This window comes from Lycium ferocissimum, chromosome 4, assembly GCF_029784015.1.
Source record: "Lycium ferocissimum isolate CSIRO_LF1 chromosome 4, AGI_CSIRO_Lferr_CH_V1, whole genome shotgun sequence".
NCBI lineage: Eukaryota > Viridiplantae > Streptophyta > Magnoliopsida > Solanales > Solanaceae > Lycium > Lycium ferocissimum.
Genome location: NC_081345.1, coordinates 38,488,528 through 38,549,475, shown reverse-complemented (window position 1 = coordinate 38,549,475; position 60,948 = coordinate 38,488,528). Strand labels below are relative to the sequence as shown.

General features: G+C 34.2%; 6 protein-coding genes and 1 pseudogene across 9 annotated transcripts in view; 3 read left to right on the top strand and 4 right to left on the bottom strand.

The window, feature by feature from the left end:
• The first annotated feature begins 419 nt into the window (after positions 1–419).
• Positions 420–1,310, top strand: LOC132054683 (protein S40-4-like). The gene has a single exon (XM_059446656.1). It carries the CDS (start codon positions 564–566, stop codon positions 1,053–1,055), a length of 492 nt encoding a protein of 163 aa, XP_059302639.1. The 5' UTR covers positions 420–563; the 3' UTR covers positions 1,056–1,310.
• Positions 1,311–8,557: 7,247 nt separating this feature from the next.
• On the top strand, positions 8,558–18,518 carry LOC132052783 (uncharacterized). The gene is made up of 19 exons (XM_059444467.1): positions 8,558–8,838; positions 9,976–10,079; positions 10,568–10,654; positions 10,768–10,843; positions 10,931–11,005; positions 11,111–11,164; positions 11,732–11,791; positions 11,962–12,072; positions 12,709–12,803; positions 12,948–13,153; positions 13,401–13,498; positions 13,873–13,976; positions 14,100–14,265; positions 14,440–14,562; positions 15,175–15,257; positions 16,162–16,303; positions 16,471–16,500; positions 16,668–16,729; positions 17,326–18,518. Exons 1-19 carry the CDS (start codon positions 8,803–8,805, stop codon positions 18,146–18,148), a joined length of 2,535 nt encoding a protein of 844 aa, XP_059300450.1. The 5' UTR covers positions 8,558–8,802; the 3' UTR covers positions 18,149–18,518.
• An 11-nt stretch (positions 18,519–18,529) lies between these two features.
• On the top strand, positions 18,530–19,762 carry LOC132052784 (ubiquitin-like protein 5; annotated as a pseudogene).
• A 6,313-nt stretch (positions 19,763–26,075) lies between these two features.
• On the bottom strand, positions 26,076–30,361 carry LOC132052782 (auxin response factor 18-like). The gene is made up of 5 exons (XM_059444466.1): positions 30,033–30,361; positions 28,278–29,464; positions 26,751–27,607; positions 26,583–26,645; positions 26,076–26,368 (listed from the first exon to the last, which is right to left on the bottom strand). Exons 2-5 carry the CDS (start codon positions 29,358–29,360, stop codon positions 26,329–26,331), a joined length of 2,043 nt encoding a protein of 680 aa, XP_059300449.1. The 5' UTR covers positions 29,361–29,464; positions 30,033–30,361; the 3' UTR covers positions 26,076–26,328.
• Positions 30,362–36,521: 6,160 nt separating this feature from the next.
• LOC132052780 (GATA transcription factor 11-like) lies at positions 36,522–41,184 on the bottom strand. 3 transcript variants are annotated; one of them, XM_059444465.1, is made up of 3 exons: positions 40,905–41,184; positions 39,191–39,469; positions 36,522–37,255 (listed from the first exon to the last, which is right to left on the bottom strand). In XM_059444465.1, exons 1-3 carry the CDS (start codon positions 40,950–40,952, stop codon positions 36,755–36,757), a joined length of 828 nt encoding a protein of 275 aa, XP_059300448.1. In that variant the 5' UTR covers positions 40,953–41,184; the 3' UTR covers positions 36,522–36,754. The 3 variants fall into 3 exon arrangements, with proteins under 3 accessions (XP_059300448.1, XP_059300446.1, XP_059300447.1); XM_059444463.1 differs by having other exon boundaries at positions 39,191–39,472; positions 40,922–41,184; XM_059444464.1 differs by having other exon boundaries at positions 39,191–39,472; positions 40,905–41,182.
• Positions 41,185–42,244: 1,060 nt separating this feature from the next.
• On the bottom strand, positions 42,245–50,155 carry LOC132052779 (protein ENHANCED DISEASE RESISTANCE 2-like). 2 transcript variants are annotated; one of them, XM_059444461.1, is made up of 21 exons: positions 49,707–50,155; positions 48,713–48,787; positions 48,536–48,589; positions 48,386–48,451; positions 48,257–48,315; positions 47,965–48,095; positions 47,622–47,668; positions 47,448–47,545; positions 47,113–47,208; positions 46,970–47,034; positions 46,816–46,887; positions 46,407–46,553; positions 45,987–46,294; positions 45,374–45,437; positions 45,111–45,286; positions 44,501–44,602; positions 44,363–44,413; positions 44,126–44,269; positions 43,717–43,812; positions 42,755–42,856; positions 42,245–42,620 (listed from the first exon to the last, which is right to left on the bottom strand). In XM_059444461.1, exons 1-21 carry the CDS (start codon positions 49,860–49,862, stop codon positions 42,528–42,530), a joined length of 2,202 nt encoding a protein of 733 aa, XP_059300444.1. In that variant the 5' UTR covers positions 49,863–50,155; the 3' UTR covers positions 42,245–42,527. The 2 variants fall into 2 exon arrangements, with proteins under 2 accessions (XP_059300444.1, XP_059300445.1); XM_059444462.1 differs by lacking the exon at positions 49,707–50,155 and adding an exon at positions 48,941–49,185.
• A 6,745-nt stretch (positions 50,156–56,900) lies between these two features.
• Positions 56,901–60,948, bottom strand: part of LOC132052778 (uncharacterized) — a 6,746-nt gene continuing 2,698 nt past the window's right edge. Inside the window, exons 8-15 of the mRNA XM_059444460.1 lie at positions 60,612–60,713; positions 60,391–60,504; positions 60,178–60,234; positions 58,537–58,603; positions 58,347–58,400; positions 58,074–58,148; positions 57,310–57,345; positions 56,901–57,219 (exon numbers count right to left, since the gene is read on the bottom strand). Of these exons, the coding sequence (XP_059300443.1) occupies positions 57,121–57,219; positions 57,310–57,345; positions 58,074–58,148; positions 58,347–58,400; positions 58,537–58,603; positions 60,178–60,234; positions 60,391–60,504; positions 60,612–60,713 (604 nt within the window). The 3' untranslated portion in view covers positions 56,901–57,120. The remainder of the gene's footprint in view (positions 57,220–57,309; positions 57,346–58,073; positions 58,149–58,346; positions 58,401–58,536; positions 58,604–60,177; positions 60,235–60,390; positions 60,505–60,611; positions 60,714–60,948) is intronic.

Here is a 60,948-nt window from a genome sequence, read left to right as displayed (position 1 = left end):
AGCCTAATTTTAGGTAAAAGTTAGGCCTATTCAGGCAGAATTTTAAGGCAAACTTCTGCCTGAATAGGCCTAACTTTGCAACAAACTTCTGGCTTGCGAATTTTTTTTAATATTTGACTGATCAGGGATTAGAATCTAGAATCCATGAATTTTAGATGAAGGATAAAAATTAAAGATTTCAAATTTGAGGGACAAAAATTAAAGACGAAGGGCATTCCGCACAAAAAAATGTTGAAAATGAGGAACTGTGGATTTAAGTGGGCCCATAGAGTGGATAAATCCAAGTTATAACGTGGCATTTTCATGATTTTTCTCAAGGGGTTATAACCGTAAATCTAGATTTAAACAAAAGATGGGAAGTATAGAGGAGATTTAAAAAGAAGAATCTTATCCATTATTAAAACCTTTATAAAAGCACCTCAAAACTTCTGCATAACATCAACACATACTGATAGCGTGACAGAGAGCAACAACTTCATATTCATTTCTATACATACACGTGTCTGTATGTATACACATTAACGATTTTATTTTTGTTTGAATTTTTTCAAAGGTCTTCATCAATGGCGGCTTCAAGGAGTTATTTCGCTACCGCTAACCACCGGTTCCTATCAACCTATCCAGACGCTAAGGTGACTACTGACTCGATGTTCGAGTTCGAGGAATCAGACGTGTGGGACTCATCAGCAGATAATTCTCGTTCACCAGAGTTACGTAAGAGATATTCGAGTTCGAGGAAGCAGCAGTGTGATACGAAGAGCTATCAAAGCAGTTCCGTTGCGGCTGCATCTTTGCCGATGAACGTGCCTGATTGGTCGAAGATACTGAAGGATGAATATAAAGAGTATGGAAGGAGAGATGATAGTGATGATGAGGAGAAGGGTGATGATGTGGAAAACCGGATTATTCCGCCTCACGAGTTTTTGGCGAAGCAGTTAGAGAGGACACGTGTTGCATCGTTTTCCGTGCATGAAGGAGTTGGGCGAACTCTTAAAGGGAGAGATCTGAGTAGAGTTAGGAATGCTATATGGGAGAAAACTGGATTCCAGGATTGATCTAACACTGAGAAATTAATTGCTGTTTATTTTTTCTTGAAATTTTACATATATGTTGATCTTTTTTTGTTCACTTGGAGACGATTTACACATCTTCAAGTCCATCACTGCATTGTGATTGTAACGGTTTTTTGAAATTTTGAGAGGAAATTAATAGACAAAAAATTGTTTCTATTTTTTATCGCTGGTAGTAATACTGGTTTAGATCTTCAGTACTGTTGAGCAAATGGCAATTGAAATGTTTCTTCATCTTCAGGTTTTGAATGAATAACAGCAGAAGTGAATGCATCTCCAAACATATGGTTTACGGAGTGGACGTAGTAAACCAAAAAAAAAAAAGGTGGGTAATTTTGATATTGTCCAGTTTGCTGGTAGTTTCAGATGACAAATAATGCACCTTTTTACTCCATTGTTGTGGATAATCGAGTTTGTTCTGTATGTAGTTCAGACGTCACAATATAGATAGTAATGAACGAGTTATTAATCCAAACACAAAACAACAAAGGAAGAAGAAAATCTATAATATCAGAAGCACTTCAGCCAGTGTAAACTCCATTCCGTATACTGAAGATATTGTAAATGTTCAATTTTGTTTCAGATTAAGAAGTAGAGAGTGGATTACGGGGTTTCACGCACATTAATTCATTTTCCAGGGAGTGGGTTCACTCCCTGCTCTAACTGATACCCAAGTCATAATGCCTCAATAAGTGGCTGCACACACCCATCTTATTTGTTGGGTGTACAAATAAAGTGTCATGTTTATTGGTGAAAATATTTAGAAGCTACATAAAGTGTAGGATCTCTTAATCCTACATTTGTAATAAAAGATCGAGTGCCTACATATAAGGTGTAGGATCTTTCTTAATTGCTGCCCTTTTAAAAACCGCGCGAGACGTACAGTTTCAATGACAATATCATCACACAATGTTAAAAACATCTTTGAGATGATTTAGCCCAACATTATAGATGGAGTCAAAGCATAGCGACATGTTTTATCCAAAAGTTTATCCGAGCTGCTCCCATAGAAAACTTATAATCTTTATGGTTAAGATATTATTATACTGGATTATGTAGAAGCTCCACAGCCTGGATATGTATTTATTAGCAATAAAGAGTTCAGCTAGATATGTTTGACATATCCAGTAGTAATCTATTACCAGTAGTATTAGTAGGGCTCCCTAGAAAACTTATCCATAATCTTTATGGTTAAGATATTATTATACTGGATTATGTAGAAGCTCCACAGCCTGGATATGTATTTATTAGCAATAAAGAGTTCAGCTAGATATGGTTTGACATAATAGTAGTAATCTATTACCAGTAGTACTAGTAGGGCGTTAACACTTAATAAGTTCAATTAGTAAGGAGATAGTTAGGCTGGTTACGTTTCAGTGTCTCCATCAGTGTCAACTCAAAGTTCAAATGAAAATTGCTATATGCATTATTTGTGAATTGCACTAATGGGTCCATGCTTGTGGGTGCAACATCCAACAGGTGTGCCCTGAATTAGAAAAAATTACGTAATTCAGCACCACTACTTTAATGCCGTTTCTTTTCCACTAGCTAAGATAAGAACTGTCCTGTTAGATATTATAAGATGCTTCGATGTGTACCAATTATAAGGAGACACTAAAAAAAAAAATTGATCAGTACTTATGCGATCTCATTTTACGTGACAGATACTATCGTTTTTAATCTCAATAATACTTAAGTTTATAAAAAGGTAACATGCATCAGTGAAATCATGACACAATATTGTATGCATATACTTCGACTTTTCTCAATTAAGCAAGCACAAGCATGGTTAATTAATATTTAATTTTAACTCATTAAATCTCTTAACATGACAATTAAGTTTGTATAGCTAATTGGTGTAATCACTCAACGCGAGTAAGTTTGTACCTTTGAACACCACAATGATAGAAAAGAAAAGCTATAGACTTTTGCTTAAAAAGATTATTAAGCTTATAGTACTCAATTAACCTAATATACATTGTATTAAATATTAAAAAATTTCATACTAAATTATTTTATCAAATAATCTTGAAAAGTAAACCAAGTCTCATCAAGCAAAAAAAATGGTCTGTTTTGTAGAATAGGCGACCAAATTATCGTTTGTCACTTTGGATGTGCAAAAAATACACCGATTTGGCAAAAAAGCATAATTCCAAAACTCAAAAGAATATGGAATATCATGAAGATACTTTCCTACTGTCCTGCAATCTTTTTTGCCCTTTATCTTCCTCTTCTTTTTCTTCGGATAATACCCAAAAAAAGAAATGAGAACTCCTGGAGAAATCATGGAAAACGTTTTCTTCGTTAGCAGAATGGCCTAATTGCCCCCTAAATTTGAACCGGATTTTAAAACCAGCCCAAAACTCTAAAATATTTCTCATTGTAACACCTGTAGCTCAACAGGAAAAGAAGTACCATTAATAACTACCTCTGATCATTGATCATGCTTATGTGGAAGAAAACGTATCTAATGTTTACAAAATCATGGTAGTAATATTTAAGGATCATCGCTCACGATACTAAAATATAGTAATGGCTGCTTCTCGGTTATCAAACTTCTGCTTGGCTATTTCGATTTTGATTTTTTGAAGGACACAAAAACCAAATCAAACTAGTTCGGTTCGGTTTTTTTCGATTTCGCTTTTTGAAGTTTGCCGATTTTTCAATTTTTTTTTATATGATATTATTGTAAGCATTCCATTTACACTAATTCATATTCTCAAAAGAACAAAAGATAAAACTAACAAATTAAAATCAAATCAAACAAATGTGATACACAAGAACGTAAAAACCATAACCATAATATAGGATTACTAGGTGTTATATACATACAGTAAGAATAATTAAGAAAACACATAAATGACATACATTAATCCTAAAGACACATCCTAGTCACCTTTCTTTGTTAAGGATATTTGATTTTCTCAACTGAAGTGGAAAATTAGGGATACAAAAGCAAAAGAGAGCTTATTACAATTGGGTTTTTTTGGGGCTTAAACTTAACGGGTCCTGACTATTTTAATTTTTTTGGATAATGTATAAATTTGATTCTTCCTTTCGTTTCATCAAAGTTCAGTTCAAATTTCGGTTTCGGTTTTTGAAGGTAAACATCAAACACCGAACCAAACTAGTTCGGTTCTTTCGGTTTTGATTTCTTAAAGTTCGGTTCAGTTCGGTTCGGTTTTTCGATTTTCGGTATTTATGCCCAGCCCTAATCTAATGATGAAGGAGAAACAAGAGAATTTGGAAAAGAAAAGGTGAACTTGTAGTAGTCACTTGAGGTACCATTCTTTATGAAATCCTGATGTTTATTCTCATTTCAAATTTGAAAATTTTATTCCCTAATAAATTCTAATTTTATTGAACAGTAATTCTACAAATGAGTTCCGAAGTGAGTAGGATGTACGCAAATCTTGCTTCTATCTTTGTGAGATAAAGAGACTGTTTCATAAACTCTAATTTTATTCATTCTCTTCTATTATTGAATAATCTCCAATTTGAGTTTCTTTTTCATTTTTTTTATCCTCGTGAGCTTTTTTAATTTGGGGATGGAGAAGGAAGTTCATAAAGAAAAAAGAGAAAGAGTGACAGGATAGGGGTGGGGATTGCTTTGTAAACGATGGAGAAGTTGTGGACAATGGGATTCTCGAAACAATGGAGTATGAATGGGACAGGTGGTTGGCCTTGGACCCTCGTTTAAGGGTTCGTATCCTTTCTTGCTTTAGGGCTATGGAATAGAAAAATTCTTTGTCTCAATTATACCAAATAAATGAATAAAAGACACATATTTTAGATATAACTTTTGATCGACATCATGTGTTCTGGATACTAGAATAAGCTACGTATTATAATTAATTAATATGTATTATCAATTTATAACTCCTAATTAAAATATCTGATTTTGAGATTGATTTTATAAATGTTTGATTTGGAGTAAATATCAAATGTGTATATTTTTTTTTATATGAGCCTCCAATTTCTTCTTTTTTTCCCCTTATTGATTTTTTTTGTTTAGTAACAGTGATATTCGAGCTCTCGACTAATTAATCAAATGGTTTCTCTCTATCACCAACAAGAATACAATAATTTAATAATTACTTGCTAATCTTTTTCATAGCTTGAATAATAGTTTATCTAGATTAGGTTCATGGTTATTAGCAATTTACTTAAACTTCAAGTGAAACAATACGAATACTCGTAATCAGAGGTGGATGCAATCTTTGCTCAATGGGTTCCGAGTGAACTCAATATTTTTTTACTGGAAAGTGGAAATGTAGATAATCACCAAAATTTTACTAGATATTAGATCCCACAATTTCAAAAGTAAAATGAATTCAATTTAAGAACCTTAAAGATAGAATTCATCAGGCATAAATTTTGAATCCGCCTCCGTCCCTGAATTAGTACTCTCTCAACCTTCACATTATTTCCCTATGGCTACGAGGCGCCGAGTGTCTTTCAATTTTTATTTATCTGTTTACACTGTATAGTGTTTATGAATAAGCCTTTAGGTTAAGAAAAAAACTTTAGGTTTAAATTCTGTGCAAAATATCTTGTAATTGGAAATTAGATTAGACATAGGAATTTCGATAAAATTCAATAGCTCGGACTACATATAAAATGAGCAGAACATACAGGATTGCTTTTGGTTGTGTTAAATAAACTACTTATGCATGTATCAAGCCTGCGGCAATATTATAATAGCCACCAAGTTTCATATTAGTTGTTTCTATTTTTCACTCTTTCTGGGAAGCAACCACTGAATCAAATAACGTATCTTCGATATTCCTATAACTCAGTTGAAAATCAATTGAAGTCCTAAAAGACCAACTTTCACTACTTCTACTTAACATTATGGATGTTTTCTGTCACTGTTCACGATCTGTACTGACAATTGCTTTTCATTTTCCTTTTGAGGATAATCTTCAGGAGTCAAGACAATGTGGCTGTCATGGTTCGCCAATATGTCCGCAGTGTGATTTCATCTGTTCAAAGGGTTGCCATATCAATATCTCCATCAGGAGGGACTGAGTCGTACGTTTGGGCTTATGGTGGCAAAATCAGTTTATGTGGATAATCGGTCTAGTTATTAACTCAATTCATCTTGATCCACTAAATTCGGTCCATTTAAAAGTTGGGCTGATTTGGGCTAAGTATTCTCAAATTGACTAATCAGAAACATTGTCAGAATATTTGAATTTAAAACTTTTTCTTTTGATATGTTATGCAGTATATAACTTTAATAAAGGGAAAAAAGAGTTTTATTAATTTTGGTTGCTAATAGACAAATTGTAAGAAACAATCAAAGAAATGAAACTTGAGTGGATTGGTTTATAACCCATTATTTAGCTCATCTTAACTCACCCCATCTCAGCTCAACTATCTTTTGAGCAAGACAGGACAATTAATGATACAGATAAAAATTCAATCAGTTTTGACCTGTCTAAATTTGGCCCAAACCACCTATTTGTCACCCCTCATTGTATCACTTTCAACATAAAGAGTTGGTAAACCCTGTGGCAACAGTTGCTTTCATAAAAATGTGATCATCTCTAGACACTTTAACTCTACAGCCTGACATAGATTTTTTCACTTGTTCACCAAACTTTCTAGATACTCTTACATTAAAATGCATCACCAAAATTTAGTCGGAGCAACCGAGCACTCCGCACTCAGCACTCTGCAGGTGACATTAGTTTCTTTACTAGATAGTAGATATCGCTCTTAGATACAAATGAGTGGTTTGAATTGAATTTGGGCGGGTCAAGATGAACTGAAGCAATAACTGAATCATTGTCCAACCTTACCTAAAGTTTATATGGCTTAAGACAGATAGAATCTAGATGGGCTACACAATAAATTATAGCCCAACCCAAAACAATTTGCCAGGGTGGAAGGCGCTGTTTACATTAGTAGTCATTTTTTATCTTACACCATAGGACTAGCAGCAAAGTAACCTTTCATTTTAAGTAAGGGAATGTACCTCCCTTTCAATGGACTCTAAAATTAATTTGCAAACCTGGCCATTAATAACAAGAAAGTGACATGCATACTCTTTAAGAAAAATTATAAAATACGGCAGTTTCTTTTTGCCAGTGCGTTTGAGATCACCGACCATATCCAAACAGCCAAACTCACATTAATGGTGCGGCCAAACACTTACCACAAAAGGAACCGTTCTTCAAAAGGCAACATAGGTACCACATACTAGCAAGTAGCGTCTTTTAAATGATTGATCTGTCCATCTATATGTGCATCTGTCGTTATTGCGCGTTAGCTGATAAGTAAAAATAATAGACCACTTTATTGGTGCTTTCAATTTTAGTGTAGCCTCAGTTACTCAACTAGAAAATTAAAATAATTGACTTCTCGTCTTAAGTTTGACTTTCATCATAAGGTCTGATCAAGATGAATTTGGCGTCGATAATGAGAATAAATACGGTATGTTATATTAGTTAAATTCAGGGCAAAGAATAGATTCTATTCCATGCTCGTGTTCATGGCATCATCCGTTGCGTATGGAACTGGATATGGACGTTAATGGCATTGTGTTAAAGTGACAAAATTAGATTGCATGGATTTTGCCGTTTGGGTTTATAACAATGGTACTAATTACAAGTTGACTAAAACATTACTATACAGTGCTACAGCAAGAAGTGTTTTAATGTGACGACAAATGACTCATTTTGGATAACAGTATATGGAGTCGCATCAAATTGGCCGCTAGATGGATAAATGTCACTACAAATATTGACCATCACTATCATACTTAATTAGTTACACTTACCATTTGGTTGCTTTGGAGCTTATCCAAAATTTAAGGTTCCCAGATTAGGTGAATATGCACGAATATATAATATGGATACTTCCACTATAATGGAAATGCACGAATATGTTTTATATAAACTTTTGTGAATTTTTCAACATAATAACTTTGTCCAACTTTGTCAATTTGATATTTTCAAAATTAGTAGTAATAAACTTCGAAGTTTAAAAATTAAAGGCAATCTTTTTATTATTTAAGTTGTCTTATAGTTATTGTAATAAATTGAGAACTTATTTTAAATTAGATGGCACTACCAATAATTACATAAATATGTTCCAAATTGTACCATTATCTTCTAAATTGTTACATTTCATTTGTCAAAAAATACTAAAACATGTAGGATATGAAAATCAAAAATATTTCCATTAATTGAATTTTAACTTTTAAAACCACGTAAAACTAATGTCGTACCAACATAAATAAAGGAAAATAAGGACCCGTTAGGCCATGAGAATTTTTCACATTTTCCCTAATTTTTTTTTCACTTTATTTGAAAATTAAAGTTTAAGCATGAAAATTTCAAATACAACTTTAAGTTATATTTAAAACTTAAAAAAATCCCTAAAATCTTATTTTTCACTTTCAGTAACTTCATACAACTAAATATTATTTGTAAAAACTACATCAAACACAACTGGAGTGGGTATAATTTTTTATAGTTCGAGTTATTGTGAATTACGACCCCTCCAATTTGTAAGTTTCGAATTTTCCGCCCTCATATCATTACCCCTTGCGATTTTCAGGAATCTCATCTTTCTCTCTCTATCCCTCTTTCGATCTTTACGGCTTTAAATCTGTATCTTTTGATCTTAAAAATCCAGTGTTTTCACTGACTGTTTACACTAATTGGCTCCAAAACCCTGTAATTAATTCAGTTTAGGGGTTACAGATCTGTTTTCATCCAATATGTTTTGGAAGCTCACTAATCTTTCTTGTTCCCCGGTATGTACTCGATTTATCTACCTTTATTGTTGTATTTTAATTTTACCAACAAATTGTCCTCTCCTTGTTAGATTCAATTTCCCTTTTCCTAATTAGTGTTGGATTCGTTCAACGAGTTAATCTGGTGCAAAGTGTATTACTTGTGTTAAGGGTTGAACTTTCGTGTTCATTTATGAGTGGGAAAAATTGGTGCAAAAATTTGTAGTATATAATGAATATTGTTCACTTGGTTGTATTAAGAGTTGATTTCTTAGATGGTCATTTTTTTGTTAAAGAAAATTGTAATCAAGAAGAAAGGCGACTTTCTTAGATAATAACTGTTAGTTGAGTGACCGAGTGACCATCTGAGAAATCAACCCGTGTTTTAACCGTGTCAAACGTATGTAAATTTGAAAGCTTGCTCACTGGATTTTACTTCTCGATTTTGTTTAAGTCAGGTTTGCTCATTATATTTAATTAATTACTGCGGCCTCACTTTGTTTGATTAGTAATTTGAGTGGTGATGTATTTGTTAAGCAATATTTGATGGATGAAGTAAGTTTATTAGAAAACGCTGTGGGAGTCGTAAGGGAATGGTCACATTAAGCGAATTCAACATCATTAGTTTCAAGTCCAAACACAAAATTCAATTAAAATAAGATGATGTTTTTGTCAGTCCCTAGAACTATTTTGCTGTGTGTGTTTATTAGATAAATTTTCAATTTTCTGTTTCTTCTATTGAGAATGGACATTTATGAGGGTCTATGTCATTAATGAGGTGTTTGGATATGTAGTATTTTCAGAATTGTTAATTCTTGATTGCACTGGCAATTGTCACCTGCTCGTCAGATTCTCTCATTATGCAACTTTCCAATATGTTGATGATCTTGGAAGGCTTGCCTTTGCAGGCCACATCATTTTCATAGTCCTTTTTAGTGAATTATATGGCAGGTTGCATTATTCTCCTCAATGTTGGGCCATTTATTTTGAGGCAACATGTCTGGTCATTTTTCGTGCAGTATTTTTGTTAAATTAACTGCAATATTTATTCATTGCATTTAGCGATGAAAAAAGTGCTATTATTTCGTTGCTCTGAGGTTTGATTTTCATTCAAACTTGATGCGCTAATTGTTAAAATATATTTGCCGTGTAAGTTAGGTTGAAGCAGTGTTAGACAAGGAAAACTTCACATTGGAAGAGCTTCTTGATGAAGAAGAGATAATCCAAGAATGCAAAGCTTTGAATAGCCGCCTGATAAATTTGTAATCATCATCCCAGCTTTAGCTTATTATTATAACATCTGCAGTACTGTTGACAGTTTCAGTTTGACAATCAATTGACATATTGAGCCCGTTTGGATTGGCTTATAGCTTAAAGCTGTTTGCAGCTTATAAGCTGAAAAATAAGTTGGGGTAGTCCAACTTATTTTTTTTGGCTTATAAGCTGTTTTCAGCTTATAAGCTGCTTTAGATAAACTAAGTTAAATGGGTCCAATTATTTTTTTGAGCTTATTTTAAGCACAAAATGACTTTAAGCTGGCCAGCCAAACACTCAAAAAAAGCTGAAAACAGCTTATAAGCCAACTTATAAGCCAATCCAAACGGGCTCATTGTTTCCTGGGAAGAAATTAATATCTTAACCAAGTATTAGTTCCGTTAGTAAACCTTACCTTATCAAAAAAAAAAAAAAAAGTATTAGTTCCATTAGTAACTTCAAAGTTCGTTGACAGACTATGGTTTTGTGATTTCAGTTTGAGAGATAGAGCTCAGGTTGAGCAGTTACTGCGATACATTGTTGAAGAGCCTTCTGAGGATGCCGATAGCAATGTGAAATTTAAGTAAGTTATGACATAACTGAGCTGCAATTATCATGTCATCATTTATTAAATGTACGTGCGCATCCAATAGTTGAAAATTTGACGGTACTTCTGAATGCTGTTTCACGCTGTAGGTTTCCTTTCATCGCATGTGAGATATTCACTTGTGAAATCGATGTCATCCTTAAGACTTTAGTGGACGATGAAGAGGTACTGTATTCACAATTTGCAGTTTTATGCATAAATAATGCAGTTGCTCTGCTCTGATAATTTGGTCATTTCTCCATTGTGGTGCAGCTAATGGATTTGCTCTTTTCGTTCTTGGAGCCCGACCGTTCTCATTGTGCGTTGCTTGCTGGGTATTTTAGTAAGGTATAACTTGATTCATCCACATCCGCCGTGTATAAAAGAATTCCTTTGTCCTTTGATGTTGAAATGATATTTGGCTGAAACTTTACTTGGTTTTGATGCACACAGGTTGTGGTGTGCCTCATGTTGCGGAAGACTATTCCACTCATGAATTATGTCCAGGTTGGCCTGATAAATTCTATGAATTTGGTACTTTGTACAGACAATTGATACTTGTAGTTATCATTTTTAGCTTCTTTTTGTCTACTAATACAAAATTAAAGGAAATATTCCATATAACCAAATCCACGTTGTGCTCTCTAAGATATATTTTTTCCTGGTTAAAGACTTATATGGTAGTAGAAGGATAAGTGTTAGATTTAGATAGTGGCTAATCTTTCTTTTATATACAAATTAGTATTGGAATACGGAGGATTCATATAGCCAAAACTAACTTTGTATGGGAATTGAGGCATGCGGTGAGTTCAATGTTTGCTTAAACTATATATGGTACAACCATATGGGGCCCGTCTTGGAATAAATTTTGCTTCACGCATTTTGATTATGGGAGGTATATTAGAGACCATATCAAAGTTTTTCCGAATGCTGACATAGAAATGAAATTGATTTAATGTCTAAGGGCACAGCTTTACGACACGTAGATTCTTGGTGTTTATGCTTTTTTTTCCTCTGTCCCCCTCTAATAATCCGTATTTACATTGGTTTATTGTTTATCTTTTTTGGTTGCAGACCCATCATGATGTTTTCCGCCAGATGGTGGATTTGATTGGTATTACATCCATAATGGAGGTTTGTAGCCTGTTTTTCCATTTTACCGTCGGCCACTATCTTTTTTATTTCTGTTTCTTGATTTGAATGTATACATATATATATATATATATATATATATATATATATATATCAACTGAGAATTACTTACCGAGAAAAAACCTTTTCCTCTGATGAGATCTTTCTTATAGGTTTTGGTGCGACTTGTAGGCGCTGATATCTACCCCAATACCAAGGATGTCATGCAATGGTTGGCTGACAGCAACTTACTAGAAATGATTGTGGATAAATTGAGCCCCTCTGTAAGTCCAAAATAAATAGTGCTTTTTTGCTTTGGTTCTGGTGATATATAATATACTGCAATTGAAATTATATAGATTCTCTATGTGTTGGGCATGTGATGCATTAAGTACTTATGGTTTTCAGTCATTGTATTTTATTGTTTTTGTCTCCCTGGTTATATTATCTGTTGGCAGTGCCTTTGCTGGTGATCTACTACTGCATGATTTGCTGGTTTAAAATGCTGGTTTGTTTCTTACTGAACAGTAGACAAAGCGTGAAATGACTTCCTGGACTTGGGAGCAACAGGAGTTATAATGTGCTAACATAGTTGATAGGAATTTTCTACTGCTAAGGCGCGATATGAAATTCTGTCCAATTTCAGGATATAGGACATACTACTATAGTTGATAGGAATTACCTACTCCTGAGGCCTTTAAATCAGACACCAAATCCTCTCAATTTTAGGTTGCATGTTCCTTAAGCTACACTGTAGATTATTTGAACTGGCTTTATTTCTGACATCCTTTTCTTAATATTTGTGGATCGCAGTCCTGATGTCAGGATTGCTGAATGCAATTGAACAACCTAGTCTTCTACTGAATTGTTTCTGGCACACTTAGCTTAGAACATTTTTGACGTAGTGTTCTCTTGTCCAGAGTTCTCCAGAAGTACATGCTAATGCAGCAGAGACACTATGCACGATAACCCTAAATGCACCATCTCCTCTTGCTACTAAACTATCTAGCCCAAGGTTTGTTGGACTTCTCTTGATATTTCCCTTAACAATTGGTTTTATTCCTTCTGCTGAGGTATATTTATCATTTATTTCTACTAAGAGTTGAATATCATCTGTATTTCTACTGATTAATTTATACCTTATTTTCTTTGGGTGTAGTTTTGTTGCAAGGATATTTGGTCACGCCCTTGAAGACTCACACTCAAAATCCACCCTTCTCCATTCATTATCCGTATGCATATCTTTGCTGGATCCTAAAAGATCAATTCCATCTCCGATGATGTATTCTTACCGCTGCCAGCATGTTTATGAGTCATCTGTATGTGTCAATCCTGAGACTATCAGTGCAATGCTGCCCAAACTCGGTAACTTTCCTGTTTGAAAATGTGTACAAAAATTTGAATTGCTGCATACTTGTTTAAATGTAACCCTTTGGAAATTATATTAAAATTGTGTAAGAAGTGTAGGTAGCAAGGACGTATGAACACTGAAAGCTATCAGAGAACAGGCCACATAAGAAACATAATGCTAATATTAGTGATTGTTGCTGATGATTTTTCTGGCCGGTCTCTCATTATGAAAGTTTTAATATATATGTCATATATGACACAGGCAACTTGCTAAAGCTGTTGAACATATCATCTGATGACAAGATTCTCCCTACAACATACGGTGAACTCAGGCCGCCTCTAGGGAAACATCGGTTAAAGGTTTGCTTATTTACATCGTAGAGAAAAAGAGTTGATCGTTTTTGTATCCATACCCAATTTGATAGCAATCTCTGAGAAGGATATGCCAAGCTAGAAGCTCCATTATTATGGTTTTCCTTAATAGTTTTCAAGGATCAGCTGTTTTTATATTTTTGTTGCAAGCAGCTGTGAAGTCCGCTCGTTAGATTTGGTGGATTTTTTATCATACATTTTGCAGATACTAATCTTTGGCTAGTGGCTTAGAAAAGAGTGCTGGCATGAAATTACATGGAACACCTGTTTGCTTTCATTAGGACTGCGTCTTTGTTGGGTTGATAATCTCGGCTGATTCTTCTCCTCTTTGTATCTTAGACTGCTTTACTTCTTTATTGTAGATTGTGGAATTCATTTCTGTGCTGCTAAAAACTGGCAATGAAGTTGCAGAGAATGAATCGGTCAGCTCTGGGACAATCGAGAGAGTCCTGGATCTTTTTTTTGAGTAAGATTCTGCCTATGCTCCCGTACTCTCAAATTCGGTGCACAAAAGCCTCTGATCTTGTATTGTTCACTTTCTTACTGGTTTCTTTTTGATGTTCTAACAAGTTGGATAATTGCTATATAGGTACCCATATAACAATGCGTTGCATTATCACGTAGAGAGTATAATAAACTCATGCTTGGAAAGCAGGAACAGCATCCTTGTCGATCATCTTCTTGAAGAGTGTAATTTGCTTGGAAAAATTCTTCTAACGGATAAACAGCCCACAATTTCTGGCGGTGAAACTCAGGTTGATCTTAGCGAACTGATTTCCTTCTCTTTGATGTTTTTAGGTCTTGCAAGTTTATGTGCTCTTTTTCTTTTATAGTTGTCCCAGGAATATGAATATGTTCGATAGTAACCTCATGTTCTCATTGAAATTAAATAATTTAAAATTTTCAAGTGTGCTTTTCAATTGATGCAGCCCACTTTTCCTGCTACTGGTAAGCAAGCACCCCGAGTGGGTAACATAGGGCATCTGACACGGATTGCTAACAAACTTGTTCAGTTGGGTAGCAATGACAATCGCATTCGAGAACATCTTGAGGTGAGTGATAGGGTGATAGCTTTAGAATTTGTTACGTGTACGTTTGATGGAAGTTCAATACTGAAGATTTCTTAATCTAATTGCTAAAAGGTTCTGAAGCTTTAAATGTTAGAACTTACTATGTGTATCTAAGCACTTCTTTTTTCAAGAGAGCTTTATGATGGATGCGGACAAATAATTCTGAACATACAAATACCTACTCACCCAATGCCCCAAAGTAGAAAATTTTATAAAATTGAAGCTTGGTTTGTATCTGAGTTCTGGGGAGGATGCAGCTAAATGGATTTTTTTCTTTTTATGATTATAAAAATGGTTTGCTTAAGCATTATTTTATTTTTCATGAGTTGATATTCATTTTGTTAAACGAAAATCCACTCTTAATTTTTTATTTTATTGGCTGTATATTTTCTGGTGCTGTATGTAAAGATTGTATGCTAAATCTCATTGCTTTCCTCTCTTTGTCGCTATTGTTGGCTTTTGATTATAATTGTGTAGCTGGGGTTGGTGCAAGATGCTTTTACATAGTATTCCCTTCAATAACTATTATATGGCATATGGTTTCGTGCACAAGTTTCAGCTCTCGCTTATGCTGATGTGTTCTCTTTACTCCAGAAAAATATGGAATGGAGTGATTGGCACTCTACTGTCTTACAGGAGCGTAATACACTTGAGAATGTCTATCGATGGGCTTGTGGGTATGTTTTGTCTCTTCTGATTAACTTGAACTTTCTGTAATGTTAGATTTTAAATTCCGTAATATAAGGTACCGGTAAGTGAACTTTTGTTTGGAGGAAGCAATCACTTGGGAAACATTCCTGGCATATTTTCATAAATGTTGACATCGCCCCTAACAGAGCTAGGACATAATTGAGAAGAACAAAGTGAAGAGATGTTCAGGGTATGAGAAAACAAAGATCTTTAAAGTAAGAAACTACTTTAAAAAGTTCACGCATATTTATTGTCTTATACAATAGACATACTGTTGGGTGTCAATTGTCATAATGAGCACTCTCTCTGTACTACTTTCTTGTTCAATATTTGAATTTTCAAATAGTTGGTGGGAGAATTAAAAAATAGGACAGATAAGAAATGGGTGGCTTAAGGTTGAATATAGGGAATAAAGATGTGCTTTTGTTGGTCACAAGCTGACATGAATGTGTCCTTTGATAAGCTTCAGTACCACCTAGATGTCTTACAAAAGGAAATTTCTTAAAATCAAGAAGCAGAGCACTTTTAGAAATATACTTAAAAAGTGATTGTAAGATCAGCTTATGTTTTCTCACCTCCTCTGACCTCTCCCAGTCCTCCTCAGTTCCTGCAGCAAGTACAACAACTACGCCTCAATCCCAAGCTCGCTGGGGTTGGCTGTCTGAATCGTTAATATCATAAATGCTCTGTTTGGGTCCATAATATTTCACAATACTCCATACTTGAAGATTATATAACTCCAGGGGTTCGCTACTATATTAACGGTTATATTTCTAATATAATAAGACTCTTCTAGTAAGCACTAGTCTTCTAGTTTGTATCACCTATATGGGTTTTCGACTTCTAGTTGGAATATATTCATAATGAACTTCCTTATTTGTGTATAAGCAGCCGGCCAACTGCATTGCTAGATAGGACAAGAGACAGCGACGAGGAAGATTTTCATAACAGAGATTATGATGTAGCAGCTTTAGCAAACAATCTGAGCCAAGCATTCCAGTACACCATATATGATAATAATGGCGCTGAAGAGGTAACCGTTGTATCTCATACCTTCTAGTCATGCTCACTTTTCCCAGCATTTTCTTTTCTTGTTGCGGAAAAGAAGTTTGAGGGTTGGGTGTAGGTAGAGGAGGGCGAAATTAGGATTGAATTTTAGTCTAGCTTGATTCATTCCTGGTTTTTCTTGCATTTTTACAGGGTCATGGAGCTCTTGATCGAGATGATGAGGTAATAATGTTTTCCTCATGTTAACTTGTCTTCCTTTTAGATATGAAATGGAATAGTTAGAAAAATACACAGTGAATTGGCGACGGTCTTGTGTGAGATTCACTTACCTATTTTTCAGCATCATATGCCTTAGTGTTCATCACAATGTTACATTTATGCCACTGTAGGATGTATACCTTGATGAAGAGTCTGCTGAAGTTGTCCTGAGGTTGGGAGATGACCAAGGGAGGTGAGTTCTAGCTGTCTTTTCTGAAGGAAACTTGTGTGAAGGAAGGACTCACTTGAGCATATCTACTTTCAGTTATGTTGATATATGTACTAAATTAACCATAGCAAAGGAAAATCTAAAAGATTAGGTGTGTTTTTATGTGTTAAAAGTAGGGTAGCTGAGAGAAAACATGTGTTTTCTAATAATTGTTTGACCGTAGGAGTGCATGCTGTTGTATTTCTGTGGCATCTTTTTTTTTTTGGTGCTAAATAATTTTTTTTTTGAGAAAGGTAACAATAATGTAACCCCATGATGCAAGTAAGTCCCAAATAACTCGATATTTATTACTTCTAGAGGATGGGAGGACCATACATCTTTTACTCGGCGTCAGATGTATATGAGCCACATACGAATACTGAATAATGTGTTTTAAACGACGTAAACTAGTATATGGTCTTATGTTGAATATGTTGTATATTGAAGATGAGCAATGTCAATGTGGTAATTGTAGGCTAGAAAGTTATTATCATCTGTCAGTTTCTTGGCATCTGGTATTATCTGGACCTCTTATCTTGTGCAACAGTTCTTTTTCTTAAAATTTTAACAACCTTTTGCAGCAATTTGTTCACAAATTCGGATTGGTTTGCTTTCCGAGATGATAGAACTGGAGATGATCCCAAGAGCACCTCACCTACTGAAGTGATGGAAGAGATTAACCTTGATGGAACAACAAATAGTGGTAACAGCAATAGCGATGATGAGGTGGTAGTTGGAGAGCAGGATGAATTGGCTGAGAGAAAAAGTTCTACAGATGGAGCGCCCAGTTCTAGTTCAAATGCCTTAAATGGATTTGGTGGAGCCAATACTGCTAATGGCGGAGCCTTCTATCAACAAAAAGAGAAAGCAGGTGTGTCAGGTGACGGTTTATTCCAATTTGAGACGTCAGACAATGATAACCCGTTTTTAGACAGGCCTATACCTGAATGGGTTGCATGGGGAAATGGCTCAGTTGGTGGATCCGTGAATCCTTTTGAAGATAATGGTGACTGTAGTGGCAATCTTGAAATTTCAGGGGAGGCTGCAACTCCCTCGATTAGTTCCACTTCTTTTAGTGGTGGAGAGTATATTCCAAATGGCGTATCTACATCTCCGGATTCAGGCAAAAGTTCATCTGGATCTGATTCTAGTCAGAAAGCAGCCGCTCTGCCTTCTTTGTTTGAAGAGGATGTTGAATTTGTTGGCGTGGAATTAGAGGGTACTGAGAAAGCAATGGAACATGCACTTAAGGAGGGGACTGTTGGGGAAGCAGCTCCATTGAAAAGGAGCGTAGCTCCTAAGATGTCAGAAAAGGATAGTACAGATGAGAGCGGGTCAGGAGTGAAAGAGTTCAATGATGCAAACTATTGGAGAGTCGACCAAGAAGTTGCAGTACTGGAATAACTGTGGAATTGAGGTGATCTTTATCCGAATTGAGTGAAAGAATTCAATGATGCGACCTATTGGGGAGTCGTACTGGAATAACTGTGGAACTCATTTGATCTTATCTGAATCTGGAATTCAGAGCTGATGGGCAGGAGGATGCCCGTTTTCAGTTTGGTGAGGTTATACAGATGTGTACAGTGTACTTTGTGTTTCAATTGGGATCAAACAATAGGATAACATATTGGTTGTTACTGATTAATTATTGTTAGTCTGTCAAGGTTTGCTTTTCATTAGAGAAAATTTTGGTTTCTCAATTCTTGGAGTCTTCTAGTTGTATGGATTCTGGAGTAATTTCGATTATCAGTAATTATCCTAATACTTTTCTTCACTAACTATCCAGTTTTAAGGCGCATTTATGGGATGCTGATTGAAACAGTCCATCGTCAGCTTCTCTGCTTTTCTCTGTCCCTTGCTATAATGGATGAAATAGTTCCATCTTCAGCCTGATGATTTCGATTGAATAGAATCAAGGTAATTAGATAAAACATGCGAGAATCATTCTTTGTTCTAGCAATTGGGTTAAATATTCGTCGATGCACTAGGATGACAAGGTCTAAATGATACACTCCTGTGTTGGGAATTCAGATCTATTTAATTCTCATCAACTCTGTAGTTTCTGGAAATATAGAATTCATTTTCAAGAAGTTGTGAAACCAATTTTTGAATTGAAGTTAGAAATCATGTGTTGACTTGAGTTGCATACTGAAATCAATTCATTCTTCTAGGAAAGGTGTAAGTATCTTTATTTTTTAATGTATATAATTGTGTGGTCTAATGAAAGGTACTGTATACATCTCTTATCAAGTCAAATGTGGTAGAATTCACTTCCAGAAAGTTGTTATTAATAACTCTTCACTGGTTGGCACGGAAACGGCTTTAGCCTCACAACTAAAAGGACAAAATCAGCCCTGAACCATCTCAAATAGAAGATTCTAGACCCACAAAATTGCTAGTACTACTTATATAAATGTTGCTATATCCAAACCCAAATTCTATCTTGCAATAAAATCAATCTAGGTTCTGGAAGAAATTAATTTTTGCGAAAGATGATTGAAGTGGTGCTGAATGATCGATTGGGGAAGAAGGTGAGAGTGAAATGCAATGAAGATGACACCATTGAAGACCTCAAGAAACTTGTGGCAGCACAAAGAGGTACTCGTGCCGATAAAATCAGGATTCAAAAATGGTACGCTATATAAAAGGATCATAACACACTCAAGGACTATGAAATTCATGATGGAATGGGTCTCGAACTCCACTATAACTGAATATCAATCTCTGTTTATCAATCTACTTTTATCTCTAATCGTAAAACATTCTGGAGGTTTTTTAGTTTTTCTGGTTTATGTGTTTGGCCTTTGTTTGGAGAAATTTACGAGTGTAGAGCGAGAGATGCAATGTGTATACTGCTGTAATTCTTCATTATAATCTCCTCCTTTAGCATATGGTAGGAAATTAGTGTATTTCAGATGTAAGGCTTGTGATGATTCGTCTGATTTTTGGGAAGGCTGTCAACGGTTCCAAGATTATGGGATTGCAATTGTTAATACATGCCACAATTCTTTAGTGTGATTTGCATTCCGCCATTTAATTTTGATCTTGTTAAAAAACTATGCAAAAATAACTGTTCGTAGCAAATTTTCAAGTGCCGAAAATTAACTGCAATCAAAAATAAAAGAAAAATGTAATTTTATTTATGAATCTTGTGAGTACAATTCTGTTGTTCTCTTGATTCTTCCCTCCTAAACGTCTCCGTGATTCGAGGGCCTTCGGTAGCGTATTTCTCGAATTACAGGATGATTTGGATCTTCTAGAGATGTATTTCAATCCCTAGGAATGTCGAGCAGTACTTCGTCGTTTGGTTGATCTCCAGAAAGAACTCCGTTGAACACTCTAGAACTATGTAGTCGATGTAGTTACTTTCTCCAGTGCTTACTGAATGTCCTCAGAAAGTTATGTAAACCTCCTATTTATAATTGTAGGGGAGTAGGCAACCCAAATTTAGATGAACTCTTTTGACTCATTCTGATTGGTTGATGTAAATCATCAAGGTTATCACAATGCTATGTGATAAGGTTGCTTGTGATTGGCCAAGACATGTCATTTTGGACACTTGAGAATTTTTGATTGGTTCTTGTATTTGTCCAGGATTGCCACATCATTTGAGCACATGGCATCATTTTGTTGGCTTTGAATTTGACTAGAATGTCATGTCACTTGACACGTGGCATGAGTTTGGGCCTCAAGATGGAATGGACCTTGGACTTGAAAATAATAACATGGACTAAATTAATTTGTAAAGTCCATATTAATTATTCGACCCAAATAAGTATGAAATATAAATTTTGTATGACTTTAACCCAATAAAATTTATGTGCCTACAATAACCTTTCCGCCAGAATTAGAAGCACAATTTTGGCGAGTGCCAGGCTTGCCTTAACAACAAATTATGGTGATTGCTAGAATTTTTGATGATTACTATAACATGTTATGCTGAAATTCACCAACACAACTTTTTATTGTGATCACTAGGATTTGACCATAAATCCAGATGAATCTCCTGAATTTGTTTAGCATCTGTGGTTGAAAATCCTAGTAATCTATCTGGATTTATGATCAAATTTGGGTCAACACATGTTGGTTAGAAATTCACTAACACAACATCATTATAGTGATCATTAGGATTTGGCCATAAATTTTAACCGGTTGTTAGAATTTTCAGCATTCATGACTTGGGTTCTAATAATTTGTCAAGATTTGTGTCCAAAATCCTGACGATTTCGATAATTTGTTGTGTAAAATTTAAATAACATGTTTTTTGTTCAAAATTGATCTAAATTGTTCAATTCAACTTCAAATTCGATATCAACCTTCTAATGCCTGTTTCAATAGTATTCAATTGTTTGCTTAAGTCAATAGTATTCAAGTGTTAGATTTTTTCCAAAAAATTTAGTAGATTCACTTTGTCTTCTTGTACAAACAAGCTTAATAAATCCACTAATAATGTTCTTCAAGTTTTTTCAACCAAAATCAATCCGATGTAACCGCAAATAAACGTGTCTTTAATTGTTTACTATACATTAGGAGGAGGAGTAGAAATTCTGACTAATATATATATTTGCACAATTTTTTTTTACGTAGTCAAACAGTTAAACAAATATCCTTAAGAAGGACATTTGCTTAAATTCCTAATTCTCTTTATGGAATAGACTATTCATGCGACATTCAAATGATAACATTCCAAATGTACCTCTACCCAAACAATTTAATGAGAGAATTAAATACAGAGTGCTAGCAGAGAAACAACCTAAACATATTGGATCAACTTTTTCACTTGTTCAAAAGTGCTGGAAGTTATATATTCTTTTTATTTTTCTATTTTCCTTCTAGTTGTGAGTTTTGAGGAAGGTTTATATTTTATTCAAACAAGACACTCTATGTAATTAACTTTTGTCCTGTATTAATGGTAGCTATAACTTTAGAAGTGGTCGTAAGTTAATAATATACAACAGTAAACAGAGGAAATATACATAGTTCTATAAAACCAAAAAAAATCACATAAGGGATAAAGCTGTACCTAGTAGTCTTCTTTAAATGGCATTTGAGTAATCTAAAGGTGAAAATGCGACTGTCCTTGATTATACTCATTTCAAGCTTACACGTCGATGGTCCATACTTACTATAACTGAATTTAAAATAACCAGACTTGCTATATCATTTGTCTTCAAAGTCTCTATTTTTAGGTCAATGTTGTACAAGATTTTGTTGGAATTCAAAGTAACTTAATTTCCTCAAGATCTGTTTTAATGGAAGAAATCAACAAAGATGAAGACGATGAAGAGAAAAAAGGAAAAGAGAGATGTTTGAATAAGACTTCGTATACATCGAAGTCTGTTCAGATGTCTGAAATGAGAAAAGGGCCAAAAGAGATATTGGGCCAGAAGTTATATTGGGCCCAAATGAATGATTCAGCAGAATTGGCCCAGTGAAGCCCAACATACACATCACCTGGAAAAACACCACAGCTGTACATAACACCTATACACATTTGGAAGTTTCCTAGCATAGTAAAAGAATATTCTTGTTAAATAAGTGATCAATCAGAATTGTACAAATTAGGACAGAATTTAGAATTTATTTATTTTCTCATTTCCTACATACTTGTATAAATAGACAATGCATTATACAAATTATCATCAGAGAAAATTTCCAGATATTCCTCTCAAATATTCTTACAGATTTATATGACCCAACACATATGCTTACATGCTTTCTTGACACACATTAAGTAATTTACATTTACGACTCTTTTCTAGAACAAGGAAGTCGTGTCAATGTAAGTATTCTTTGTGAACTTCAAGTTGTTTTTTTTCAAGCAAAGGTTTACATTCAACGTGCTTAGCTGATGAGCTTTGATGGGCTAATTTTGTATTCCTGTATAGGGTAAAATCTGACAGTACACGTGGCAAGAGATGGTGTTGAGATGTGACAAGCAGGGTCGTGTAGGAAGCAATTCGTTCGAGAACCTGGAATAGCCCGTTCCTTGCGTATCCGTAGCAATGAATCGGGAGCAATTGTCACAGGGCAGTTATATGCTTCAGATGTTACATATCCGGTCCACATATGCAGCCGAGCATTACGTTCTTGCAATTAAAGTAGCATTTATTGATCATTATTATCCATAATGAGGGAGCGATTCACGGACTCATGTCGGAGAATTTGTACCTATAAAAGGAGCCTAACATCACTTTTAGAGGGCATCCAATTCTAGCTTAACAATCATACTTTACACATTCTAGCAAATTATCTTGTATTTTGCATTGTACCGGATTCAAAAGGTTCTTCAAGACTGAGTGTTCATCCGGAGTCATCTTTATTGAAGAAATTACTCCGAGCTCATACAACCCAGGCTTATTTTATTACATTCTTGTTTTATAATTACTTGATTTCATTACTTGCTATTTATTCGTAAACCACTAAACAAATTCAACTGTAAACAATTCCTAACTCCTAAAGCAGCAGAATGGATAATTTTTTAACCATATTATATTTTAAATAGTTCTTCCTCAGCTTAACGTTTTTCTTTTAAGCACAATAACGTAATTTATAATTTACGAGTAACCAGGGTAAAAATACAAGAATTTACCATTCCGTCGGTGAGGAGATATATGCGTATATCTCGAGACTTGAGAACTCAATTTCTCGGGAGAAATTCACGTTTGGCCAAGAGCGAGAAGTTAAACTTATCCAAAAATAACAAAACTTAGGTGGAAAGGGGACAAATGAATAATAAGAGGCGTACACGTACGTAAGAGTGGTTTAATCCTGTGGCCGTTTATGCCCTAAAAATAGGGTCTTATTGTTGGGAATAGGGTCCACCACACGAATTGAGTTGTCACCAAATCTATGTCGTTTAATGGTCCCTATGTTTTATGATGTACACTTAGATAAGGACTCTTTTAGTTGAGTACAACTATAATAATTTTGACTTCTTAAACTTTGTAGTTTTTGTTACATTTCACCTGAATCATGAAGTAGGCTTGAGTTACAATGTGATCAAAACCGAAATTACAACAACTAAAGAAGTAAAAATTATAAATATATTAGTAAATACCTAGCAAGTGCTAAATTAACATATAATATGATTACTGATTTACATAATAATTGAACTTAAAATGTCTTTATTTATTAAAATTTATAATTATATTATGTGGTCGAACTCGAGCTTAACTAAGTCGTGCCAAATCGAAATCAAGTTAAATCGAGCTTTACCTAAACCGAGCTGAGCGAGCTTAACTAAGCCGTGTAAATCAAAATCCAGTCAAATTGAGCTTTAACTGAATGGATTTGAGCAAGCTTAAGTAAGTCATGTCAAATCGAAATCGAGTTAAATCGAGCTTTAACTAAAACAGACTTGAGCGAGCTTAACTATGTTGTGTAAATTGAAATTGAGTCAAATTGAGCTTTAACTGAATCGATTTGAGCGAGCTTAACTGTCATGTCAAATTGAAATCGAGTCAAATTGAGCTTTAATTAAAACCGAGCTGAGAAAATTTAACTAAATCGTGTAAACCAAAATCGACAAATTGAGCTTTAACTGAAACCAAAATGAGCTAAATATAAGTGAATCTCATCGAGGTTCGAGCTGACACCTAGTGCAAGTGTAGAAGGGAGAAGCCTTATAGCATCTTACTTTAATTTCAATTTGTTTTCCTTGTACTCTTTGACGTTTGGTTCAATTTTTTTGAAGAAGAGTATTTCTCCTGATATAATGAATTTTTTTTTTATTTTTTTTAATATATAAATGTTTCTTATAACAACTAGCCCCCATGTGGCTTAGGAGACGAGATAACTTTGATTCAACGACAAAATTAAAAAATTAGTACTCAAGACACAATGTTGTTGTGAACTGAAATTGATGAAATAATAGTGCAAAAAGAACATGACTACATGAGGAGTTTGATCATTCAACGTGTTTGTAGGATCTCATGGAAAACCAAGAAATTCAAACCTTGGGATGATGAAACTGTTACCTTGAATCATGGTCTTCTTTTCCCAATCCTTTGACCCAACGTTTGCAAATACTATCTCATTTGAACAGCATAAATGTATTTATTTATTTAAAATTAGACCAGCTAGTTCCAATAAAGAAAAAATCACACGGTGGAAGTTTTTTATCAATTATCTTAACAATGTTAATCATCATTTTCAGTTATCTGCAAATGTATATCTGGTTACAATATTTATTTATTTGGACAAAGGTTTTCATTTCTATAAAACAAGTGGCTCCTATGCTGAGTCGACATCACCATGTTCAAGCAAATTATGGGGTTGAAATTATTAGACTAAATGATGCATTATTTCATAACTTAATTATTAAGTCTGCATTAGGGACTATATTTTCAGAGAATAAACTATTAACAAGTGGTTTTAGTCAAATACGCCATTAATTAGAAAATCAGACAGAAGAAAAGAAAAAGGCTATAATGCATCACTTACTCAGACTAATAATGCACCACGGGAACCCACACTTACAACAGGTTTTTCTCCACCCCTTACACCCTTTCAAACCAACACCTATTTTTTCATGGCAAATAAATTGGCATAAACTTAAAAATTGTTGCCGTGTGATTATAAATATTTGTATTTAAATCATGGAAATAGCCCCTCATATAAATGATAAAGTTGCGTATATATAGTCAGACCCTTTTTCAGAGGTATATCGAGAACTTAATGAACTGAACTAATACCCTTTTTTTTTTTTTTTTTTTTTTTTTTTTTTTTTTTTGCGTAGGAACGAGAGAGGAGGCTTTGATTAGAGCACAAATTAAATCACATCAAATTGATGAAAACCTAACCTATCTGTTTGGTCTATGCTTCGCGTCCCACATCCTCACGTGTGCCTCGTCAATTATCATTGACATTGAGAAAACAAATATATAAATTAAACTACAGATCCTACGACTTTCGGTAAATAGGTTGTGTGGATAATCAGCATGTTTTCAAACTCACATGCGACGAAACTACAGCCTGTCCCCACCTTTCTGTTTCTTCTTCTTTCGGATCTGTTCCAAAAACTATCTGCATAGCTAAGATTAAGTGATGTGATTTTTTAAATGAATCAAAGCAACAAAGGACTGAATCTTGCGAGAATACATGGTGCACGACACATTAAGCATTGTTGTTGAATTCTTGTGTCATGTTTGCAACCGTACTCGGTCATCCGGAGAAAATGAAAACTCACTGATCATTACCATGAAAAGCATAAGAAATCTCTCTCAACATGACAGAAAAATTCGGACTCTAATTTAAACTTTGTAATGCCAAGCATATCATCAAAGACCTTGCAGATGAGGAACACGAGCAGAAGACAAGCATATTGATGTGGAAGAAATAAAAATATGCTTCCACATGATTAAAATTTGATGTCTTTTTGATAATACCACTAACTAACATGTGGTTACAGCTAAGCAAGAAGTGGTAAGCAGAACGACCTTCGCATTATTTCCAACATTAAGAAAACTGAACATCCTTAAAACATATCCATGTTCCACTATAGTCTTCTTTGACACTAGAGGTAGATACTTATTCACGTACGCAATAAAAGCTAATTTTGCTCCTCCCTGGTTTGAGGAATCTTAGACAACGTTGAGCACTGGCAGATCAGTGAGCCATTTCCTGAAATACAAGATATTAAGCATTAATCACAATGTACTAATTCCCTTGGTAGTGAAGGACTGAAAGTCATAGTAAAACCGCACAACTTGGAATAAGTTGGAACGATTATTCTTGAAATTAGATCTACAAACCTTTCATGGTAGAACGATTTAGCTCTGATGGTTTCATACAAGACAACAGTCGCTAAAGGAAGAATTCAATTTCTAAAAATTACCTGACAGCACTGATGGCAGGGTTCTTCAGAATCGTCAGTCTTTTTGCAGTCTTCATGAAGTCACTATAATACAAGTCCAAGGAGAACATTGATAAGAACTTTTTATTAGAAACGTTTCTTGACATGAATGAATTCAAGATTAGAAAGTAGTGGAAGCAACATAGGCACCTGAATGGTTCATCTCCAATTTGCCTAGATGCCCCTGTTGCATCTAGATAGAGCACACGGGTCATCATATCTAATCTTTCCATCTCAAACATGTCTCCAAGTCTTTTATACAGCTCTTCATATGATCCTACAACTGAGAGATCAAGAGTACGCCCTACGTCCTCTGAATCTAGGAATACTTTGCAGTGACCAGTACTGGCGCCAAGTTCAGCTGCGTGATAACCTTGATTCCAGAGAAACGTAGCGCTTGATAGACTTTCTGGAAGGCCTTTCCAGCCCAGAGAAATTCTTTCAGTTTCGAATTTTGCTTCTTGTGGAGGAGCATTAGTTGAGCGGCCACTTGACATTTGCTGCTCAGTGAGAATTGGTTGGCCAAAGAGTGAAAAACAAGGTGTCTTCACATTATCAGCTTTCTCCAACATCTGACTAGAGATACCCATGGTAAGCAAGCAAGATATATTTTCGTTGCTCTCTTTTTCGACTTCACTGATGCCATTAGAAATTTCGGAATCAGCATCAACTGGTTGGGAAACGGGTGGTAGAACTCCCAACTGTAACTTTTTGCTAAGGTGGAGATCCAATAAAGGTACTCCAAATTGAGCATGCCTGGCTCCCTGTATGCCTGCAGTGATGTTGTCAGATAGATAACAAAAAGGACTGCTCGACCTGAGGGGGTTGCCCAAAAATGAAGGTAATAGAAATTGGCGGTCAAGTGCAAATTCTTGTGACAAACACAACTTTTTCCTTGGTGGTGAGAAGTGTGACGGGTGAATGACGGGCATATTAGAAACCAATTCAACAAGCCATGGGTTGACTTGCTTTACATTCTGCAGCAATTCTGGTTCATCCCATGTTACCTGGAGTATATCACAGAGAGAAGTTTATAAAAACAAACTACAACCAAATGTTACCACTGGATTTAGCACTTCAAAATCCAATTACACCACAGTAGCAGTAACAGTAAATGCAATTACAGAAATAATTTGAAATATCTAAAGTCGTCCCAATAGAATGCAACACCTGATCTTGAGGAAGTTCAACAGGAAAATACTTACCTATACTTGTGTGTTTACACTAAACTATGTTAAGTACCATTGTTGAGAGATAAATAGAGGGTAGAATGCATATTTATCAGGCATGATTAAGTGATAAATGTTTATGTGAAGACAAATGTCTTGCATTTATTGGTTTTGTGTGAACACCGGATGCAAGTAGCTCTTTTATGACCAAGAGTATTTTAACAAGATTCAATGAATTGACACTCATATCAGCCAAGTGCAGATGAATTCAAGCTTAAATATCAAACTCAAATTGGGAGTTCGTTTTTTCATTTTTTATCAACCAAGTCACAAGTAGAAATAGAATCAGTTGTGACGAGTAGCAAAACTATGAAAAATATGTTAAAACAACTGTGAAGTATATCGACTCGCTACTAGTATCAGAATAATGACAAATTGAAATTAATAAGCATGAAATTAATAAGCAGTTATACATTGGTCCAAATCGAACTGAAAGTAGCTGCATTACCTGAAGAAGCCGCCATGGTGAATAAGGCCAGCGGACGGGGTCAGCAACCTGAACCGAAGATATACTTCCCATGAACCAGCTGACCCGAGAAGAATCCTCGGTTTCAAAAGCCATTTTGAACCTCATCCCTAAGCACCATTGAACACTCATTGCAGCATTCACAGAAGACGCCCGAACACAAAATTCTGGAGTGCTTGCACGAGGGTAGTAAACAATTTCAAAAGGCTGGCCACTAGCAGCGAGATATGAGGCCTTAACAACTGATTCAGGGCTCACTTTTCCCTTATCTCTAAATCTCCCACCAAGAGAATTCAGATTTCCATTACTACGACTTCTCATCATATTGTTCTCTTCTTCCTTCAAAAATGCATAAGATCCACCATAATTACCAGCTGCAGAGTTCCACCCAGATTGGATTTCCGTCCCACCAATACCACCTCGCTTTATCCTGCGAATTCCAACACAAAGGTCACCATTTTCAGCCCTCAGAAACACAACGGAGTCCCCCGCAACCAGCTTCTTCTGATTCACAAATGTACTCCAACCACTCGTCAACAAATGCCTCCTTGGCGTGCCCCTATAAATGTGCCTAAACTTCCAAATTTCACCATGAACATCCTTAGCCATCACAGTCTGGACAGGTGGATCAGCTTTCAAATCCAAACTGGGGAAAATTGTCTCTGCACAGTACCTGGGAACTGAAAAACCACCCCCGTTATTCGCATCCGATTGAGTCAATGTCTTAGCAAATGAAGTAGGCTTCTCTGTTGTTTCAACCACACTACTTCCTAAAACAGTGTCATCTTCAAAGTCATGCTCCTTGTTTTCGACTGGAATAAGCCTAATCTTGGCATAAATCTCATCAGTTTCAGGGTCAGCTAAGAACTTTACAGCATCAACTCTACATAGGATCATAGCAGGAATTCTCGGGAGTGAAGTGAAATCGACATCTGTACACGTATGCTCAGCATGACCTTGTGGGAAGTAAAAGACTTTGGAGTTCACTGGAGGAATATGCACCATATTTCCTGCACAAGCATGCCAAAGCTGAGAGTCCAAACAATTCTCTTCCACCTCATCCATTTCACTACTCCTGCAAAAGCCACTTCCTTTCTTCTTATATTGTTACGTTTCGCAACAACTGCAAATGAATTTTTTTGGAATGCTTCCTACTTCTTCATTAAGTTCTGGTACCAAAGATAAGAAAAAAAATTTCAGGAACAAATTAAGTAAAAGAAGATAATTAAAGATATAGTACTGCAAAAAGCCTACCCACACACACACACACACCAAAAAAAAAAAAAATCTAATCTGGCTCAATCTTTACACCAAACTAATAAATACATCTACTCTTTGTTCCTTATCTAAGCTTTTAAGACTTCATAATTAATTCTTCAATAAATTAATTTGTTTGACGCAATTTTTTTTTTTTTTTTGGATGATCAGAACCCGCAGTTTCAGATTTGATTTATGACGGTGCACAAACACATTTACTAAACTTGAAAATGGAGAGGCAGCGAGAAAGAAGCAAAAGATGTGTTAAATTTACAAAAGAAGAAAGAAAGAAACTAAAGAGAGAAAGTACACAAGTTAATCCAAACAATTACTCCATTTGGAACAAAACAAGTAAGCCTAGTGCTTACATATAGACATAAAGTGTACATATAAACAGGTTCATTAATTCCCTCTTCAATCAAATCCCAAAACCAAAAGACTACTTTCTGACACAAAGTGGCTTCAACTTAAAAACCTTACATTTACAGACTTTTGGGCTTCAACAAGTAGTTCTGTTCGGCTTACATGATGTTTTTGGATTAAACCTACGATAAGAGAACCAGAAATACAGACACTAACTACTTATTCAAAACTCAAGTCCATTTTCTCTCTTTCTTATTCATCATCACTGTCTCAATTTTTAATCTGAAACGTCTCTTAGAGCAAAATTATATCTTTTTCTATATTTTCGGATCTAAACTAAACAAATCTGAGAGAAAAGAGGAAGAAATGTGAGAAAGAGAAGAGACAGAGACGAGATATTTGGTTGCGAGATAATGAGTACCCTCTTTTTACTCACGACAGAGGTTCATTTTTTACTGATAGGAGTATTTTACACCATCTTATGTTGCTACTTTTTTGGAGTAGAAAAGTCCACAGATTTTTTAAAATTGAATGGATTAATCGAGCCATTTGAAATCATGATTGATTTGACGTTAAAATTTTATTTGCACATATAATTTAAATTTCTTAAGTTATACTTTTTCTCATAGGCATAAGATCCACAAGTTATGAAAACCATCAAATTTTTTATATTCTTATACAATCTTACCAAATGAGCAAATTATAGTTCATAACAAAATTAATACGCTATAAGGTCTAAAAAATACAATAACAATTGATCGAACTTTAGTTCAATAAAAAGAAAAATTGAACATGAATTGTAGACTGTAGTGTACTCTATAATATAATCTTTCCACATGGTACGAACAATCTCTTCATATCGATCATGTATTTCTTTTACTATATTTGAATTGGTAAACATGATTGGTAAATATCTACCAACTTATGAATCTTTTTTTACAAATTATAAACTTATGAGTCAAATTTTACATTTAAAAAAATAAATTGAAACCATGATTTAGAATCTTAAATCGTACCCTTTTGGAGAATTTGCGATTTGAAATCATGATATGAAGTTTAAGTTGAAAACTTGAATTTTTTTGCAAATTGCATAAAAAATGCTAATTTGAAATCAAAATATAAAATCATGATTTCATATTGCACGGCCAAAAGCCTACACCAAATTTATCTTATCATTGTTAAAACTTTTTTAAATATAGGTTATCAGGTATTAGTGTAGATTTGTATTGAATAATCTATATATAATATAAAAGCAGCGTAACAATTTGATGTATGACCTCTTCATTAGAATTACATTTATCTTTTTTGTGATTTTTTTGCCTTTTTCTCCTAATTTTTTGTTCAACTTATTCTTAAAAATGTATAAATGGCTAAATAACTATTTAATTAATGAGGAAGACGTTTTAAAGGTGACAAATGAAAGAATTTAGTCCTCTAGGTTTCTTCCCATAAATTGTAACAGTATACTTCATGAAATAATTTGCAATAATGATCTCATCAATTACTTAAGTAACTAAAGTGACGTTTAGAAAATGCAAGATGATAAGATTTTAGTCCTCTCCATTCTCTTCCCGAAATTGTAACGGCAGAAAGCTGTTATTTATATCATGATATACTTTTCAAAACATATCTCATCATATCCAATGACTTGATGAAGCAATTGCTTTGGGGGGATAAGGCGTTATCAACCCAAGATCATGCTTATGGCAGTGGAAAAAGACAAGGTGGGATCTAAGGAATTTCATTCTACTTGCTGTGCATTTGGGCTATCTCTATCATTTTCATGTGCTTGCCAATTGCCACTCATAGTTATCGATTCTTTTAGCTAACTGATTTTGTTGTTTAAGCTTCATTATTTACATTGTTATTCTAGACTATTGAAAAGATTGTCTACAATTCAACTCACCAACGGGTAGCTCTTAGACAAAAGAGTATGTATTTCGTGAAGGTTGTAGACAATTGAGGGGCCGGAAGTATTAGGGATATGATAATAGCGTGCAAATATTTAATTATTTTTCATGCCGCTCAACCAAAAGCATGTTATGAACTAGCGAAAATTTATCTATAATGTAAAGTTAGGCATTAAGGCAGTGATGTGGCACCTATCTTTGGCTAAGGATCCTATTTATCTTTATTTTTTTTCATTGTTCTGGTTTTTCCTTTTTGGTTTTATTAGTCTCTAAATATTTTTGTTAAAACTTTCTCCTTTCCCAATAATAAAGGTGATTTATTTGTATTAAATTTATTAGTAATAGCGAATAAGTTTTCCTCATGTCTAAGATCAGTAGATCACTAACTGATCTTCTTTTATCCTTCTCTTTTAATGTGATTAATTTGTAGTAAATTTATTAGTAAAAGCAAATAACACTCCCTCTCCCCCACGTCTTTATCAATAAAAGCAAAGATCACTACTCATTCTTTTAAAAAAAATGAAAACTCAAAATTCATTATTAAAGGGAAACAATTCGCATACTGAAATGCTACAACTATTACTGAAATTCATAATTAAACGATAAATCATAATGATTTAATAACGTGGGTTTTCAGTTACTAAACTCTTTGATAGAATCAAACTTACTTTGTGCATACTCACATCTATATATATAAAGGTTTTCACATTCTCATCAACCGATTAATAAGACACGGTTTGAAATTTTTTTGCCAGAAAAATGATTGATAATGGAATAAAAAGAAAGTTTTGCAAGGTTCGATGAAATGAAACATGAAATAAAGAAGGTTACAAAGGCGTTAGGCGATGGTGGAGAGGAGTTTAGACAACTGCGGTGACGAAGAGCCGTTAGTTTGATTCTATTGAGGTTTTACAATTGAAGAAAAAGCTACTCGGAAGAACGAACCGCAAGAAAAGTAAATTGAGAATCGAAATCAGATGAGGAACAAATAATGAAAAAGTGAAACCTGAATCAGAATCGAAGTGGAGGATCTAAAAAAATTTCCAGAAATGGATAGTATGTATTGAGGCCCGGTCAAAGTTTTTCCTCCCTGATCAAAGTTTGTTACTCTTTTTACAAAGAAGTGATTCACTTTTTATAATATTCAAAATCATAACAATAATTTTAAAAGTTATAAGTCGACTAATATTCCCTGCTAACTTGGGTGTGCTTAATCTGCTCATACAAATATTATCAAGATTACTTAATTTAAAAAAAAAATGGTTTTGTGTAGCTTATAACTTTTACTTTCAAATAACTATAAAAAGACAAAAAAAAAAAAAAAAAAAAAGTAACTAAAGAAAACCAAAAAAAAGTAGGAAAAGGCGTACCACGTCGCCAAAACACATGATTAAAGAGGGAAAAATAGAAAGGAAAAAAATGAAAAATATTTTGAAGAAAAGAGGAATGCATAGCCAGATAAATCTGTTTCGTATTTTCTTTTTCTTTGTATATCACATTTCTTCTTTGTTATTTTTTTTCAAAATATAGTAAACATCATAAAATACTTAAAAAAGTAAAATGCAAATATAACTTTTATAGATACATATAAAAAGATGTAGTTTATATTTCCTATTTGCAAAATCTTTTCTATCTAAAAAATTTTCTTATAACCGCGCGAAGCGCGGATAAATTTACTAGTTAGGATTAATTTATTATTATACATAAAAATATTTAAGAAACAGAACCTAATGCGTGAAGTACTACTAGATCTACTACTATTATATAAGCCGCAATAAGCACAAAGCTAAGGGTCAACATGCACAAAGTTTACGAATTTCGTTTACACGCCGCTTTACTTTATTACTTCATCTCTTTTAAGTAGACCACAGATGACATATGCTGTTGTAGACGCTTGGTAACTCAACGCGTGGGTTCTCTTTTGACATCTGAAGGAATTGCCACCTTTGTCACTGCAGTTATATATTTCTTCTGCAGTATCTAAATTCTTTGTCGTTCCTTTTTTTTTTTTCCTCTGCTGTGTGAATACAAGTGAGTTGTATTGGGCATTAATTTTTTTTTTTTAAATGGTTAGAGATTTGCAAATCAAATCAACAAGGAGTGCTTGTCTCACAAAGCTTGATAAGAATGAGGGTTCATAGAACCCTCTCTTTGACGAAAAAATTATACTGTATATATAAGGTGAAAATTATTTTTAATGTATATATAGTAGACGTTGAACCCTCTTGGCTTCTTCGTTTGTCTTCTTCTTTATATTTTTGAATCCCTTTTGTTAAAATCCTGGCTCTGCCACTACTTGTCTAAATTTATTAGTGAGGGTGTGCTCCTTTTATAGCTTGTTTGTACATTTTTCCTCCAAAAGTACTTATTTTTTCAATAAGTGCTTATTTTTAAAAAAGTATGAGTGTTTGGCCAAAGCTTTTGGGAGAAAATAAGTGCTTTTGAGGAAGTCTAAAAATAAATTTTGCCCAAAAGTACTTTTTGAAAAATATTTTGAGAAAAATACATATAGAAGCACTTTTTAAAAGCATGGTAATTATTGCTCAAAAGTACTTTTAAATTAATTGGCCAAACACAAATCCGCTTTTAACCAAAAGTACTTTTTTAAAAAGTCCTTTTGAAAAAAGTACTTTTTTAAAAATTTATTTTAAAAAGCAGTGAAACAGGGCTGTGAAAGAATAGCAAAAGCATGTTTGGAAGGATGTTTTGTAATTAAATTTAGAAGTAATTACTCGATCATCACAAAATTAAATTTAATTGAGGAGAATAATTATACTCTTAAATTCGCAAAGGAAGAACAAAAATTCCTGATAATTACATGATTTAGTTACTAGGTGATTTTTCAAATTCTCTTTTATTTTTATTCTTAAATATATTATAAATTTACATTTTATCTCTTCCATCTCAAATATGTGAACAACACTTGTTATAAACAGTTTTGTGCTTACTAGTTTTTTTTTTTTTTTTTTTTTTTTTGTTATAACTATTATTTGTACTACTATTATATAAGCCGCAATAAGCACGGAGCTAAGGGTCAACATGCCAGCTTGGCATGTTTACAAGGGTATTTCAGTCATTTTGTTTCTACCAGTTTACTTTATTACTTCATCTCACCGTAGACCACAGATGACATATGCTGTTGTAGACGCTTGGTAACTCAATGCGGCGGGTTCTCTTTGACATACGAAAGAATTATTTGTCAAGCGGTTATATCTTTCTTCTGCAGTATCTAAATCCTCAATCCTTTGTCGGTCCCTTTTTTTTCCCTCTACTGTGTGAATACATGTGAGTTGTATTGGGCATTGACTTTTTTTTTTTTTTTTTAAATGGTTAGAGATTTACCAAATCAAATCAACTAGGGAGTGCTTGTCTATAGGGGCGGAGCCAGTAAGGGCCAAGGGGGTTTATTCAAACTCTTTCGACAAAAAATTACACTGTATATATAAGGTGAAAATTATTTTTAATATATATATATATAGTGGACGTTGAATCACGTGACTGCTTCTATTTATCTTAACTTCTTTATATTTTTGAACCCCTTTGTTAAAATCCGACTCGCTAAACAACTTGTCTAAATTTATTAGTGAGGGTGTGCTCCTTTTAAGATGAAAGAATAGCAAAAGCATGTTTGGAAGGATGTTTTGTAATTAAATTTAGATGTAATTAGTGTGACTATGCAATTTTAAACGGTCAGTCTGATAAGTAAATACTCGATCATCATAAAATTTAATTTAATTGAGGAGAATAATTATACTCTTAAATTCGCAAAGAAAGAATAAAATTCCTGATAATTACACGATTTAGTTACTAGGTGATTTTTCAAATTCTCTTTTATTTTTGTTTTTAAATATATTATAAATTTACATTCTATCTCTTCCATCTCAAATATGTGAATAACACTTGTTATAAACAGTTTTGTGCTTACTAGATTATTTTTCCTAACTATTTATACAAATGTGTTAAAGAAAAACACTTTCTGAGTTTATGTATGCCATTTTGTTATTTAGAAAATAAAACAAATCATGAATTTCTTGATATTCATATGAGTGGAATACTGATCACTCTTTATGGTATTAGTTATTCATTTATAATTATTAAGCATATTTCTATTTAATAATTACACGAACAGATACATGCAAGTATCAGGGATGGATATGCATGTTTAGAGTTATGTGGTTAGTGTATCCTACGGTTATTAAGAATCCATTTGGATTAACTTATCAAAAGTAACTTATAAGCATCAATGTTGAAAAGAACTTTTAAGCGTTGGAATTAATTTTATAGATAAATGATTTTGTGTGCAAAAAAATGCTAAATTGATAACACACAACTAGTATGCATGTTTAGTAAAAGATGATAACATGCATCTTTTTTGTTAAAATGACCTTAGAACAAATTCCCAAAAAAGAAAAATAATAATATATAAAGATGGAAAATAACGGAAGAGATAAACTAATACAAAATTGGTTTATTAGTAAGAGAGTTAGGAGTGCTATTTTCGAAAGGGTCTTTCGGGCATTAAAAAAAAATAGAGATAAACTAATAAAAAATTGGTCCAACCAAAAATTCTTATGGCTTTTGGCCAATTTTGGTTAATAAAAATAAATAAATTTTGAAAGAGTGGTCGACCAGACTCTTAAGTGCTGTATATGAAACCACCACAAAAACAAAACTGTATTAGTTCCAAGAAAACAAGTTGGAAGTACCTGGCTATCTATTCATCGACTTTAGATTTTACATCAGAAAACTGCATCATCCGCCTCCAATCGGGCTTTGACTAATTATGCTAACCTAGAACTTCCTGCATCCCATTTTTGTACATGAACTTTTAACCTGACTACACAATACCATATAACCAAACAGTGGAGAATAAAACAATGAAGTAAATTAAGCACCTAACTAAAAGTATAGTCATCTCTTCAATATATGTCAAAACAAATAACTACTCAGAGGAGCAAACTTGTGGCTGTCACATTGGGGAGACTCCTCAACTGCTTTTTTCCTCATTTCTATGACTTTCCTGTGAGAGTTTGAGTGCAAAGATGGAACAAATGTGGGACTCGCAGCAGGCCGATACTCTGGGAGTAGCCGGCCAGAACGATAACGAACTCCACAGGCATTGCATAGGGTCTTTGGACCCAATGGTCCCTCCCTCCATTGTGGTGTCTCTGTTATTTCACAATGTGTGCACTTTTTAAATAAACTAGACTCCACAGCACCTGATAGTTTTCTCCTCTTCTTTTCCTTTCCCTTTTTGGCATCAGAATTCTTCTTGGCTGCAAAAGATGTACTAGACATGGGAGCCATTAAAAGCCATGGATTCAAAGTTGACGATCGTGCACGCTTAGAGCGACGGCCTTTAGCGCCAACTTTGAAGGATGTACTCTGTGTCTGGAATATAACATTCCCTTGGGCCTCACGAAATTCGTTCTGATAGGATAAAATCTAGTTAGAAAATTTCTTTGATTAATGAAAAGCTACTTTTTGGCAAGGAATGCAACCACTCTTTAGGAGTTGACTATAAGTGGCTTAACAAATAAATTGAGAGACAAAAGAAGCGAGGAGGTTTGAGAGTTCAACTTCCAACTTTGTCATATTAGCGCTGATATTCCAGGCAACGAACAAAAAGGAAACTGAATGTGCTATAGGTCACTAAATAGTTTTGAACATGTCGTGATGGTTTGCATATTCTCACATAAGCATTCTACAAGGAGGAGAACAAATTTGACATTGAACAACTACATAATACTAAAGGTTACAGAAGAGCTTCGTGATTATTAGCTCAGGGATTGAGACTAATTCCTTACTTCAAACCTAGAGAGACATTTTCATCGGGTAATCAGGGCAAAGATCAGCAAAGAGAGAAGAGACGGAGAGAGAATTAGTCACCAACAGGTTCAGCGTGCACAATTCACAAAGCTATATATCAATCTACTTATACTAAACAGCAGGGGATGACTATTATACAATATTTTATGGTATCATACAGCAAGATATTGAACTACACATTTAGAACCTCCCGGTGTGGGAAACAATCTTCAAGCCCTTTTTCCTCTTAAAGCATTATAGGAGGAAAGCACTACATATTAAGAAAAAAATTAAAAAGATAGAGATGGGACTAAGAAAGAAAAGAAAATTAGTGTCATTAAACCCCAGAAGAGGCAAAAGCACTAGGTGATTTCATCCTATTTGTCCAAGCTTTGGTGGACAGAGTTAAGTGGTAACTGTGCAGATGGGAGGTAGCAGGTACCTCAGAACTAGTCGAGGTTTGAGCGAACTAGTGCTAGTCAAGAGGTGGCTCAAGGGTGAGGCTAGTAAAACTTTGATTTAGGTCCCCAATGAGGCCCCAAAAAATTGTAAGGATGAATCTTATGATTTTATTTACTCTTAGACAATATTGAAAATTGTAAAAAAAAAGTACAAAATTTATATAATACGAGACAGAAAGAAAAACTATGTACCTTTTAAGAGAAATATTTTAGAACTTTGAACTAAAGTACTTAAGTTCATATTATTAAATAAAAGTTTTACAACAACATCCAAGATAATGTATTAAAACACATACTAACATCTTATAAATTGAATGAATGCTTACTATTATAAATATTAATGTTACTATGTGAATAAAAGGCAACAAGTATGAAAAATAGCAACGCTAAATTTTTTATGTATATGTATATAGTTAAGGTCTCGGATTAAAATTTGGCTTTAAGCCATTAATTTTATTGAGACGCCCTTGACAATTGAAAAGGACATTATTTTACAAACGGAAATACAAATTCAAAAATTATTAGTTAAGCGGGTTACGATCAATCGTAGAATTTCTTAGTTTTACTCATCTGCTATTAAAGTTCGTTCTTGAAGTTCTTACTGAAGTTAAGTTCTCTTGAAGTTCTTAATCTTACTCCATTGAAGTTCTTATTCTTAGTTCTTAACCTTACGATGGAAGAAAATGCTAATAGGGTTTGCATACTTTTCAAATTTTTCTCGCCTCTTAATGGGCTTTTTCGTTGTGGTCATTTGTTTTGTTAAATAGGTGAAATAAACTCTCTCCATCTTAAGAATTCTGAAATTGTGGATGTTATAATCAACTACGTCACGGATACAGTGAAAGAATTAACAGCAACTCTTTCTTTGTACTGTCCTGTTTAGTGGCAGCATATTATTTAAGCATATTTAGCCAAAATAAAGTAACTTGTTCTTTTTCCCTTAGATATAGTAGCTCTGCTTCTTATTTAGTAAAAATAAATCAATTATCTTCTTATTTAGCAAAAATAAATCAATTATTTTAATTAAAGAAAGGTATGCTGCCTTATAGCAAAGTGTAATGCAAAAGAGATAACACAAAACAAAGTTAAAACTTACAGTATTATTAGAATTAGGCACTGCGTCCAAACGACCCTTGGCAATATTACCACAGCCATTTGCAATATCGCCATGGGACACCGAAGGTAAAGTCATAAGAGAATCCGAAGGGATTGGGCCGAATAACTGGTACAAACTAGTATCCCAATCTTCACCGAGGCCGTCTTCTTCTAAACTTTCCATAGGAAAGTCCAAACCATTGAGTATGCTCTCAAAGTCTTCATCAACAATAGGCCCCATTGGAATCTCATCCCAACAATTTTGTTCAACCATATTAATCTTCTGAGTTATATATACACAATAAACAAGGATTAGAACTATATGCTATTACAAAAGGTATGTGCAACCAAGGGAAAAATCTAATTTTGCAACCTATATTGCGCAATTAAAACAAGAATGCGTCACCAATTTTGCTCTCATAATCCATGCATATTGCTCTCTAATATCTCACCTTTATCAATCACTGCTTTAATAAAGCGAAACCTATATTGCTATGTATATATACGCATAGATTTATTATGTTACCGTATTCAAATATTACACGGAGTATACGCGTATGCAAAACCTAGTAGGTGAGTTAAAACGTCACGAGTACTAAATTTACTCCTATTTAGCCATGGTATACATTCCTACCAAAAATAGGAGTCTATTTAGATTCTAAGTATCAAGGAATCTTCTAATTTATCCTCAAAATTTACCAAAAACAAAAAACGATAAAAATACATAAAGCTCATTATTTAATTACTATAATAAATTTTTCTTAGCAAGATTCCAAGCACATAAAATAGGGCCTGTAACAGAAAGGAAATCTTAGCTCGAAAATATATATACGAATACCAAAACAAAATCGTTTTCTAAAAAGTTAAAATTATAATTTTGTGAAATATGAATATTTGTTACTATCTCAGGTCAAATTCAAAATGAAATATTTTTCATCATATTTTTTTCAATATCTAAAATGATTATTTAATTTTTACTACTATTATTATTCATTTAGTATTACAAACATAATTATTTGCCTATCTAATGCATATTACTTTTGACATATTCTGCCATTCTGTAAAAGATACGGGTTGCATAAAAAGTAAAGCAGAAAGATCATGTTCAGACCTTATTTTAGCAATGAGTCATAAAAAAGGAAAACGAATTGTTTTCTAGAAACTTTTCGTCACAAACTCACCCCATTTCAATTATATGAAGGCTTTTGACTAGGCTACAGTGTTTAAAAAGCGACTTTTGAAACTTAAAATAAGCCGTAAATATTTATGTGGCTATAAATCATTTTATTAGGATAAAATACAAAGTTTAAAGTTAAAAATTATCTCATCAGATTATAATAAAAAATTTAAAATTAAATTATTTTTTGGGACAAAAGAGAGAGAGTGTCACGTAAATTGACAGGATTATTATTTACAGAAAAATTTGGACCTTTTTTCATGAAAGCTAAAAAATAATTCCCTAAAATAATGAAAAACTCAAGGTTGTTCATTTTCCTTTACTCTCTGTTTGGATGCTGAAAATAGCCAGAAAGAGAAAATTAATTTGAAAACCAAACTTGCTGCTTCTACCAAACGAGAATCAGAGACCTAAAATTTGTAAATTTTAGCCCAATTCTCTCAGCACCCAAAACAGAGAGGAAAAGAAAATGCAACAGAACAATTTAGGCAGAAGAATTAATTACTACTAGAAATTATAGGGAAAAAAGTAAACACACCGTTAAAAAGTTGGAACCTGAATTGGGTAAAAAGGGACCTTTTTGCATGTCCAAAAAATTCTGCTTAAACCCTTGAGCATGCCATTTCACTGTACTTTCTTGAGGGTTTTGCAGAAAAAGATAGGGTGAGAAGATAGAGGGGAAAACAGCTTTTACTTTTTTGAGTTTTAGTGAAATGTAGGTGGGGATTGGACTTTATGGTGAAATAATAAATGTAAGATAGAAACACGTTACACTCATAGTAAAGTCATAGGGTAAAGAGGGAGGGAGCATGGGAAGTGAGGTGGTCGGCGGAGCATGTGATTGTTTTGGAGGGACTCAGAGTATTTGATCACTCATCATGCTTTTCTTGAGGTGCTGTGGGGCCTAAAAGCGGTGATGACATTCATCACTCCACAAATATCTCTTTTTTGGGAAGACTTAGCCCCGGTTTGACCATAAATACCAAAAACTTTTTCACTTTTTTTAGAACTTTTGAAGTTGAAATTGAAGTTGTATTTGGTCATAGTTTTTGAAATTTTAGTTTTTAATGAAATGTAATGTAAAAAAGTGAAAAAAATTGAAAAATTTTGAAAAATAAGTTTTTCTTATTTTCAATATTCCGGAATATAACTCCGAAAAAAAGTGAATAATTTTTATGGCCAAACGCCCACTGAGCCCCCATTTGGCCATAAGAATTATTCACTTTATTCCGGAACTTTTTTTCACTTTTTTTCGAAATCAGCGTTTGGCCATGAGAATTCCGAATACAACTTAAAGTTATATTCCAGAATACCAAAAACTCAAAAAACTAAACTTATTTTAAAAAAAATTCACTTTTTTACAACTACATTTCACCAAAAATTACAATTTCAAAAACTATGGCCAAACACAACTCCAACTCCAAAATTCCAAAAAAAAGTGATTTTTTTTTTGGATATCTATGGACAAACAGGGCCTTAAATAAAAACACAATTATTGGGTTTTTAAAAAAGCTTGAAGCACATAAGAAAGTAGAGGAAAAATGTCTGAAAATAATTTTTTCGGTGAGATTTATGTTTTCCAGGCGGGTTCCGAGCAGGTCGCGTAACTGAAAAAATCGAATGGGTAGATTTATTTAATTGGCTTAGAGTTTCATTGCTTTTTAATTTAGTGTTGACCGTTAGTCAAAAGATCAAAAATGTAACCAGATGAATATTTTTAACAAAATAGCTAGATGAAGGATATTTTTAGACCATTTTGAATAATCCAGAGACATTTTTGGCCCTTTTCCATTTATCCTATAAAACAAGTCTCATTACAACCCAAAAAGAAAGGGAGTTTAAAGACTAACATTAACAACAACCCTTAGAACACCAATATTTAAGAACATCAAATTACGATTAGATGTAACTCTGGAAAAAACACATTCCCCTTCAGGAAAAATAGCATATACTCATAATGGAGTTTACTGATAATTAGAAACAGAGATATCGGGCAAATTATACAGCTGAGACCAATGCAGCAGACTGCTGGCATGACATTTGATTGAATCAAAGAATAGTCACTTTGTAAAGCTTTTGCACTTCTATATTGGCATCATCCATGTTGCCTTGTAGAAAGCTATATTAAATGGAAAAAAAAAAAATTTGAGATATACAAGAATCATGGTTTCACTTGAACAGCTTTAGCGACATCCAGATGGTTAAGACGACAAGTTCCAAGAACATATTCAGGAAGCTCCTCTGGGGTGTTGGCCTGTGAAGAAAGATATTCAAAGAAGTCACTCTATGCTTGTCATACTTATTGATATTGCATGTAATCGACCATATCATCACTTCTACAATTCAAGCCATATATGGCTAAATGAAGAAGGGGACATGAATGTTTACCTGGACAAGAAAGGCCATCTCAATCACAAGATTGTTTAGATATCCAACAACAAGGCTTACAACACCCCTTGCCACAGTAGAAGAACCAACATCGATATCCAGCTGAAAGATCAGAAAACTTCTTTAGGTCCACTATGAGCAAAAATTTCTTCCGGCGTAAAAAGATGCTTTACTACGGAGGGGTTTGAATGTCAATGCAAGCAGTATTAGTATTAGGTTCACTTATTATTCTATAGATACTAAATTTTGACTACAACTTTGTAAAACTAATGCGTCAAATTGCCACATGAGTCAACCAGCAATTGAGCCCTTTCGGTTCCCGGATATTTTCTACCCAACAACTAAAAGGAAGATGAAAAGATACAGAGTAATACCTCAAGAACTCATCCACATGAAATTAGTGCATCAGGAAAGTTCTGAGTTCTAGACTTCTAAGAAGTTCAAATCTTAAAAGAGGGTTAAATGGGTCATTAGATGTCCTACATTGGATGCGGGAATGTGGTGTCTCACTTGTATGATTTTGGACAATTGTCACTTCATGAGCTAGCTTTTAAGGTTAGCAAGTCAAAGTTCATTTTCTAACATGGTATCAATATCAGACCCATCCATATCTCTTGATTTACTTAATGTTAAGCCTCCATGTTATATTATCCATGCTCCAGATGTCCAGTCCTGGGTGTGCGGAGGTGATAGATAATTCCATTACTTACTGGCTCTCTTAGCCAATTGAGAAAAAACTTTTTTGTAAATTTTTATGAGTTCAAGAGGAAAGCACTCGGTGGCAAAGAATTAAGTATTCTACATTTGCCAACAAAAGATATAGAACTTCTGCGGCAGTGGAAGTAGTTCATTCCGAAATTTTGAAAATGGGCATATCTAACTGCACCAACTATTAGTAGATAACGTGCAAACAAAATTAAAGCATCATTTCCTGTAAAAAAAAAAATACTCTTGAAATTTACCTCCAAGTAGTTCTTTCCCCGAAAATAATTAATTTCAAGCGCTGGACCTACAAGGCATGCTTTCTTTCCAACACTCTGCTTGACTATCCATGGTCCCTGACAAATAAATAGGAGTAAATACCACCATTCCTGATCTTTAAAAGGATAAAATTGCTAAGTATTAATCAGCAATGCTGATAAAAGAACATTTGTCCCCCCAAAAAAGCAAGAAAGAAAGCACAGAAGCATTACAACAAAAAAGGACTTTCGCTCGGATGCATGGATTTTGGGAATATAACGTAAGCATGCAGTATCATCTCTTTGAATTTCTCCGTGATCATCAATATAATTTCTTTGGTAGTTGCAAAATGTATTATTAAACCTTGTAAAACAAGTGATTATGTTAAATATCAATTTTCAGAATACAAACCTTGGATATGTATGGTATGAGCTTGAACCTCGAATTTCTATAAGCATCATCCCCTTTAACAAAACTCTCCAGCAAGGGCGCGTTTTCTATAGGAGTGTCCATCATATAGTAGAGAGCAAGAGAGTATGTTGTTGAACCTGGTACCTGAATGTAAGACACGTTCAGCTAAATGAACTCTCTGGAATTCCAAAGGATAACAAAAAAGGTAGATAAAATAAAACAAGCAAGAGAATAAACCTGTATATTCACAATGAAGAAAAATTCTGGACCACCCTTGGCTGCGTATTTCTGCAGATAAAAGTTGGTAAGCAGCAGGTTTATAAACTACATGTATATGTTATGTTCATTGTCTTCACACAGAATAAGAGAAGCAACCTGAACAATGCCCCCAGGGCGACCACCAAGATCATCTTCTCGCTTGTCAGATTTCAGCCAATCTGCAGCAACCATTTGTGTCAATGTGCCTTTTGCCTTAATCTGTAACAGAGCCACACAGCCAGTAAATGACATGAAATTAGGACAATGCACATAACTCTGCAATTCGAACTAAACAAATCTGCAATTCGAACTAAACAAATTTTAAGATGAATAGGGCAAGAACCCAGAATATCTCATGCACGCTAGCATAACAGACTAGCCAAGAAGCCTGCACATTTTTTGAAGTTGAGTTTCCATGTCGGTATGCCATTTTAGACATGTTTTATGTGACAGGAATCACAAACAATGGAGTTTTGTTTAATGCAGTTTAACTAACACTTGACTATGATACAGCAAGATGTTGTGGCTTTTGCCAAGCGATGATCAGTAGGTAAGGTTCAAATATTAATCATTAGACGGCCGGAAATCGAACCACAGATATCAATTTGATAAAGGGAAGCATTTCTAGTTTCCAACATCAAATGAGAGAGATGGACCACATAAAACTTACAGAACATGCTTATGCGAAAATAAGACAGTTATAGCTCAATCAACTATGAAATCCCACCTTCTTACGATCTTCTAGATAAGTCTCTCCCCGAATAAGAAAGGTTGATGGATCTGTTTGGGCCCAACTGCAAGGCAAATTACAAGTTGGATCTTTTGGAAGAGTGGACCCATAATGGCACAACAATGTATCTTCCTTTGCCTTTTCATGCAGATCTACATAACCTCGCTTTGGAACTGAAGTGGGAAAAGAATCTCAATCCTCAGAACTTCAGCATTTCTATTAATTGAGTTTTTTGAAATAGCAATACACATCAAACTCACCAGCAAAATCATGCAACTTTTTCACAAAAACAGAAGCAGATGATAATCTGGCATGCCGTGTGTCCTGGAAAAAAAAAAAAAAAAAAAAGAACTTGAAGAAAGAGAAAGATGTAAGGACATCCAAGAGGAAAGAAACATCCGGAAAAAATACTGATCTGCAACAAGATGATGGGTCTAGGAAAGTATGAGCAAGAGGGGATAAGGTTCAAAATAGACTGCTACATTAGGGTTTAAATAAGGGAATCAAGAAATACTCAAGAGAAATGAAGCTTTTCTTTGAGGGTGGGGATAAGAAATGAAATTAAATAAGAAATGAAATTAACGCATTAACATTGTCGTCAGCCTAAGATGTGGAAGTCGTAAGAGACAAATTTATTGGACTCAAGTTTATATGCCTTAAAACCAGATAAAATACATAAACTAAACCACAAGAAAAAACATAAGGTGCCATTCAAGTAAAAGTTAGTTGAAAGAAAGTTTCACATCTTCCATTATGTAGAAATAGATAGACATGCTTTAATCATGAAAGTCATGCCTCATGTAGCCTCCTGAATTTCTGAAAAGCTATCTGCTCATAGAAGCTCCCAAAGATTTTGGTTTAAAAAGGTAATACCTGAGAGTACATCTCTGGGCCAAAATCAGAGGGCCAGCCATTTTCCGATTGGTCATAATCAAGTGGTTCAGAGACATCAAAAAACTCATCCGATGCATCATTTAACCCCATCAAGCTTGCATGTTCAGAAGGTGCTTTAGCGACTTCTTCTTCTTCTTCTTCCATATCTGGCATACTGTTCCCATTTTCCAGTCTAGTTTGTATTTCAGCCTTAACTTCCTGATGCAGTCTTTTGTCTCTCACCTGCTCCTCCAAGAGATACGAGGAAGAGCAATCTCCTAATTTTGCTCTAAAAAGCTCCCTCAAAGCTACAAATGCAGCAGTAAATTTACAGGTTGAGCAGCCCCCATGAGCAGTCATAATATGTAAACATGAAAAAAAGTAACTAATATGAAACTAAATCTCGCAGTAAAAACACACCAGCAAGTCTCCCTAGCATGTTGATTGTTATGCATCTGGCTGAAGATGCTCGTAAGTAAGATTTCCAGAATCTCCAATCAATAGCAAGCATATGCTTGACTACTGACTGCTTCCTTTGATTCACAGGTGATATTACATATCCTCCACCTGCAATGATTAGCAAAGTATATCCATAATGTGCAGCTCTACAAAGGATACTCTTGTGCAAAAAAAAAAAGTGAATAGAAGCATATGACTGATGCTATGTAACAATTAAACTATCAACCGTGCACGGTTTGCAGAAAATTAGGCGTCCACGCACTATGAGAATTTTTCAGTGTTAGCTCATCCATGATAAAATTACACATCCATAATAGCTAGAGCGACAAATTGAACTTTATACTCCCTCAACATTAAAGGCATACATTACTTTTAAGGCAGGCACGAACATAGCCCTTCTGACATGGACAATTCTGATGAAACACAGAATGATATAGGATAACTGCAAGAGTAAACAGATAGGTCATGCTCAGACCGAGCAGTTCTAAAAAGCTGCCAAAGACAATTAACAAAGACATCGGTACCATATGTTCCGTCATCCTCCCTTCTCCAATAGCGCCGCAAAAGAAGATCTCTTTTTTTCATACTCCTGCAACAACTTATGTCAATTATAATCCCTAACAAAGTACTAACAGTTTGGAGAGTGAATATCATGCATGTGCCTGACCAAGGTAGCCAATCCCGACGTAGAAGCTTATGAACAATATCTGTGTGACCATCAAGGTGGTCAATGACACTGCCCTTGTAGTAAGAGAAATCCCATCTGCAGAGTAAAATGAATAACGCTATAAGGATACAATGAGTATATAACAGAGATCCCATCTGCAGAGTAATATACATAGTATTTCAAGGATACAATTATTTCTTATTTCCATTTAACTTATCCAAGTCTTAGTTATACCTTATAGTTTATACGTAAAGAGATACAACTTTTAGTAGCAATTAAGCATCTGCCATAGAAGCTTGTACGAAAACTTTTTTGTTAAAGACTTTGCAACTCACTCCGATCTTGAAGGACCAAGCGACATGAGTGTTTGGAAAATGGCCTCTGAAGTTCCATCAACTACACCAACAGCCATTATTGCAGGGTGATCATCCCACTGCACAGCATGGGACAAGTTCAGTAACATGAGCTTGTGGGTTTACTGCCTTATGTGCTGGACAATATTAGGTTACCTTCCCATGAGATTCCCTATCTTTAGCTTCCTTAAATAGCCGAAGACCTGCATGCCCAAGTGATTTAAGAACAATTGGCAAATAAGAATAACAAAAGCAGGGGAGGCGACCATTTAGCATCGAAAGACAGAGAAATGATCATAGAAAAGTTCCCAAGATAAAGTCAACCATGTCTCTTTCCTCGCAAGAGAACTAATAAGGACTTAAAAGACTTCTGAAAAATGACTCAGAGACATTGTAACAGAACTTCTTAATGGACACTCAAGGACGAAAATATTATCATAAGAGAAAAAATCCTACATGAAATTTCAGCTTCTCAAACATAACAATCATTAGAACCTACCATTCTGACAACCAAATATTGTCCAGGACGAGGGTGCAACAACATCAGATGTCGTAGCATCTGCCACCGAGGATGAACAGAAAGTCCAATCAATGGAATTCAGATGATGAGATTTGTTGGAACAATTTAACCTGTGTGGCGAAAAGGAAAAAAAAGAAGAAGAAGAAATTAGCAAGAGACAAGCGACAGATGCTTGTACGAAGAATAGTATCTCCAAGATCCTTAGCATTGTTTTTTGAGTCAAAGGTCAGGATTTAGCAAAGTAATATATTGGTAGACCAAATCAAAATACCTCAAAGACTGTGAGTCACGCCTTGGACGATCAACTGCAGTTCTTTTATCCATGTCTGCCTACAATTCTTCATTATCATCAGTTGCCAACGAAAGGAGACTTTAACGGCTCATATTGACTAGTTTATACCTTTAAAGCTGCTTCCTGCAAGGCCTGTATCCATCTTGCTGCTTCCTCAGGACTGTTTGCTCCTAACTATTGTTCGTAAAATTTCTTTAGACACTCGTTGGTCTCAAAAAACAAAAGAAGCTGAAACAGGGGAAAGGGCAATTTCCGCACCTTTAACTGATCATTATGATTTGAGGCGTTGTACAGAGTGAATATGAAAACAACCTGGGAGAATGCAGAAGTAACAAAACCAGAAAGTCTAGTAAGGAAGGCAATGCATTTAAGGATAAAAACCCAGTCAGAACAAATAGTCTCTGCCATGTATTGGAACTGGGATAAAGATCATACTTTTCTTTGAATGCTTTCTCTCCCATTGTCTGTCACCCTAATGCAGGAATCAATAACAGCACTTCTAACAGGATCCTACAAAAGAATCAAAATGACATATGGGCAGAAGAACTATAAAAATAAATTTTTCATCCACTTGAAGAAGAAATGTTGATACTTGACTATTTTAGAGACCATTGAAGAGCTGTAATCGACTTAAAATCCATACGACATGAGTCCACCACTTACAAGTAACTCAGAAAAATCGTAGTACAAGTTTTAGCACGGAGCTCAAGGGTTACATGCATCCAGGGCCAGAGCCAATGTAGTACTTAAGGGTTCGGCAGAACCGAATAAGTTGGGCTCAAACCCTGTATTTGTGTTAAAAACTCAAATAACATGTAAGATAATCTATACAGCTCAGTAAGCAAAAAGAATTATGGTTTAGAATCCATACAGTAAAAATCCTGGCCCCACCTATGCATGCATCTACAATGTATGTGTGACAACATCAACAACAACAACATGTTAGTCACATAGTCCCCAGGCAATGTGTGGGAGGAGCAATAAAGTGTGTGTACGCAGCCTTTGTGGGATAGAGCATCTACAATGCATGGGTGTGTGTGTGTGTTAATATTAATTCCAAGCACATTGTCACAAAAAATTGGGTGCAGCATTACTTGCCTCTGATAGTATCAGCACAAAAAATAACATAGAATACTGGCAAATCCGCTTACAAGTTGGCAAGATAGAAATTGTCACTTACATGTATTATATTATGAAAAAAAAAAAAAAAAAAAGATTACAAGTTAGCAAGGAACTTCTTATATACATTAAACTTAAGCCATTTATATCAATGCTAAACCTGTAAAGCAAAAACCAAGAACCTAGAACAGTACCCCTTCACAAAATAACTAGAGAACTAGTTAAACACACAAGGGCATTTTACCCAAATAATTTATCAAGAATTAGCACTACACAGCACACAAAAAGAGAGAGGAAAAGAATGATCAACCTCATTGTTTGAAAGTGGGTTTGATTTGTAGCTCTTGAGAACAAGATCATGAAGAACAAAGTACCGTTTTCTTGAATACTGAAGGCCAAACCGATTAGAACGAACAAGATATAACCACCCTTCCATTTTACAAGAATCCTTCTGGGAAACCCCCATTTGAATATTTATCAAACACCCACTGCTCTTAATTACTCCAAGATAACACTTCCACTTCAACTTTCCAACTTATATAACAAAAAACTCTTCAAAGTTCAAACAACAACCACATGCAAGAATTTACTATAATTTTTATGTCCACTAAATTGTGGTCCGTTGAAGAAGTGAAGATGATTTTCTCTATCTCTGATACCCAAAGAGAGGTTTAATGACATTCAGAGATTGAATGCAGTAGAGTCTTTATGTCTTATGTGATGATAGTTTTGCCGGTATGGGGTTTCTGTATTTGTGCAAGTATATAAACTATGTCTTCGTGAAAAAGTTAAAAAGCAACTGAATTTGCGCGTACGACAGAGACAAAAGTTTCGAAGCGGAAATTATTTGAAAGTAGATATGACTGTTGTGCCCCTTTCTGAATTTTAAAACACTCTGTTTCATTTTTTAAATACAGGAGTAGTAGTGCTAATTAATCATTTTTTTTGCTCGGATTACTTCTTTTTTGGTGATCTTTAATTTTTATCCCTCAAATAGCTGGTCTTTAAAGTTTTCCCTTCACTTAAAAAGGTGACTGAAAATAGCCCAAAATTCTGAGTTCGAATCCCACTCAGTAAAAAAAAAAAAATCGCAAGGAAGATTTTTGCAAAAAATCTGCCTTATAAGGCAAAGTCTTCCAGTTATGCCTTAAGGCATAACTGAAAGTTTGTCTTATGACGCAAAGTCTGTCATCTCCGGCATAGGTTCTATGTAACTTCGCCCGAATAGGCATAGGTTTATTGAAACCTATACCTTACGAAAATATTATTATTTTTGACTCCGCTGAATTTCGAACCCAAAGACCTCGAGGTATTTTCAGCCACCTTTTTAAGCGAAGAGCAAAAATTAAAGACCAGTCTGTATGAAGGACAATCGTGCAAATTGGACATAATTAATTAAATGGACATATTTTATTTTTACTTGATTTGATTTGAGAATTGGCATCTTTTACCAAGAAACTGGAATTGAGCAAGGAATCAAAGATAATACTTACCTGGAAAGCTCTTTTATTAGATGGGTTAGGTTACTATGGAATGAAAGTAATGGCGGTAAATACTTATTTGTAGCTTGTATTTATATCAAACTATATTATCATGGTTAAGTAATTAAATAAAGTAAGAATGTATATTAGTTAATCAGAGCAAAATATGCTTTCGTTTGGCCATAAATTTTGGGAGCATATTTTTTTAAATCTTTGTTTGGCCATAAAATTTTGACAGATTTGAAAACAAATCTTCAAATTCCAAATTCTGGCTCAAACTTGTTTTTTGGGTCAAGATCTATGTTTTGGCCTTCTCAATTTTTTTTAAAAATTACCCTAAATTTTTGTATTTTATTAAAAAAAAAAAAACACATCTATTTATGACCCAACTAATCCGTATCTACCATGTTCCCCCCATTAATCAAGAATACTTCAAAACATAAGAATTGTTTGAAGGCTTGAAGCTATCTCCTAAGCAGTCCACCAGTCACTATTGTTTTAATTCCAAAAATTATGGCACTGCTTGTAATGTCCAATAACTAATCATTGAGTCTCCATATCCAAAGACATCTCACATTTGCACAAATTGAAATGCGAAAACAGTACGATCCAACAACAAAATTACACAAATTGAGATGTATTCAATAAGAAATTACAAAATTAGTAAATAAGAGTACTGAAACCAAATTTAACAACAAAATTATAATACAAGAATAATTTGGGATTAGCAAGTATGTTTGTTTGGTATGATTGAGTATTCTTGATAGTTTTTATGACTTATGGGTATAAGTCATGTTTCATGTTTTTCAAAAAAAAAAAAAAAAAAAAAAAAAAGAAGAAGTGAAATATGTTAGGAAAACTATGACTAAACACATTTCCAAAATTTGAAAAACTTCACCTAAATCAAGTTTTTCAAATTTTTTTTTAGGAATCCAAACGCTAGTTTTATTTATTTATTATGCGTTCTTTAAAGTGTGATATTTTGAATAAAACAAAAAAAGGGATCAATATTTTTTTTTATTTAGAGTAAAAATAAAAGAACTTAAAGTGCTTACCCGTTAATGGAATTTCATGGTAACGAACTAGTATTATTTTATCGGGAAAACTAGTATAATAACTGATTTCCTTTTAACAACCTAAAACTTTTTTCAAAAGACAAAAACAACCAAACTAAAATGAATGTGCAAATGAGAGAAAAAAGAAAATAACATAATATAAGGACTTATACGTAATTTTAGAATTCAGATTTTGTTTTAGGTGGTACTCTCTTTCATCTTCTTCTTTACTTATTTGGACTAATCACCAAAAGAGAGATGCAAAGTGGCAAACAGGTGAATCAAGTCACAAGCGTACTTTATAAAGATTAATTCAATAGTTAAAAGATCATAATTCAAACAATACTTTCGCATAAAGAAATTACTCCATGACATTTTATATTACTGAATAAAGTATCTACTATAAATTAAACATACCAGCATTTTAACTAGTTTTAATGGAGAAGACATGCTATTTGTTACATCCATTAATTTCCCTTTTATTCTTTTAAAGGAAATCAGAACCGCAAAACTTAATGAGAAATTCAACAAGGTGCATCAATCGTAACAATAGTCTGAGACTGATGGACTAACAGGGATTATGACCCAAGTTTTACTGTGGTTGTGTAGGTCACTTCCAATAATAATTCTCACCCTAAATTATTGTTCTTTTGTATAGGCGAATTTAGAAACGTAGTGTTAAATTTATTCTCAAGTACATACATATATATGTTTATCGTTTTGTTGCGTACGTTAATAAAATTTTATATTGAAAACTGAAAAGAAATACATACAAAGTGTAGTTATATTCTTAATAGTGGAGAATTTTTAGGAAAAATCGCGTGACTTGGCGAAAGTGAATAATATATTACACTGTGTTAAGAGTATTAATTTTTGGGCTAAAAAAGCCTATAAACTTTGATGGCAATAGATAATATGGGTGACACGTAATGACGTAATAAATCTCCTCATAAACTTATTAGGTGATAGTCCACGTAGAACTTAGGAGCCGTTTGGACATGGTTTGAAATCATGAGATGAAACCATGATTTGAAACCATATTTGGACATGCAATTTGGATTTCTTAAGTTATATTTTTTTTATAGACATAAAAACCCACAAGTTGTGAAAACTATCAAAATCTTCTCAATTCTTATACAATCTTACCAAATGAGCAAGTCATAGTTCATAACAAAATTAATACGCTATTAGAAGGCCTTTCTAAAAAATACAACATCAATTGATCAAACTTTAGTTCAATAAAAATTTAACATGAATAGTAATGTAACTACTCTTTAATATAATCCCCCACATGGTAGACATAAATAAATGTTGGTAAATGATTGGTGGGAGTAATTGTTAAAAATATCTGCTAACTTATGAATTTTTTTTTTACAAAATATAAACTTATAGGTCAAGTTTTATATTTAATTTTTTTGAAACCATGGTTTGAAACCCCAAATCATGCTTTTTTGGATGATTTGGGATTTCAAACCATGGTTTGAAACCATGAAATGATGCATGTCCAAACTCTGATTTCATGTCATGGTTTCAAACCATGGTTTCAAATCCCATGTCCAAACGCCTAGTTAGTTTGAAAACGATGCATCAGTGGAAAGAAATCGTCAGCATAACTCTTGTCTATCGATACAAACAAAATAATTCCTAAATTCCTATACACGAAAAGTAAAAAGGAAAAATCTCTTGAACTTTTAACAAGTTCCATCTTGTTCAAGGAAATCCTCTAGGACTTGTTTGAAATATATTTTCTTGGTCCTCTGTTATCCACATCCAAAAATAAATAAAATATCATAATAATTTTTTCTTCTAAGGAAAAAGCCATTTATTTTAGTATCTCCATGTGCCCACAGAGGCCAGTTATAAACAGGTACGAACCCATGACATTTGATCCCCCAACCAAATAACACATTTTGAAGATAATGCCACAAATATGCGTTCAGACTGTCATGTCCAACCACAAAATAAAGACAAAGAAAAGAAAATTACAACTGTGTCACTAGGTATCTTGGTTGTCCTTCAATTAACTTGTCGTCATTTTGGGATTTGGAAGCTTGCAAACTTAACCAGTACGCCTTTACGTGTATAGTTTTATATGATTTTTTTTCTCCATTTTATATACTTGTATGCCTTTATATATATTTGAGATTAGACAATTTATGAATATTTAGCTTGTTTTCATCTCTTAAATCTAAGTCTGAATCCTTCCGGCGTGAATTTGCTCACATTGTCGATTCCAAACCTAAATAAAAAAAAAAAAAAAGATTTGCAATAACTTGACAGTCAACATAAAATTAAACTAGCCAATTTCATAATGAAATCTAATTCTTGATCGATCCATAGGACACATTAATTTTTTATAATGAGATTACTTATTCAGAGAGGTCGAAAGTGTTTTCCAATTTACACTACACATATTATTTCTTAGTTGTTAGAGAATACATGTAACTTCCTAACATTCAAGAATCAACATATGAAAAACATACCAGGAGAAAATTATAGTGAGAATGTTAGGAGTTTTTTTTTTTTTTTGTCCAACGAAAGTTAGGAGTTACTTGGAAATGATTAAAAAAAAAGATCTTAGCCATGCTTTTATACATTACTTATTACTATGTGAAAGTGAAATTTTCGAATTGCAAATTGTGATACTCATACACTAGCCCCCACATAAGATATCCTTCAAACTTTATGAGGATCGGAAATAAGATAAAAGTATGAATAACTAGGAGAATTATCATATTGAGGTATAATTATTATTCTATGCAAAGAAATCATACTCCTGGTAAAAGATAAAATCATACTCCATACTAAAGATAAGGAGAAACATTAAATTGGAAGCAAGAGTAGTTGTGCAATGATTGTTTATGGGCTACAGGTAGCATAAATACCTTGTATGACAGAAACATTAGAGCAGTTAGAATTGATAGTCATTTCAGCTAAATTACTTACTGACAAAATCCACAGTGCGCAAGCTATAAAATCATGATGTTGACAACATTGGATGCAAAACTTACAAAACTGGAATTTTGACAACTAATTTGATTTAATATTCATTGCATCTCAATGAGTTGGTACGACTTAAATTGCATCACGACAAATAAGAACAAGTTAATTGGGGAGTTTTATTATTTTTATCCGAACTGACCTAAAATACAAATCATTTAATGCAACGGTTTTGAGTCGCTGAGTTCCGCAACAATAAATAAACTACAAATCTTTTCCAGCTGAAAATATATTTTGGTCCCATAATAGTGGGACAGAGAAACTAAAGGAGGGACGACATTTTAATATTCATGGATAGCGTTCGAAGTCTCCACCATAATTTAATACTCCAAAATGTTGTGGGGAAAAAATAAAAATAAAAAAATGTTGTGGGAGAAGGGTCATGAGGAATTACATGATTGATGATAATATTAAAGTGCTAGATGTGTAGAATATCCATCATTTTAATTAAATCTATCTCCTTGAAGTGCCTCATTTGAGTTCTGGCATAAGAAAATATTATTTTGGTGTGAAACTATATTTTACCACAGCGATGTTCGATTTCTGACATAAAACTCTACACAAATAAATATAACAACAACATACCAAATAAATTCCACAACGCACGGCCTGCAAAGTGTCTTAGATCTTCCCTACCCTCTTGCAGAGGTGAGGCATTGCTTCCGAATGACCTCGCTCAAGAGAGAAAGTCAAAAAAAAGGCCAGATAAGACAAAAGAATTCAAAGCAGTATGAAAATGAAGTAACGAAAGCGAAAAGACCATGATAAAACAATTTGGAAAAAAAAAAAAGGATTAGTAGCTACCATAGATAAATAAAATACTCGAAGTACAAGAAATAACAGATAGTAGCAGAAAACAAAGGATAAGAAACTATAGGACAAAACTGAGAATATTAAAGTAAAATGACGAAAATAATACTGATCCTACTGGAAAGGAAAATAATACTAGCCCTACAACTAGCCTTCTATAACCTCCTATCTAGTGATGTAGTTTGATTACTGACATAAAATTCAGCATAAATAATACATGCATAACTTAACTGAAGTAATATTTATTCTGAAACAAAATATGAATAAAAATATCACCTAATATTACAAATTACACTTGAAGTAAATAGACTAGTTTGCGTAAACAAAATACATATTCTTTAACAAGTAAAAAGTACAGACAAAATTAGCAGATGGTGAACTCGTAAAGGTTTTTAACGTATTCTACTAAATAATTTATAAAAAGTACATTCTTATAGCCTGTTTGGCCATGAAAACCAAATATTTTTCACTTTATTTGAAATTTTGGAGTTGGAGTTGTGTTTGATTATAGTATTTGCAAAGAATATTTGGTTTTTCGAATGTATTAAAAGTGAAAACATAGTTTTAAGCGTTTTTCGAATTCCAAATACAGAATCTTCATGGCCAAACGCTGATTTTCAAATAACGTGAAAAAAAAATTCCAGGAAAAAGTGAAAATTTTTCATGGCCAAACGGTCCCTTAGACTTCGATATCACAATTCCTGCATTATATTATTTATTCGCAAACAATCATTAGAGTATGCAATAAAAGTCTACAGCCAAATAAACCCAAAACCATAAATAGTCAACCATATTTTTGTGGGTTCATATCAGATTTGGTTCTCCAATTTTTGTCAATATAACGGCTTAATTGGCACAAAATAAAGCCATACTGTATATTGAATTATTTGTCACTGCTAACTGGGCTTAATAGGCGCAAAACTAAGCCATACTTATAATCCTCTCATTCCAGTACTTAATGTGAGTTCGTCTTAATGGTATTAACTTTCGTCGATATCTTCAGTCTGGATACTATCCCCAGATGGTTGATTTCACATTTTTCCTTTAGGTTCAGTAACTCTCAATTTTTTCCTCTTTTTCCGGCAAAGGTTATGAACCAGAATTATGCATTCACCGATTGTGCAAGCACTCCAGAAATAAGAATACAAGAGAAAAGGATGAAGGTGAACAACAATGATGGACTGTATCTCATGTATCATCTATGCACAAGAGGCCTTTCGATATTGTACCGTTTACTGTCCACGAACTACAGAAATGTTGCTGCTCTATGGTAAAAGCAAATATTTATAAAGAAATGCTGGCAAAAAGAATTAGGCATACCTAAAACAGGAAAAGAAAAAGGTAAAAGAAGCAATGTACAAACAAGTTCTAGGTGGTGTTATACTCTGGTTTTCCCATTCTGTGCATAATAGGCCTTATCTGCATGGGCTAACCGATCCTGAAACATTGCCCACTCACTTCTGCACCTCTCTCTTACCTACAAAAGAAAACAAGTAATTAAGATGTGAAACAAAGGAGAAATGATATTTGTCAAACTAGATTTGAGGTGAGCCGCTGATTTGCTTACCCCTTCCCAAGGAGCTTTACCATTCTCCGAGCTACCCTGTATGTTTCACATAACAGAAATTGCGTCAAGAAAATACTTAAGAAATGATAACAAGTTGTACAAAAATACAAGGAAGCACTGAGCCGTTTCCTCCTTCCCCCTCTCCCAAAAGACCTCAGCACTAAGTTTTTGAAAGAAACTATAAGTAAACAGCTTCAGCATATATATATATATATATATATATATATATATATATATATATATATATATATATATATTCACATATGGATAAGGAAAACCAGCTTCAGCTCTAAGGGCTTAAATCATGTCGTAAAGTGGCATTCTTGCTCTCTATAAGCCAATAATCTGGTCTCTTCCTACTTATAAAGACAAATGATACTAGATTCAGTCATCCTATGAATCAGCCTCCAGAGGACTCTTCAAGCTAGAGTAGTAGGTTCTTGAATCTATCAACATGAGTTATACTACTATAACAAAAAATAAGCAAACAAATTTCCAACAACTACATTATCTCAAAGACTCAGACAATGCCAGATGAGCGCTATCGGTGTTATATACAGAACTAAAATTGGTCAGCATGCAGGCTATGACACAATCTGTAAGAATCCCCTTTTCAAAGAGGCGACATGTACTTGAGTTCCGTTCTGGGGTAAGAATAAATTTATTATCTATTTAAATGAGAGCGTAGCTAATAATGCGAATGTAATTTGAAAAACTAGTAGAAATTTCAGCTATTTAGTTTCTGGAAATGGAAATTTACTCACCTGACTTCCAAGGGAAGGAATAACTTGATGCACAATCCATTGTGAATCCACTACACCAATTTTTTCATGTGCAGGCTGCACAAAAAAAAAAAGGGTAACACTTATTGCAAATGGTCCACCATACTTCAAATTAGTGAAACCTCTACAATGCTAAAGAGGATTGTTTTCAAGGCTCATAATGTAATCAAAGTCTAAAAGGGCAGCCATCTTTATCATGAGGCATGTTCTCTTTCACTTTTACAACTAACAGATATATAAATGGGAACTACTGACCTGTACACATCTTCTGAGAGCGAAATCCAATCCCCATCCATGCACCAAATCATTCTATAAGTAAACATCAAACGGAAGCAGAGATGTCACTATAATAGCACATGTATTTATTAACACACTCTTGAAAGGATTACAATGAATCCATACGGGTATTGCTAGCGATGCATGTGATCCCAATTGAAAGAACTACCTGAATCATATGCCAAACACATCGCCATGCTTCTCGAGAAAATACAGGAGCCATTATTTCCACAAAACTGAAAAAAAAAAAAAAATCAGGAAAAAGATAAGTTGCAGGCCAATGCTAAAAGTACCAGATGTGCACTTGAGGACAGGCCTTCTACAAATCAATTTCCAAAAATTTCTATGAACAGAAAACTCAAAATAATACTTGCTAATTAAAAATTGCCTGAGAACTAATTTACGAGAAGTTGACTTGCTCAATCATAAGTTTTCAGGAAGAAAATATGTACAGAAGGTGCCAATTCAAATCTTACTAGCTAAACGAGAATACATTAATGGCATGCTGTTCATCTCATAACATATAAATACTTCTCCCATCTTCCTTTGTATATCAATTTGTCGTTTTCCTTTAGTAAGCAGAATGAGATAATAAAAGGAGGATTTGGGGCAGGGGACTTGCTTCTGAAATTAAAAGACTGGTTTCTGTAGTTTGGAATTATCAATCAACAGTGCCTCAATCCCAAATATCTGCAGTCATGCCCAAAAATATAAATATACATGATACAGCATAGACTCCTGAATTCTTCCACTGCCCCATAACCACCTCCTCTTCCCCCAACAAATGATAGGGCTCAATCATAAAATCCCTATGCTGAATCAAAACATACAAGCAGAATATTTTTTTTTTTTGAGAAAAAAACATACAAGCAGAATTAACCAGCAGATAACCAGATAAGTTACTCAAATTTGTTAGACCTGGTCTTTATGGATGAAGCCTCAAGTTGCATTCAATACTAAAAGACTAAACAATTCATAGTGATATTCCTTACATTATATTGCGTCATCTAATTTCAGGTACATTACATACGTCTTCCTTGAGCCGAGGGTCTTTCGGAAACAGCGTCCTACCTTGGTAGGAGTCAGGTCTGCGTACACTCTACCCTCCCCAGACCTCACGTTGTGGGATTTCACTGGGTTGTTGTTGTTGTTGTTATATTACATAAGTCTTCCTTGAAGAAACTACTAAAAAGTGGATAATAGATAGAGCTTAGTCATATGGTGACAAAGTTACTCTGATGATGGAGGAAGTTGAAATTCAGAAAGCACAGGTTCTCCAACGTACTATCGCATTACATGTAACATGATAACTACAACAACAACAACATACCCAGTGCAATCCCACAAGTGGGGCCTGGGAAGGGTAGGATGGACGGAGACCTTACCCCTACCTTTGTGAGGTAGAGAGGCTGTTTCCAATAGACCCTCGGCTCAAAAGAAAAGTATCCGACGCAGGATTGTAAGAAAAGGGACAGCAAATAGCAAGACTTAGACTACATGTATCAATCAATCAACTACTAATGCCAAACACAAACCACCTGTATGCTTGAGTTTAAGAATGATGAAAAGGTGGTGATTCAGAGTCCAAATTTCTTAAACACAACTGTATATTTTGAGAACGTGATTAGTTCCAAAAAAAAAAAAAGATGTAGCATTTTGCACAGTTCGATGCATAAAATTAATAATTGTGCGAGAATCAAGCTTGTCGTTTGTATCAATTAAATATGTACATATATGTATTGGTAGCTAAGTCTAGATTGTGTCCAGCTTGTGCATTTTAAAGAGTGTGTGTGAGAGAGAGAGAGAGTACGCTGCACAAGGAGGCAACCGTGGATCACTGCACCAGCCTGGTTTCTCCTCCGTATCCCTGTTTCACACCACAAACAATTCTGAATGTGCACGAACACAAGCTAATCCATATAGAGATTCAATCCAAACTATTGGGAGGCCCAGAGATGGGGACTGTCAGATAAGACTTAAGAGGGAAAGAGAAAGATTGGAGACAGCAACACAGTGGACTTACTTGTGAACTTCTCTATCACCTCTCCTCTTGGTCATCTGCCATGTTAGACCATTGTTGGGCTCAAGACCTGGCTGAGAGATCTCTAGACCATGTTTCTTAACTAGCTGAATATACCTGTCATATTCAGGTGCCCAGATTAGGTGGAAACAAAAAGTAACAAGAGGAACCTTACACTCTTAAGAATGAGAAGTTATTGAAAAACAACCAGAGAAAAACCCTACGTCTCTGCATTAAAGTGTTCAACTCCCAGATCTTCGTCCCAGATAAATATATAATCATAGGCAGCTACAACATCAGGATGCAAAAACCTCTTTGCATACCACCTGTTAAAGAAAATAGAAAGAGCAGTAAAAGATTATGGAACAACAAGAGAGACTAGTCTAAAATCCTATTTAATAACCTTCCCCTTCATCTTATCATCACAAACTCAAAGAGAAGGGTGCTATACATGCTAAAGGACTGCCAGAATTGGTAAACATTCTCAGGCATATTTCTTTTGATTCTTGCATCATTTATGGGATTTAGAATCCCAAAGATTGTTATATAAACTAGAAAGTC

Bases quoted from the DNA above. Each gene is read 5' to 3' on its own strand.
- LOC132054683 (XM_059446656.1), top strand. From the start codon at position 564: ATGGCGGCTTCAAGGAGTTATTTCGCTACCGCTAACCACCGGTTCCTA.
- LOC132052783 (XM_059444467.1), top strand. From the start codon at position 8,803: ATGTTTTGGAAGCTCACTAATCTTTCTTGTTCCCCG. The intron at 10,655-10,767 runs GTAAGTTATGAC...TTCACGCTGTAG, and splicing joins GATAGCAATGTGAAATTTAA to GTTTCCTTTCATCGCATGTG. The intron at 13,499-13,872 runs GTTTGCTTATTT...TCTTTATTGTAG, and splicing joins TAGGGAAACATCGGTTAAAG to ATTGTGGAATTCATTTCTGT.
- LOC132052782 (XM_059444466.1), bottom strand. From the start codon at position 29,360: ATGGATGAGGTGGAAGAGAATTGTTTGGACTCTCAGCTTTGGCATGCT. The intron at 26,646-26,750 runs GTGCCTATGTTG...CTTGTATTATAG, and splicing joins ATTGGAGATGAACCATTCAG to TGACTTCATGAAGACTGCAA. The intron at 26,369-26,582 runs GTAATTTTTAGA...CTTGTATTTCAG, and splicing joins CCTGCCATCAGTGCTGTCAG to GAAATGGCTCACTGATCTGC.
- LOC132052780 (XM_059444463.1), bottom strand. From the start codon at position 40,984: ATGCTCAAGGGTTTAAGCAGAATTTTTTGGACATGCAAAAAGGTCCCT. The intron at 39,473-40,921 runs GTTCCAACTTTT...TATATAACTCAG, and splicing joins TCCCTTTTTACCCAATTCAG to AAGATTAATATGGTTGAACA. The intron at 37,256-39,190 runs GTAAGTTTTAAC...TTATCCTATCAG, and splicing joins TGCCTAATTCTAATAATACT to AACGAATTTCGTGAGGCCCA.
- LOC132052779 (XM_059444461.1), bottom strand. From the start codon at position 49,862: ATGGGGGTTTCCCAGAAGGATTCTTGTAAAATGGAAGGGTGGTTATAT. The intron at 46,295-46,406 runs GTGTGTTTTTAC...CTGCATTTGTAG, and splicing joins CATGCTAGGGAGACTTGCTG to CTTTGAGGGAGCTTTTTAGA. The intron at 43,813-44,125 runs GTTTGTATTCTG...TTTATTTGTCAG, and splicing joins TCATACCATACATATCCAAG to GGACCATGGATAGTCAAGCA.